This window comes from Hibiscus syriacus, unplaced genomic scaffold, assembly GCF_006381635.1.
Source record: "Hibiscus syriacus cultivar Baekdansim isolate YM2019G1 unplaced genomic scaffold, ASM638163v2 tig00117034_pilon, whole genome shotgun sequence".
Classification (NCBI taxonomy): domain Eukaryota; kingdom Viridiplantae; phylum Streptophyta; class Magnoliopsida; order Malvales; family Malvaceae; genus Hibiscus; species Hibiscus syriacus.
In genome coordinates this window covers 4,197,648-4,269,736 of record NW_024063533.1, presented here as the reverse complement: position 1 = coordinate 4,269,736, position 72,089 = coordinate 4,197,648, and the positions used below count along the sequence as shown (strand labels likewise).

The 72,089-nt window shown below is 33.3% G+C and overlaps 3 protein-coding genes, 2 long non-coding RNA genes and 3 pseudogenes across 5 annotated transcripts; 6 read left to right on the top strand and 2 right to left on the bottom strand.

Moving 5' to 3' along the window:
• Positions 1-4,979: 4,979 nt before the first annotated feature.
• Positions 4,980-8,894, top strand: LOC120196920 (annotated as a pseudogene).
• A 14,637-nt stretch (positions 8,895-23,531) lies between these two features.
• Positions 23,532-25,323, top strand: LOC120196656 (NAC domain-containing protein 37-like). The gene is given in 4 exon segments (XM_039198405.1): positions 23,532-23,703; positions 23,953-24,224; positions 24,744-25,067; positions 25,069-25,323. Coding segments are annotated over 4 exon segments (1,005 nt in total). The 5' UTR covers positions 23,532-23,549.
• Positions 25,324-30,374: 5,051 nt separating this feature from the next.
• Positions 30,375-31,565, top strand: LOC120196919 (annotated as a pseudogene).
• A 1,118-nt stretch (positions 31,566-32,683) lies between these two features.
• LOC120196918 lies at positions 32,684-35,423 on the top strand (annotated as a pseudogene).
• Positions 35,424-40,780: 5,357 nt separating this feature from the next.
• On the top strand, positions 40,781-41,617 carry LOC120196917. Its single transcript, XM_039198592.1, has one exon. It carries the CDS (start codon positions 40,781-40,783, stop codon positions 41,615-41,617), a length of 837 nt encoding a protein of 278 aa, XP_039054523.1.
• Positions 41,618-55,317: 13,700 nt separating this feature from the next.
• LOC120196457 (GDP-mannose 4,6 dehydratase 1-like) lies at positions 55,318-56,674 on the bottom strand. The gene has a single exon (XM_039198263.1). The coding sequence runs from the start codon at positions 56,611-56,613 to the stop codon at positions 55,498-55,500; it is 1,116 nt and encodes a 371-aa protein (XP_039054194.1). The 5' UTR covers positions 56,614-56,674; the 3' UTR covers positions 55,318-55,497.
• Positions 56,675-57,387: 713 nt separating this feature from the next.
• Positions 57,388-60,948, top strand: LOC120196636. The gene is made up of 3 exons (XR_005523188.1): positions 57,388-57,524; positions 60,250-60,352; positions 60,690-60,948. It is a non-coding gene; the product is annotated as an uncharacterized LOC120196636 (long non-coding RNA).
• Positions 58,729-58,983, bottom strand: LOC120196635. Its single transcript, XR_005523187.1, has 2 exons — positions 58,911-58,983; positions 58,729-58,826 (listed from the first exon to the last, which is right to left on the bottom strand). It is a non-coding gene; the product is annotated as an uncharacterized LOC120196635 (long non-coding RNA).
• Positions 60,949-72,089: the final 11,141 nt, after the last annotated feature.

Genomic DNA, 72,089 nt, shown 5'->3' with positions numbered 1-72,089 from the left:
GCTTTTTATTTTTGAAAATTTCATATGGAGTTTTCTTTAAAATAGACCTAATCATTACTCGATTTATAACATAACAAGCAGTATTTGTGGCTTCCGCCCAAAAATATTTTGGCAAATTGTATTCACAAAGCATGGTTCTAGCCATTCCTTCTAAAGTTTGATTTTTCCTCTCAACAACTTCATTTTGTTTAGGGGTTCTAGGTGCTGAAAAATTATGGTTAATTCCATTTGAATTACAAAACTCAGTAAATCCACGATTTTCAAATTCAATACCATGATCACTCCTAACACTAGAAATTAAGTAACCTTTTTCGTTTTGGATTACTTTTGAAAAAGTAATAAAATGTTCTAATGTTTCATCTTTAGTACTTAAGAATAGAACCCAAGTATATCTAGAATAGTCATCTACCAATACAAAGTCATATTGTTTTCTACCCAAGCTAGTAGTCCTAATTGGCCCAAAAAGATCTATATGGATCAATTGTAATACTCTACTGGTTGATACATCATTAATATATTTAAATGAAACTTTCTTTTGTTTTCCCTTTGAGCATGCATTACATATTTTATCTTTATCAAATTTTAGCTTTGGCAACACTCTTACTAAATCACCTTGAATTAGTCTTTGTAAAACACTCATGCTTGTGAGACCTAGTCTCTTATGTCATAACCAACTATCATGTTCATCTTTAGCAACTAGGTACAAATTAGTCATATTTATTGAATCTAAATGCACCATGTATATATTTCCTATTCTATGACCAATGAGCATAATCCGATTAGATGCAATGTCAATAATTTTACAACCATTTGTTTCAAACAAGACATTGTATCCTTTATCACATAATAGACTAATACTCAATAGATTATGCTTCAACCCATTCACATATAATACTTTTTCTATTTGTATGGAAGAGTTATTACATATAGTACATATACCTTCAATGTAACCTTTTGAGTTGTAACCAAAGGTTACCACTCCTCCATTTTTGTCGTTAAGCTCTATAAATCGGCTCTTGTCTAAGGTCAGGTGTCTTAAACATCCAATATCAAGGAACCATGAGTTTGAACTTGCATTTCATGCCTTGAAGTAATGCTCCTCTTCCTACAGACATAGATTAATTTTTTTATTTTTGGTACCCAAATTCTTTTGGGTCCATATTCATTGGTACCTAAAATCCTAGTCCCCTTGGGTATCCATTTGTTTAGGATATCCTTATCCTTAGTAGTATTGAGTCCTTTAGGGACCCATATACTTCAATGATTTTACCATTAGAGGTTCTTCGGGGACCTCTATGATTGTAAGTTTTAAAGTTTTTTCTAATATAGTTGGATTTTGAATTTTCTCCTTTTTTCAAAACATTTTGTTCTAACTTTATCAAAAGAAGCTTTAAGATCATTATTTTTCTTTTGTTGATCGTCATTTACTCTTGAAAGTATATTATGCAAATCATAATTTTTCTTTTCAAAATCTTCAATTTTGATTTGCAATTATTTTATTTTACTTTCAAGATCATTGTTGGTCTTGGATATGAGATCATTTTCTTTTTTCAATTTTGAAATATCTTTCTTGTATTTTGAAATTAATTTTTTATAATCCGAAGCCAACCCATTATATTCCTATAATAATTCATCATAAGAATAATCTTCTAAATCAAATGAGTTAGAGGTTACCTGAGAATCTTCCCCAAAAGCCATCAAGCAAAAGTTTACTACTTCTTGTTCCTCTTCATTTGATGATTCATCATCAATCCAAGTAGCCACGTGTGCCTTGTGCTTCTTCTTTGGTTGACCCTTCTTCTTTAATTATGGGCAATCGTATTTGACATGCCTAGGCTTTTTGCATTCATAGAAAATGATAAGGTGCTTCTCCTTTGGTTCATTTTTGAAGCCTTCATTTCGTTTGAATTTTTTTCCTCTGTTGGGCTTTGTTAATTTTCTAAACTGTTTAGCAAAAAATGTCATTTATTCATCATTAGAATCACTCTCATCTTTTGTGGATTTGAGTACAACTCCAACATTCTTCTTTTTCTCCATCTCTTTCTTTTTCTTGTCCTTCTTCTCGAGGTCTACCTCATCTTGAATCATCATTTCATGCGTGAGGAGAGAACCAATAAGCTCATCGAGAGTTAAAGAGTTTAGGTCTTTAGCTTCGATGATCGCCGTCTTCTTCGATGGCCAAGCTTTTGGAAGAGAATAAATTATCTTCCTCACAAACTTCTCGTTTGGAATAATTTCTCCATATACCTTGAGGCCATTGACAATTACGGAAAATCTATCCGTCATAGCTTTGATATCTTCTCCTAGATTCATCCTGAAATTTTCATAACTATGAGTAAGAAGACTGATTTTTTGTTCTTTTATCTCGTTAGTTCCTTCATGTGTGACTTGTAGTTTGTCCCATATCTCCTTGGCGGTTGTACAAGATGATACTCTCTCATATTCATCTGGTCCAAGTGCACAGAAAAGAATATGGATAGCCTTTAAGTTGAGCTGGAATAATTTCGTCTCTTTTTCACTCCACATATTCGGATCTATGGATGGTTCGGTGTATCCGTTCATCATGATTTTCCTTGCTCCTATGTCACTAGCTTGAATGAAATATCTCATCCTATTCTTCCAATACGCATAGTTAGCTCCATTGAAGAAAAGAGACTTGTTGACGGGCTGAGAATCAAGAACGAAGTCGAAGTTTGATGTAGAGGCCATTGATGACTTGAATATCAATCGAACTCTTCCCGAATCTACTCAAGAGGTGGTAAAACTTTCAAATGAGTGTATCTCTGATACCAATTATTGAACTAATCGATAGGATGAATTGGCCAAGAGGGGGTGAATTGGAAATTAAAAATTTCGATGGAAACTTTTGCAGAAAATTGAAAATAATTGCACAGCGATTTAGAGTGTTTCAAATTTCTCAACCAAAGTCTACGTCCACTACTTTAACTATCCACACTAAGTATTTTCTACAAATTCACTAATTTGTCTTTCTTTTGATGACAGAGAGTAACCTTACAAATCCCTCAAGAATTATACCCCAAATTCTTGAGAACACTCTCTCCTAAAGAGAAAATTACAAATTCGCAAACTTAACAGAAAAACCTCACAAGGTAGAATGTTTACACAATTCTAGAACAAAGAAAGAACACTCAAAGATAAATAAAATTGAGCACAAAGTGTGTTCTTATAAGAAAAATGAATATTGAATGAAAATTGGCTTGAATTTCACAAACTTGATGTTTGATGCTTTTTCTCTTGATTCTTTCTCAGTTCTTGTTTATCATAGGCTTCAGAACTTGTTTAAATACACCTTGGATCACTTCTGAACGTTGGGGATCATTGGTGAAGTCAATAGAGCTGTTGTGGTGTGAATTCATCTTCAAAAATCTGTTAGGAGCGAAGGGGTGTCGGCACACCTTCAAGGGGTATTGGTACCTCATGTGTAAAATTCAAATATTTCGACCGTTATTAGACTAGGGGTATCGGTACCTCTCAGGGGTATTAGTACCCTTTGGGCATTCTATTTTTCTCGGAGCCAAAATTAACATATGGGGTTTTGGTACCTTTGAGCTAGGTATCGGTACCTCTTTGCATTGGGGTATCCGTACCCTTATTGCATTTAATGTATGAGGGGTATCGGTACCTCTTAAGAGGGTATCGGTACCTCCCTATTTAAAACTCATTTTTTGGCTCGATTTTGGTTTGAAATACTTTGTAAAAATTATTTCAAAAATATTTTAAGAATGAAACATAATTTTTCACTTAAGTAAGGAGTAGAATTGACATTTGAAAACTTGGAGTAATATATGTGATATCGAATAATTTGATCGAATATTATATTTTTAAAATTGAATATATAAAATCTTAAAATTCATTAATACTTTATTTGCTATATCGAAACATCAAAATGTTTTCAACAACTAGCATCTAACCTCTCCACCGAGCACAACTCCTTTTAGTCGATTGAAATCCTAGCCTTATATCTAAGGGTGGATTAGGTCTAGTTACTATCTAAAACCCATTGCTTATGTTAATGCTCCTTAGTTTCTCTTGAACACTAATGATGAGCTACTTAGTTTCTCTCGAACACTAAGTATTTTCCTAATGAATGGCTACTTTCATAGCTCCTACAACCTTAAGTCATTAAGCACCTAAAAGCAAAACAAATAAAAGCATAAAAAGAAAACAACCAACCATTAAAGAAAACTTAAGCATATATAGTGAACTCTCACCAAATAAAGCTAGTTAATAGTGGGATTCGAATATTCCATGAAACAAAACATGAAATTAATTCGTTCCATACAACCCAAATATGATAAGAGATAAAAAAACAACAAAGGGGTGGAGGAAAAAGCCTTCGACGCGTGCTGTCGTAGCTCCCCTCGGCCACCATGAACTGCCCCAGCTCACTAACTCCTCTCGGACGCCTAGCTCGCCACTCCCTCGAGCTTGCTAATGGAGGAATTCCACAGCAAAAGTGGAGGAACGGAAAAAGGTGGAAACTTTCTTCTCTAGTCGCCTCTCCACTCTTTTCTCAAAATCTAGTCTCTCAAATATGGTGACCTCATATTCTATTTATAGTGGGAAATAAACCTAGGGTTTTATGTCAAAATTCCCATAGTACCCTAAAGTTTATTCCTTTCACGTAAGAGGTGGTGCATAGGTAGTAGTGGACCCCTCTTATGTGGTCGGCAGCAAAGAACACGTGTAGACAATGACAGCTGGCTCATAATAAAAATATATTTTTTGTCTTTTATGCCCAGAAATGCCATCTTATTTGCCGTGAAATTCGTATTTTACTAAGCATTTCCAATTTGTCACGACAATTCTCCTTGCGTATCCATTCTCCCAAATCCTACACATCATTAAACAACACACCTTCCCCATAACGCATCTCCGTTTTCCAAAATAAAATGTCACGGCAAAATATATCCACCACATGCAACTATATGATCCTAAATGCATCTATATGATCCTATATGGGATTTTACACAATCAATAACTTAAGTGAAAAAAGCCCTAAATATAGCCTTTCTACGGTGTTATCAACCTGGCCTCCTGGGATCTTCGTTCTGGTAATTCACTGTATTTTAACTCAGATTATCTCGAGATGATTTCTACGGTTGTATTGACTGATATTGGTTTAAGTTAATATATGTTTGGGTACTCTTTCCCCTATTAGGCTTAGAGTGATTTTTTAATGAGGCATGTTTTCTTCAAAATAAAAATAAGTAGTCCTATTGAGGACTTGATGAACTCGCCAAAGAAGTTGAATTTAGAGCCCAAAAGTTAGGTGGGTTTTTTTGAGAAAACTTTAATGAATTTATCATATCTAAATTTAAGAGGATGGGCTTATTAAAATAGTCTTAATGATTCCATAGTCATGATTCGGGTGGTCAATATTTGAAATAGACCTTATGAAATTATTTACATAAGTGTGAAGAATTAGTCATCTTCTATGGAAGACGTTAGGCCATCTTTCTAGAGCACTTACTAGTATTTTAAGGTGTATTGGTTAAACTGTTGATTTATCAAAATTTAATTGGATGAACGAAATTAGTCACGTGTTATGAGTGTGCTCTTATCTTAATAAGTTTCAGATTCTTTCACTTGTTTAGGAGAAGAATCATTCGTTTTTAGTAAGTATTAGTTCCATATTTATTCACTAGTATTTAACGACCAATTTTATTATTTGCTCTTTTCATGTTTTATTTTATTATATATCTTTATAAAAATATTGCATTAGTGAGAGAATATTGATAATTCAAAGAATATAATATCCCACAATGTCGTATAGTAGTTAGGTATGTACTTTCTTATTAAATATCTTTTTTTCTATTTTCAATAGGTTGTTTCAGATTAGAGGCAAGGTGTATGAATTGCTTGTTAATTTCATTTCCTGGAGATTGTATTGAAGGTAAATGCAATCCAATGCCAAATTGTAGTCTGGGATCTTTCTCCAGGTGAAGTTTATTTCATTGTTGTCTCATAGGCTTCTTCATGAACTGTTGAAGAAATTGGGTGCAGAGAGCTAAAGCATGGGGTCTTTCATTGGGCTGCATACTATGTAAGTTAAATAGTCCGTCCTATAATATAGACTCGATTCAGACTTTGATCAACAATAGGCCTATCGCTGATTCCGGTGGTGAAAAGAAAGCCCATGCCTAACTCGCTACACTCACACTCACAACTTGGCAAGGTTGCATCCCGTGCTATGCTATTTGATCGAGATTTGAAATACCCTTCTAAGCCAGCCCGATTGGAATCTTGTTCGCTTTCGTTATCTTTCTTTTTATTGATCCAGCCTATACCTATTTCCTCTTGCTTCGTGCGACCGAGCCTGTACCTCATAGAACAGAAATCCTTTTCACTTATTCTTCGGAAAAGCTCGCTTTCATTTAGGTAATATTAGGTTTTAGGGTTTCGTTTCTCAATTAATAGTTCGCGTCATAATTCCTTGCGTTTTCTTTTTCATTTGGTTGATTAGTTATTTTCATCTACAGTCTGCTGTTCGGTTACTAGGAAACGTTGGAAAAACCAGAAAGAAAGGGAGGGGGGGGGGGAAGTCTGTCACGGCTGGTGTTAGTGATACTGTAATAACAATTCGGGATAAGAGGCAAAATTGGGCAAACCAAACTTAAACGATACTGGCCTGGGAAAGCTCCTGAGTGGGCTGATGATGCCAATGAAGATGGCGATATTAGGATGGCAATGTCTGCTGCGTTAGAAAAAGCTTTTCCTAGTCACGAAGATCCGAGTATTGTTTTAAAAGATGATTCTAGGTTACGTCGTTTGGCTGAGAGTAGAGTTGATAATAGAGATGAAATTAGGGCTGATCATAGACGTATTAGGCAAGCTGAGATTGTGTCTATGAAAGAGGAGGAGAATCGGAGGAACGAAAGGGTCGATGCCAAGGAAGAAGATGAAGATAGCTTGGAGGAGAGAAGGAAGAGGATTAGGGAGAAGCTACTGCAGAGGAAACTCCATTGTTGGAGGAGGAAGAGGAAGAGGAAGTGGAAGAAGAAGAAGAAGAGGAAGAGGAGGAGTACGAGACTGATTCGGAAGAGGAACATATGGGAATTGCAATGGCTAAGGCAGTTTTTGTGCCGAAATCTGATAGAGAGACGATAGCTGAGCGTAAACGGCTGGAGGCTGAAGAACAGGCTATGGAGGAGGCTGAGAAGAGGAAGTTGGAACATAGGAAGATTGAGACAAGGCAACTCGTGGTTGAGAATATTTGGAAGAATGCTGAGATTCAGAAAAACATGGAATTGGAGGCGAACTTAGAAGATGTGGATACTGATGACGAGATTAATGAGGCCGAGGATTATGAAGCTTGGAAAGCGAGAGAGATTGCTAGGATTAAGAGAGATCGGGAGGAAAGGGAAGCAATGATAAGGGAGAGGGAGAAGATCGAGAAGGTTAGGAATATGACAGAGGAAGAGAGACGAGAATGGGAGAGGAGGAATCCGAAACCTGCTCCACCTCCTAAACAAAAGTGGAAGTTTATGCAGAAATACTACCACAAGGGTGCCTTCTTCCAGACAGATGCTGATGATCCTGCTGCAACTGCAGGAGCCCACAATATTTATCACCGTGACTTCTCTGCTCCGACAGGTGACGACAAGATGGACAAGACTATATTACCCAAGGTCATGCAGGTCAAGCATTTCGGTCGTAGTGGCAGAACGAAATGGACTCATCTTGTCAATGAGGATACAACTGATTGGAACAATCCGTATGTTCTCTATAAAGCTCATCTCTCTGATAATGCTTTTAGCTCTTCGATTCTAACTTTGTGATATGTTACCTTTTATATATTCTGGATTTGAATAAGCATTTTAAATCAACCGAATAACTCACTTAGTATAAACAATATCAATAAATATAAGTTATGGCTTGAAGGATGAAATATTAATTTTTATCAACTAAAGCTTGTTTCTACCGGGGCAAAGCAAGGAGAATTATGTGGAACTTGTATTGTATTTGCTGGTTTATTTGGGCTCAATATCCATATTTGTTACTAGTTGTTCTGGGATTTATTGAGTGAAAACCTAACAGAATATCCTAGAAGCATATTTGCTTCATTTTACTTGCAATTTCATTAGTTTATCAATATGTTGGAGGGTATTAATAAACTCCGGTTGGATTTCTTTGTGCTTCATAGTAGTGGAACTTCTTGCCTCAAACTGTGCCATTCTGATGATGATAGCGAGAACATGCTTTGAGTAAATTTTCTTAGTTTCTTTCATGGATCATCTGAATTGAATTCGAAATACCTAAAATAGTATAACTAGTGAAAAAGAATGATTTTCAGAGGAGGTTTTTAGGTAGAAAATGAATCTGCTTATTTTCGATGAGATCTTTTATTTGAAGAACATATTCTCTAAAAGGGCCCTTAAGTTTTTATTTATTTGGATCTAGATTTGAACCCCAAAGATAAGATCTCTGAATGTTTGCTGTGGCTGGTATTATTTGTTTAAATGACCACTGGGTATAAACACAATTATGTTCCTGACAGAACCTTGTATTTTGTTATTGTTTGGCTTTTGTGCAGATGGACATACAACGATCCCCTTCGGGCAAAGTATAATGCAAAAATGGCAGCCGTGAATGCACCTATAGCGAAACCAAAAGGAAGCAAGAAGTTGAAGGACTGGGAAACAAAATAAATAATACTTTCAATCTATCATTTGATTTGGAGAGTTTCATCTCTTCTATTTTTCCTGGTGACTGCCATGTGTCCTTGCAAATGGTACAAAGGGTTGATGCTTCTGTCTTCCCTCTGTAAACGAGATGTAGGGGGTTTAATGAATCATAACTTCGATGAAATCAATTCAAATTCTGAATTTTTGAATGCTAATTCATTAATGGGGTTGGATTTTTACTAGATATGTTCCTTTAAAAGCACAATTTTCATGCTGATTTTATTTTTTGGAAACAGTCAAACCGATTTATCTTTTATTTATATTTGTTTTTGAGTGTAGTATTTTCAGGTTTTATGCAAAATTTCCGGCAAGAAAACCCAGTTTGCAACCGGAGCTAAGGCCGGGTTTGTGGCAACGTTGATAAATGGAAAGTTGGGTGTTGGAGTTCCGGTTGCCTTGTATGTTGAATCAGTTATAGAAGGGGAGGAACCCATTGTTTTTGGCCCTGATGCTGTTCTTGTGAATTATGAGAAATGGTTGGAATTAGCAAAAAGTATCTGAAATTAAAAACCATCCCTTAAGATTCAAACACAATATTATGATATGTTTAGGCACCATAGTATAGTTCCATAAACATATAATTACTATCCTAATAATTACACTCTCATGTGGTTACTAGAAACATGGATGGACACATGATTTTATGTTAAGGGATAAATTTTTAAAATTTTAGTAAGTGTAAGAATTATAAGATTTTTGGGGAGAGAAAACATATTATTAATAGAAAATACATTAAAAAATTTAAAATATATGATAATTTAAAATTTTCAAAGGACAATTGTTTTTATTTGTACCCTAGTTCATCATTGAATAAAAATTATAATGTCCTAGATATATTTGATGAGTAAATATGTAATTATATCTCAATCTCATATATCATGTTTAGTGACATAAATTGTAACATCCCAAAAACCATATTGGTGACTAAAATGTAAGTTTTTGAAACTTTGTACTTGATTTCAAAAAAATTAAAAGTTCAGGGACTTAATTTTAATTTAATTAGGTAGGATTGATTTGAAAAGAAGTAAAGAAGGAAGGGAAAAATGGTCTTCTAATAATAATGAATTAAAAATTCATTAGGAGTGTTTTTATATACACATGGAAGGAAAGGAAAAGTATCAGAGATATCTAGAATATTTTCTACATCCTTTCTTCCTCCTCTCTAAGCGAGTGCTTGGCTAAGGTGAGTATGTTTCCTATTCATTATTTATTTCAATTTAAAGTTGGTTTTGATTCTTGGAGTGTTAAGAAAGCTTAAGTAAAGCTTTATGTAGCTTAAAACTCAAAGATGAATAGCTTATGAATGATTTAAGGTAAAGAGTTTTTAAGTGAATTATTGAAAGAGAGTTAGTAAGTGAAGTTTGAGGTTATTTTTGACTTGTCAATGGTCTAATTGAGAAGTTAGAAGTAATAGAAGTTAATTAAGAACATGTTGAAAATTTAGTAAGATTCTTGGTTTCAAGAATTGTAATGAGAAATTGAAAATGATGATGTGTTATATGGATATAAGATGATATGAGTAAGTATAGTTGAGGTTAATGGTATGAAAGGAGTTCAAAATGAAAGGTTTAAGTAAGCTTTGGTAAATTTTTGGGTTAAAGAAGTGTGTTCTGGGCATAGGGTATCAGTACTGTTCATCCAGTACCAATACTTCAAAGCAAAATAAGTAGAAATTGAGCTTGGAGTATCGATACTGAAGGAACAGGATCAATACCATATTATAAAATCGGATGAAATCTTTTAGAAATATCGATACCTAAAGAGTGGTATCGGTACTGGTTTAAGAGGTATCGATACCAAGTGTCTAGTATCGATACCATTATCAAGTTACAAATACAAAATGTCAAACTGGTATCGGTACCAAGGAGGAGTATCGATACCATAGAAGAGTAGTATCGATACTGTATTGGGAGTACCGATACTATTGAGCCTAAAATGCTAAATTAGATATTTATTTCAACTTAAGTTATATTGATTAGTTATAAACAATTCGAACTCCGATATTTATATAAGTTGTATATTCGTGTAGATATCGGTCGAAGACAAGCCCAAGATGATTCGAAGCTATAAGATCGTACAAGAGTTAGAAGTGTTTGAATTGACTAGTGAGACCAAGGTGAGTGTATGCTATGGTGTATATGGTGGTATGGAAATAAGACTTGCGATGAGTATATTTCCAATATTTGATTGTATGAATCTATGAATATTGTATGTGATATATAGTAACTATGAATACGTGTCTGTGTGGTAACTATTTGTTATATGTTATTTTGTGTGATAAGGACATAGGTAATTATAGGATAACAATGTATAAATTATATGAATTAGATTTAGGTGAGTAAATGGAAAGTGAGATAAATTAGGTAGGGTTGACTTATATGATAATATGAGAATAGAGTATAAGCTAGGAGATATTTACACAAATAAGTATACTATCATGTTAAATAAGTTATTAGGGAAGTCTATATGTTTAAATGAAACTATGATATAAAACTTGTTAGAATTCTAGGTGATATGAGATATAGTAAAAAGATCCAGGAAAATCATATGAGAATGTTATAGGAACTAGGTGATAATAAGTTATGAGAAGATATGGCTATGTGATAAGCTTAGTGAAATTGAACTAAAGAAATATAGGAAATTAGCATATAAGAAATTTGATATAGTGATTATGTAAAACTAGGATATAAGCTATACGGTATTGATATATAGACTATATGAAAATGAAAGCATGGTTGTGTGATAATTTATAGAAATTAGTTTAATGAAATTATATGAATAAGTGGAAAAGTAAAAAAAGCTATATGATGTTGTCATAAAATATTACAGGAACCAATGATATAAGATATATAAAACTAAATTGTGTATATATATATATATATATATATATGGAATTGTAGTATAAACCATGTGATGAGGAAATATAAGTTATATGATTTATATGAAGATATGAGAATAATATATCGGTTATGTGATAATTTGTGTGTCTATTTGAATATGTGACTATATATATATATGTTACCTGACATATGTAAACATAAGATAACAATGTATAAGCTATATGATATGACATGAGTGATTTTATGAGAAATGATATGAGCTTTATGAGTATACGTATATATGATAATTTGGTTGATTATGTGAATAAGTGATAACAAAAGAAAGTAAAATAAGCTATGTGGCGTATGAGTATGAAATCATATGAAAAGTGACATGAACTATGTTGAAAACATTTTGATATTTCGATATAACAAATTAAGTTAAATGAATTTTAAGATTTTCCAAATGATTTTCTAAGTATATTCGATAGAATTATTCGAATATCAAAACATTACTCCAAATCTTTCAAAGATCATTTTTAATCCTTACTCAAAGTGTAAAATTAAGTTTTAAACTTAAAACAATTTCAAAATAATTTTACAAAGTATTTAGAACCATTTCAAAGCCAAAAATTCCAGATTGCTCAGAGGAAACCGATTCCCCCTGAATGGTTTGGCTCCGAGAATTCCATTATGCTCAGAGGGAACCGATTCCCCCCTAGGGGGTACCGATTCCCCCCTTGTATAACGGTCGAAATATTTGAATTTTACACTTAGGGAACCGATTCCCCATAGGGGGTACCGATTCTCCCCACGCTCCAAACTGTTTTATTAATTGTTTTCACACTAAAACGGCTATATGATCTTCAATAATCATCCCCAACGTTCAGAAGTGATTCAAGGTGTATTTAAACAAGTTCTGAAGCCCTTGATCAACAAGAAATTATAGAGAAACAAGAGAGAAAGCATCAAACACCAAGTTTGTGCAAATCAAGCCAATTTTCCTTTCAATGTTCGTTTTGCTTTCAAAGAACACCATTTGTGCTCATTTGTAATTATTTGTGAGTGTTCTTTTCTTGTTCTAGAATTGTGCAAACATCTTACCTTGTGAGGTTTTCCTTGTAAGTTTGCAAATTTGTGTATTTCTCTTTGAAAAAGAGTGTGCTCAAGAATTTGGGGTATAATTCTTGAGGGAGCTGTAAGGTTACTCTTTGTCCTCAAAAGAAAGAAAAAATTAGTGAATTTGTTGGAAAATCCTTAGTGTGGATAGCTAAGGTAGTGGACGTAGACTTTGGTTGATAAAGTCGAACCACTCTAAATCGTTGTGCAATTATTTTCAATTTTCTACAAAAGCTTCCACCAAAATTTTAATTGCCAATTCACCCCCCTCTTGTCCATATTCGTCAATCGATTAACTCAACAAACTACACGAAAATAAGTTATGTGATTACATGTACATATGAACATGCCTATGCGATATAAGTGATATGAACTATCATAAATGATAATGCCCATGTTATGTGATATGAGAGCTAGGGGTATAGTTGGCATGCCAAGAGTTTAGGGTTATACGCGGTCCTTTGGGACATATATGTGGTCATTCGGGATAATTTTATATGCCCCTAGTGAGACTTTATACGAGTTGTGGTGACAGCATATGTGCACAACCTCTATGTACTCACATATCTTTAGTTCTCAGAAGTGTACATGAGCTATTGAAAGACATAATATAAATAAAGTGTATGTAATGTTATGTGTGTTTCTTGGTGCAATGTATTATATGCTTTGTATAAATGATAAGTATAAGATTATATATAATGATTGAGATTAATGATAATGATAAGATTATTGATAATGATAATGATAATATATGTGTATGTATTTTGTTATATGAAAATATTATATGAGTGGTATGATATGATGATATGAAATGTTTTGTATTATTAAGTATTTAAGTTTCCATTATACGTTTTATTATGCCTTACTAAGTTAATGACTTAGTGTGTGAGTGTTTCACACGTAGGTTCCGAGGAGATGAAAAGGGATTGAAGACAGGCATGATAGGTCAGCTTCTCATTTCCAAATATCAGTTCAGAAAAAAACTTGAATCGTATGTATTTTATAATATTTATTTTAGTTGGCATGTAAATAAAGATTTAATAGAATACGCTCTGATCATTTTTGTAAAACTATATGATTGTATTTAATATAAGTTATTCATTTTCAATGTAAACTTGCATTGTCTGTTATTTTATAAAAGAAAATGGTTTGAAAAGTTAATGTGACACCTCGGATTTATATTTGGGTCAGATACGGGTTGGGGGTGTTACATTTTATGGTATCAGAGCTAATTTTTAGCCGATTCTAGGCTTAAACCGATGACAAATAAGTTTTAAAATGTGTAGATGCCAACAAAAAGAACATTTATGGTCTGATAGTGTAAGGAGTGTGATGTATTGTTATAAGAATATTATTGTTATGTTATAATAGAAATATGATCATGAGAGTTTCGAAGTGAAGTGAGAGGCAATATACCTAAAGGTAGTAGCAATTCACCTGCCCTGACCAGGCAGGATGAAGAGCGGACACCTCAGGGAATGCCTTTACAAGATCAAGGGATTGTTTTCAGAAGGTTAAAAACGTGTTATAAAAGTGCTAAAGGATCTCCATTGTTCTAAATTGGAGTAGTTTCTTTGCTAAGCGGGCAAACTAGAGTATAGTGGATAAATATGATTAGAAGAATTTTAAAAGACCAAGTGATATGGTTAATGTTTTGAAAAAGTTCAAGAATGAGTACATTAGTGATCAGTTCATAAGACAAATAAAGTTAGAATTTTTTAATATGAACCAAGGGAATTGTATTGTGTATGAATAGAGTGCGGGTTTAATAAGTTAACTAAATTATTGCTGAGTTAATTCTGATTGGAAATGATGTATATGATTGTTTGATGAGGGCTTATGGCTAGATTAAAAGAGTTGGTGCTGACTAATGAGGATATGTGATAGTAAGTGTAATAGAGTTAAAGAATTCGAAGATAATGTTAAGTTAAGCTAATCAAGTATGACAAGGATTTGTGTATAGTTGTGTGTTTTGGTCATGTAGATATGATGTAGTCAAGGAAATAAGGATTTGAATATCTCAAGGAAGTTAAGGAGGAAATAGAAGAAGTATTTAAAATGGATCAAGTAATTATTTGGATCCGGTACTTGATGAATTAAGTGGAGATTATAAGTTTGATATTGAGGTGAATGTTCCTTGGAAAAGTACATAAGGTTATATGAAAAGATTGTTTGATGTTGTGAAGTATATATTTTAACAATATTTGATGAATGATTAAGGTTACCTTAAAGTTATGGAAACCTTTGAATACGGTCTCAGGAATTCAAATTCGCTGTAACATTTGTAACCGTGTATAGACAAATAGTTAGTTAATCAGGTTATTTTAGTATTACAAAGGTTATGTAAGTTGAGTGGAATTGAATTTAAAAAGACCAGAAGAAAAATGGTAGAAGAAGTTGGCTAAGTGTGACATGTATTTGTTTAAGGTTGTGTTTATTAGCCATGTAATTATGGTCTAAGAGATAAGGATTTATTTATAGTATAAAGGAAGTTGGAAATACAATCAAAGGATTATATTTCTCTCTGATTCAATGGTTAAAGATAAGAGTGTTACTTTAAAGATGATAAAAAGAATATGAGTATTGTAATTAGATGAAGATGGTACAAGAATAAAAGTTTGGTTGATGTTGCAAAGCAATTAGAGAATGATGAAAGAAATCAACTGATTCATGATTTTGAGTGCCAAGGATTGAGATAAATGTATTAATAGAATATTAGGATTTACATAATGAGTGAGATTATATTTATATGGATTTCTAAAGATTTAAAAGTAGGCGTAAAGTCGAAGGAGTGGAGAGAGAGATAGTGTTTGGATTGTATAATTAAATTGAAGCTTTTGTTATAAGAATAATTTAAGGACCTTGAGAATAAGATCAAAATTTCATATGGGTCAAGTATGAAATACGTAGGAAAAAGGGAGATCTAAAGACTTAAAACCGGATGAATATTATCATGCTACAAAAAGAGTTATTATTAAGATCGTTTGTAATTAGTGGTATGTCAGCGAATTAGGAAATGTATCAAGATAGCTTTAAGTGAAACTTGGTGTAAAAGAAATGTTGTATACCAATAAGTTGGTTTGAATGAAAATATTGAGATTTGGAACAAACAGATTGGATCAAAGAAGTTGAAGAAAGAGTAAAGATTAACTAAGATCATCCTAAGATAGCTTATAGTTAATAAAGCTTCTCTGCAGATTTGGAAAGAAAGAAATATTGAATAGATCCTTTTTCACATTATAACACCGGAAGAAATAGAAGTTTAATCTGATTTGATCAACGAGAAAGAATCGGTGCAAATTTTGACATTGGAAGTTAAGTAGTTAAAGAATGTAATGATTTCGTTAGTTAAATTTTGGGGAAGAATCATAAGGTAATGGAAGCAACATGGGAATACGAACAAGATGTGTATAGACAGTAACCATCTCTTGGTATAGTGAAAATTCGAGGATGAATTTTCTTAAGGGGGAGAATTGTAACATCCCAAAAACCATATTGGTGACTAAACTGTAAGTTTTTGAAACTTTGTATCTGATTTTGAAAAAAATTGAAAGTTAGGGACTTAATTATAATTTCTTTGGGTAAGACTAATTTGAAAAGAAGGAAAGCAGGAAGGGAAAAAAGGTCTTTTAACTAGGATGAATTAAAAATTCATTAGGAGTATTTTTATATACACGTGGAATGAAAGGAAAAATATCAGAGATATCTAGAATCCTTTCTCCATCTTTTCTTCCTCCTGTCTACGTGAGTGCTTCGCTAAGGTGAGTATATTTTCTATTGATTATTTCTTTCAATTTAAAGTTGGTTTTGATTCTTAGAGTGTTAAGAAAACTTAAGATCTTTTCTTCCTCCTGTCTACGTGAGTGCTTCGCTAAGGTGAGTATATTTTCTATTGATTATTTCTTTCAATTTAAAGTTGGTTTTGATTCTTAGAGTGTTAAGAAAGCTTAAGGAAAGCTTTAGGTGGCTTAAAACTCAAAGATAAATAGGTTATGAAAGATTTAAGGTAAATATTTTTTAAGTGAATTATTGAAAGAGAGTTAGTAAGTGAAGTTTAAGGTTATTTTTGACTTGTCAAGGGTCTAATTGAGAAGTTAGAAGTAACAGAAGTGAATTAAGAACATGTTGAAAATTTAGTAAGATTCTTGGTTTCAAGAATTATAATGAGATATTGAAAATGATAATGTGTTATATGGATATAAGATGGTATGAGTAAGTATAGTTGAGGTTAATGATATGAAAGGAGTTCAAAATGAAAGGATTAAGTAAGCTTTGGTAAATTTTCGGGTTAAATAAGTGTGTTCTGGGAATGGGGTATCTATATTATTTATCCAGTACCAATACTTCAAAGCAAAATAAGTAGAAATTGAGATTGGGGTATCGATACTGAAGGAACAGTATCAATACCATATGATAAAATCGAATGAAATATTTTAGAAGTATCGATACCTAAAGAGTGGTATCGGTACTGGTTTAAGAGGTATCGATACCAAGTGTCTAGTATCGATACCATTATCAAGTTACAAATACAAAATGGCAAACTGGTATCGGTACCAAGGAGGAGTATCGATACCATAGAAGAGTAGTATTGGTACTGTATTGGGAGTACCGATACTATTGAGCCTAAAATGCTAAATTAGATATTTATTTTAGCTTAAGTTATATTTATTAGATTTAAGCAATTTGAACTCCGATATTTATATAAGTTGTATATTCGTGTAGATATCGATCGAAGACAAGCCCAAGATGATTCGAAGTTATAAGATCATACAAGAGTTAAAAGTGTTTGAATTGACTAGTGAGACCAAGGTGAGTGCATGCTATGGTGTATATGATGGTATGGAAATAAGACTTGCGATGAGTCTATTTCCAATATTTGATTGTATGAATCTATGAATATTGTATGTGTTATATAGTAACTATATGAATACATGTTTGTGCGGTAACTATGTGTTATATGTTATTTTGTGTGATACGAACATAGGTAATTATAGGATAACAATGTATAAATTATATGAATTAGATTTAGGTGAGTAAATGAAAAGTGAGATAAATTAGGTAGGGTTGACTTATATGATAATATGAGAATAGAATATAAGCTAGGAGATATTTACATAAATAAGTATAATATCATGTTAAATAAGCTATATAGGGAAGTCTATATGTTTAAATGAAACTATGATCTAAAACTTGTTAGATTCCTAGGTGATATGAGATATAGTACAAAGATCCAAGAAAATCGTATGAGAATGTTATAGGAACTAGGTGATAATAAGTTATGAGAAGATATGTCTATGTGATAAGCTTAGTGAAATTGAACTAAAGAAATATAGGAAATTAGCATATAAGAAATTTGATATAGTGATTATGTGAAACTATGATATAAGTTATACGGTATTGATATATGTACTATATGAAAATGAGTACATGATTGTGTGATAATTTATAGAAATTGGTATAATGAAATTATATGAATAAGTGGAAAAGTAAAATAAGCTATATAATGTTATCATAAACTATTATAGGAACCAGTGATATAAGATATATAAAACTAAATTGTGTATATATGTACATGGAATTGTAGTATAAACCATGTGCTGAGGAAATATATGTTATATGATTTATATGAAGATGTGAGAATAATATATTGGTTATGTGATAATTTGTGTGTCTATTTGAATATGTGACTATATATATGTGCTACCTGACATATGTAAACATAAGATAACAACGTATAAGCTATATGATATGACATAAGTGATTTCATGAGAAATGATATGAGCGTTATGAGTATATGTATATATGATAATTTGGTTGATTATGTGAATAAGTGATAACAATAGAAAGTAAAATAAGCTATGTGACATATGAGTATAAAATCATATGAAAAGTGACATGAACTACACGAAAATAAGTTATGTGATTACATGTACATGTGAACATGCCTATGCCATATAAGTGATATAAACTATCATAAATGATCATGCCCATGTTATGTGATATGAGAGCTAGGGGTATAGTTGGCATGCCAAGAGTCGAGGGCTCTACGCAGTCCTTCGGAACATATATGTGGTCCTTCGGGACAATTTTATATGCCCCTAGCGAGACTTTATACGAGCTGTGGTGACAATATATGTGCACAACCTCTATGTACTCACATATCTTTAGTTCTCAAAAGTGTACATGGGCTATTGAAAGACATAGTATAAATAAAGTGTATGTGATGTTATGTATGTTTCTTGGTGCAATGTATTATAAGCTTTGTATAAATGATAAGTATAACATTATATGATGAATGAGATTAATGATAATGATAAGATTATTGATAATGATAATATATGTGTATGTATGAATTTTGTTATATGTAATATTATATGAGTGGTATGATATGATGATATGAAATGTTTTGTATTGTTAACTATTTAAGTTTCCATTATATGTTTTATTATGTCTCACTAAGTCAATGACTTAGCGTGTGAGTGTTTCACACGTAGGTTCTGAGGAGATGAAAAGGGATCGAAGACAGGCATGATAGGTCAGCTTCTTCTTTCCAAATAACAGTTCAGAAAAAAAACTTGAATCGTATGTATTTTATAATATTTATTTTAGTTGGCATGTAAATAAAGATTTAGTAGAATACGCTCTGATAAGTTTTGTAAAACTATACAATTGTATTTAATATAAATTATTCAGTTTTCAATGTAAACTTGCATTGACAGCTATTTTATAAAAGAAAATGGTTTGAAAAGTAATGTGACACCTCAGATTCGTATTCGGGTCGAATACGGGTTGGAGGTGTTACATAAATTGTAACTACAAGATTAGAAAAGTTTAAATTCTAAGATACTCTTAATTATTATAAAAAATAATATTGAAATTACTCTCTAAACAATTAATTAATCATTATTATCTATCCTCTGATAAAATTGTGACATTGAAGATTCGATTAAAAATAATTATTTTTATAGAATATCCGTATGTAGGATAAAATTTAATATATTTTTTTAAATATGGATAAATATATGATAGCATATTGTAATTGATGTTTCCAAATCCAAATATTAGTATCCACCATTATTGCTACTAACTGAGTGTTGTTTTTGAATATATATATATAGAAATGTAGGATAGTTAGGTTTGGAAGGCCAAATTGATGTGATCTGAGTTGCAGTTTCAAAGATGTGAAAGAGATTGGCAAAGTAAAAGGAAGTAAGAATTAAGACTTCATAAGGGAAAGAGAACTGTAGTGTTTGCTACGTATTATTTTTTCTTTCTCACTTTCCTTTGCTTGTCTTGTACGTAAAGAAGGATGTAAATCCTCCAACCCTTACAGGCCACGTGGATTTCCAATGTTACCCCAGTCTACGTTTTATAGTATTCCTAATTCCTTCTCCTCAATGCTTGTGAAATCATCTTGAAGGCCGTAATTCTTGATCGAAATGAGTGTTGCTCTGATTTTTGGAGAAGGGTGTCCTTTCGTCAGTTCACAGTTTCTGGAAATGGAAAGGACACTGTGCATATGATTATTAAAGAGACGTGGAAACTAAAGCCATGGCAGACGGGAGTCGAGAGCCGACAGCGTTGAGGGGGAGAGTGAGAGCGTGGAGGTGTGGGTGGCTCTTTAGCGGCAACACGTGGTGGAGGTTGTCATGCCAACGTGGCTAGCGTGTCAGAACAATATACATATTAAATCTTTCACAGATAAAATAGGGGATAAATAACCCATTTAGTATTTAAACTATCAGTGTTGATCCGTTTTAGTACCTAAATTTTCAGTTTTTTAAAAACATACTTAAAGTTTACTTTTTGTTTCATTTTAATACCCCATTGTTAAAAACTTAACGCGTTTAATACATAAACTATCAATTTTTTTAGTACCTAAATTTTTTAAGTATGATTTAGGTACTAAACATTTTTTGGTATCTAGACTTTCATTTTTTTCAAAACTTAATAGCGTTGTACTAAAATAAAATAAAAACTAAATTGTATGTATGGTTTTGAAAAAATTAAAAGTTTAAATACCAAAACGAACCAAAACTAATAATTTAGGTAATAGATTGTAGTTTACCCTAAAATTTATTAGAACAATATTAAAAATCCAAATTTTAATATTTATATAAATTGAATTAGAATGATTATCCTCGTATTAGACCTATGTAATATTTGATCTAAAGTAATATTATTTATTACTCACAATTAAAAATGTATTAGTATATAAATTAATAATTAATTACTTATACTTTATAACTTTTAGTTATTTAAGTAGTTTAAATTAGATAAACTAAAGCAATAAATATTGCCTATTTTTAATACCTATCACTTACTTAATTTTTTATTCATATTTCTAATCTCAAGTATAGATTTGTATAAATTCTTCTTTATATTTTGATGAACTAATTTTGGATTAATGTAAAACTCATACGATAATTTTCCCCCTTAGGCTATTACTTGTGTACGAAACGAACATAAGTTTTGAGGTTAAAAACGAATATATTTTTTCAAATAAAATTAAATATTGTTGATAATTTAATATTTTTCACCTTTATTTTTGTAAAAGTTATAATAATTTGACTTTTTTAAAATATTGAGGATTTAATATGATATTTTTATAATATTGATGGTTAAAATTGATTAAAAAATAAAAATTAAGTTGACAAAAATGTAAATATTTAAGAGTATATTTATCATAACATCAAAACAACTTTATATTTAAAATTTTAATATTTTATAAATTGGTGAGTTAATTGTACTATACATTCTTAAACTATGACATTTAATTTAAATCAACCTATAAACTTTTGGATATTTTAATTTCATCTCAAGTTATGACTCTTATTTAGAATTCATTCTCATATTTTTAAATGTTCCAAACTCATCTTCGAACTTTTAAATGATTTTAGTGGATATTATTAAAACATTAAAAAGTTTGGAGATCAATATAGAATGAGGATCATATTTTAGAGATGAATTTGAAATGTTCAAAGGTTACAAGATGAATATAGAACGAGAGTTATAGTTTAAAGATAAAACTGAAATATTTAAAAATTTAAAAACTATTTCTAAATAAATATCATAATTTGAGAATGTATGGTATAATTAATTTTAAATTAATCTGAGTTTGAAATGATATATTGGCTTGGAGATAGGATCTTGTTATAAAACTTTTTTAATTTTATACATATTTAGAACTATTGAATGAGTGAAAATAAATGACTGAAACTAACAGAAAAAATGAAAATATATGAAAATATATTCGCGGTACAAGAAAAAAATAAAAGATTAATTTGAATAATTTATTTTCACCCATGAAATAATCTTAAATTTATGTTAAACTAAAGAGTTTATAAGTAGTATAATTATATGTTAACACAAGGCAAACATGTTAAGATGAATAAAGAAAAGTATAATGAAAGGTAGAGAAGAGACGAAAACGTAAGCAACTGGGGACGGCAATCACCCATGCGCAATCGAATCCAGCGGTCCTCCCCACTCTCCCTTTCCTTTTATATTTACTCTTCATCTCCTTCTCTCTTCTGTCTTTCCATTCTTTTTTTATCTTCTTCTTCATTTCTAACTCCACCATTACCTAGTTTCAGGTAAGCTTTTGCATTTTCGTCGGGGGAAATAACTATCTTTTCTTTTAAAGCTTCTCTATTCTAAAACATAAAACAATCGAGAATATGACTGCAATATTCGTAATTTAAGTTCTAACTGTGAAATGTAAGCTTCTCTTTAAATTCTATTTTTTTTTATATTTGGTTTGGTCAAAAGAAGCCACCTTATTATTACATGGAAGACTAAGATTTGGTGAAGTGTTTGTTGAAATTTTTTATTAGTTTTTGGTCATTTGAACATTCTAACACAAACCCACCAACCACTTGTATAAAATCATTCTGCTGAACTTTCCTTTTCCGTGGAAATGGAAGTCTTTCTAGTAAATCTTGCTGAGAGAATAAATTAATTGAAGCCCAGATTTGGAACCATCTGTTTCCATTTGAGAATTGGAGGCAAAGCCATATTTTTTTTCATTTTCGGTAAGCTTTGCATCATTTCTGTTCTTCATTTTGCTCTCATAATCAGTGTATATGAAAGAAGAAAAGGTACATCCGTCCTGCTATGGACATTCTCGACAAAGAGACAAAGTTACAGCAAGTGTCCTCATCAACACTGCTTTTCTCTTTATAGTTTTGATGTTCTTGCTCTTTTTCAGACCATGATCCAATGGAAACGGTTGCCCTCTTTTTGTCTCCACAAACCTTCCTTTTTTTCACTTTCGAGCAAACAGCATGCTTATTTCTGATAACATCATTCACGTTGTTCAATATCTGTTTACTCAAGATCCCGAACTCAAATGTGTTTATTCTAACATTCTTTGATTAATTTTAAGAAAAAGTAATTTCCGTTTGTTTCAACCCTTTTAGTAAACCTTTTTGTAGATTAGCTTGAATTCTAGAAACACTTTTTTGTTTTGTAAATAGAAACCCCGTTGTCGATGCATCATTTCCACCATTCACCAACACAAGACAGCATCATTAGCTCAAACCTCTAGCTGTCCCGTTTCCCCTTGAGAGAGAGAGAGAGAGCTATGTTCCAACTTCTCTCATAATTCCATTTTTTTCCTTTTCACCTCTTCCCTTAATAAAATATCATTGTCTTAAGAAATAATGGGTTTTGTTTTTACAAGACATGGTAATTTTAATTTCATTTTGGAGATAAACATGGTGATGAGTGTCGCTCAGCTAGCCTAGCTGATCATTATGATAACACTTGTCACCTTTATAATTGTAGAGTTGTTCATTTATTGCTTATGATTTGGAGATGATATAAATAAAAAGAGAAGTACAGTGATAGTCTACTAATATAGTCCTGTGTGTTGAGTTTGATGCAGCCAGCAACAAGTATAATGGAGTCATGTGTCCCACCCGGATTCCGGTTCCACCCTACCGACGAGGAACTTGTTGGGTATTATCTGAGGAAGAAGGTCGCATCGCAGAAGATTGATCTTGACGTCATCAGAAACATTGATCTTTACAGGATCGAACCATGGGATCTTCAAGGTTTTCATTCTTCTTTTCTTTCTTTGCACTCGTTTTTAGGGTTTAAATTAACATATTTTGCCAAGTCTGCGATCTGGGTTAAGATCCACAGTTAGAGTTTCACAGTTACATGAAAACTTAATAACCCTAGACGTACACTGATGCAGATGGTATATATTGATTTAACATAATCCAAATATCTTTGTTTTGATTACGTACTTGCTTACTGTCAAGATCTGAATAATGGTTATGATGGTGATGATGGTATAGAGAGATGCCGGATCGGATACGAGGAGCAAAGCGAGTGGTATTTCTTCAGCCACAAGGATAAGAAGTATCCAACTGGGACAAGGACTAATAGAGCAACCATGGCTGGTTTTTGGAAAGCAACAGGGAGAGACAAGGCAGTGTATGATAAATCGAAGCTGATTGGCATGAGGAAGACTCTTGTTTTCTACAAGGGTAGGGCTCCTAATGGCCAGAAAACTGACTGGATCATGCATGAATACAGGCTTGAATCCTACCAAAATGGACCTCCACAGGCAAGCGTATATTATATAATAATAATAATAATAATTTGAAAATTTCAAAGGGGATTGTCCCCTCGATCCATCCGTGATCATGGTCTTTCAACATTGAGAGTGGCTTTGGAAAAGCTCACTTAACCAAGTATTCAACTATTGTTGATTTGAAACATTCTTTTTCAAATATGTGGCAAAAGAAAGGGTTAGACATCCATTAATTACTACCAGCCATGGATTTTCGTTACTTATAAGAGGAAAGGAATCACTTTTCCTTTCCTTTCCATACTAAGACCATTTACTGAAATGTCAACGTAACATGATTTCTCTATGTCAAAAAAGTGATCAATATAATTTTTCATAGCTCCTACTTCCTTTTCTGGCATGGGTTCCTTTCTTTTTATCTTAATTCATCAGTTTATCACAAGAAAAATTCAAGTTCTCCTCCATAGTTTTCATATGCCATCATCTCTGGTCACAGAGCTCAATTTACCAACTTTTTGAAGCTGATGTATAAAAGTTCTTCTAAATCTTTTGTAGGAGGAAGGCTGGGTTGTTTGTCGAGCATTTAAGAAGAAAACAACTGGTAAAACCAAGAACATTGAAGTGTGGGATTCAAGCTATGATGAAGCTAGTGGTATTAGCTCAGTGGTTGATCCACTCGAATACATGTCAAGGCAACCCCAGAGTTTTTTACCTCCAAATTTCTTGTGTAAACAAGAGACCGAGCCAAAAAACTTGAACTTCGCCCACCCTGATCAGTTTGTGCAGCTTCCTCAGCTAGAGAGCCCATCTCTGCCATTAACAAAGAATGCAAGCTCCATATTACTAATATCAGACAATAACACGCATCACAAGGAAGAAGGAAGAAGAACAAAAGCAGAAGACAAAGTGGAACAGTGCCGAGAAAGTGACTGATTGGAGAACCCTCGACAAGTTCGTTGCTTCTCAGCTGAGCCAAGAAGACAGATACCACGACTTTGATGCGGACAATAATAACAACTCAGACATGGCATTGCTGTTGTTACAGGGTAGTGGTAATGAAGAAGGGGACAAATTTAATGAGTTCTTGAATTCGAGTTCAGATTGTGATATCGGAATATGCATATTTAATAAATGAGGCGGAGAAAAGGAGATCATGATACAGTGATTTCTATCAGTTAATTAATATTATAAACGTTTGATGCATAATGAGACGTATTTTTTTGTATATATGTATATATGTTTGTGAAATTAGTGAAGAAATGCTCTCACTTTCTCTTGGAATATTGGATGTAAAGCATATATATATATATATATATATATATATACATACATACATAAAAGGAGGTTCGGGTAAGCTCGTAAGATCGTAGTTCATGCAACTTTGTCTTACAATTATTTTGGTCTAAACTTTGTTTATCCTATGTAGTTTTCACAACTCCATTCTATTATCTTGTATATGTTAGTTCTAATGCATGGAAATTCGTTAATTATATTCAGTTTTTATTTACCTCATTGATGTCAATTTTTTTTAGAATAATCAAATATAGAATGTGTTGTAGTACCTCCTAAAATAGAACTTCAAAAATTATCAAGTATTCGTCAAATGTAACTTATGAAATTTGTGAGCTCTCTATTAGTCGAGGTTTTCAAACAGGTCCCTCCGCTTACTGGATCAATCAAGGAACCTACATCTTCGGAACACAAATCCTCGCATCCAACACAGTACAAAGACAAAATCTCTGACAGATCTACGTGATATACTATAACAAAATCTAATATCTGACGACCAATTCTATTTAGTCTGTTGACATATAAATAATCATAATAATTTTATGTCTGACACCATCATAACTATAAATACCTTTCAACAAGATCGAGAAAAGAAACTAGAACCTCCATGACCTTCATACACTTTTCTTCCTCATCTTATCATCATGACATAATTTCTTTCGTAGAGAAATATTGGTCAACGATCGTTTTATTACTGAGTGTGATTCTCCATCCAAATTTAAAAAAATGAACCATCGAATAACCGACAAGACTAAATTATTTCATAAGTGTAAAACTCCTATTAATGTCATAATATTAAATAAGTAGTAATGCTTAATTTAAAATGAATGATTTAATTGGTCATGCAACGGTAAGCAATGTCTCATCGCATTGTGGGCTGCTGCTGGGTCCATGGCTCCTGATGGCCATGCCTTGCATTGCTCTTACCAACTATTTCCTACCCTTCCCCTAAACCCACAAACAATAGCAACTACACTAATTTTGTTCAAATAATTACTAGATAATTATCTGTTATCATAATAAATAGATAATTAATGAGCTTTTCTCTCTAACTATTAACTGCACAATGTCCTAAAAGGTACATTACATTATTTGTTTGCTTTTCTAAATGTTAGTTTGTCCCAAATTGATTAAAACTCTAAAAACAAGCATTTTTTTGGTTGGAAAAGGAAGACAAAGTCTCTTATTAACCTAATTAAAAGTTTAATTATAATTACCGACAACTAGTTGATCTAGTGGGATGAGACACTAGATTCATAAGCAGGGTTAGGAGTTCGAATCCTGGCATTTGTGAGTGGAACAAATTGGGTTGGGAGGGTCACCCTCGCATCTGCAGTATCGATTCGAATTAATCGATCAATAGATCTGACACCAGTGATTAATTAAATTTTTTAATTATATTTAATTCAAATATATTTTAAAAATAAATACATGAAGTAACATAATTAAATTCGTTTACCCCCTTTTTGAGGTAGAAAATGAATCCCTATGATATAGATGAAAGACGGTTTAAATTGGACCCAACTCAGAGGAAACGTCTCACTCAGTTATGAAACAAGATGTGGACCAATCACGTTCCTCCAAATGAGTGCAATAAACCAATGAGGAACAATCTCAGTGCCCAAACAAAATTTCTATTGTATTATTCTCTCTGATTGGTACACTATTTATCACCATTAACTTTCTCTACAAAACATTGTTACACATGTATCCTTGAGCTTGGTGGGATTGTGGATCTAAGCTTATGGGCCAACCCAGAATTACTCCTTTTATTTATTTTCTTTTCGTTTCTTATATATAGAGAAAGATGAAGAACACATTGGGCTAAACTCTCGAGATAACGTTCTCAAACAAATTATTTCATGAGATAATGCTCTCCCAAGATTAATTGCTCAAATAGGGTGAAATCTACAGTGTTGGCCGTAGGGTCGTCATACCTTCCGGGCGACCTACTACGTGACTAGCCATGCACGTCCCCAAGACCTTATAGGTCGCCATGCACTCCTGGCGACCTTGTAGGTTGCCATGCACTCCCTCCTGCTCCTTGCGTGATTCCTCTTGCCATCGGATGCCCTCGCATAGCTCGCTCGGATAACCTCGGTCGGATGCCCTCGGTTGGATGGCCTCGGATGCCCAGCGTGTTGGAATGTGCATGGCACACGTAATCTCTCTCATAGCTCACCGGGAAGACATGACGACCTAATAGATGGCATGGCGACCTATGGCCAACACTGTAGATTTCACCTTATTTGAGCAATTAATCTTGGGAGAGCATTATCTCGTGAAATAATTTGTTCGAGAACGTTATCTCGAGAGTTTAACCAGAACATGGATAACAATGAGTGCAATGGTTGAACAAAACAAAAGCTTCTTTTGGAGAACAATGATGCTCAATCATAGCACCCAACCAAGTCTATCGTACCCCATTTTTATCTACCTTCTTTTTTCATGCAAAAGACGAGGTAGAAAACCTACGAAGAAATTTGAATAGATAAGGCGATAGTCAAAAATTATAAATTGTTGATGAAATAAATTAATCGTTTTTAACGGTTTATTTCTTTTGATTTCGATAGAAGATTATAATAAGTAGAAGAACGACCCATTTCGGCCCACTCTCCGTTATGTAGGATCCAAAGGAGTCCCGATTCTTGTAAAAAAATTATATATTCGATAGATTTTGGTTTAATAATATTTTGGTTTATGTAAAAAATAAGTATTCAATTAAAAAAAGACAAGACTTTATTAAATATTTAATCAAATAAGAGCCGAATTAAAGAAGAATAATATAAATGTTTTCAAATTTTTTTGTATAATAATAATTTAAATCATTGTAAGTTTATATATTAGACAAAATAAATATTTTCTTCTGAATTTTGAATTTAAATATATAATAAATTATTGTATTATTCTTAAAAAGTTCAATGTCTCTAGTAATATTTAATCCTGACTCCGTTATTATCAGGATGTAAACCGTATCAACATCGTGAACCTGGAGTCTGTAGCCCAGTAATTCATATTCCCCTAGAAAACTTGGATTCTTCTCTGTGCATGTGAGGACATTCCCATGCAGACTGCATTTATAGCTTCATTATTCCAACAGGCAACAGTATTGTCTCCCGAATCAACCGTCTTATTCTTCTAAGCAGAAACCACCGTCGACTCCGACAGGCTTTCACCCACCTCTGAACCAGCTTTCCGATCTGCCTTCTTGTCTAATCCTAAATTCTGAGAACCAGCCACAACTTTCATCAAGTTTAATTCATATACACGAACACCATATATCTCCTTGCCTACTTCAATTTCGATTATATCCTCGATTCTCTTCAACTGGTTTGTTGAAAGTAGAAAGGACAACTTCTCGCAACCTTCTGCCTGGTTCACATTCTCGCCTAACGCCACTAAGGTACCACAGGATTCAGCAATTCTTTCAAATGTTGTGTGTCCAGCCATAGTACTCAACGTAGCATAACATCCGTAACGTTTTCGAAGGTTACCTTGACTCAATATCGGCGCAACGCGATAAGGGAACTGCATCACGATTGTTGCGGTCAAAAACCGTTACGTAACACCACAATACGCTATAATTTGTCCCGCAAGCAACAAACTTTAAATTATATGAAATATAAAATTACATAGATGAATTGCTCTAATTTAATTCTTAAAATTATATTATAAATATATATAATTAATAATATCGTAATAGTTATGTTTAAAATTAGTTACTTAAATTTGAATTAATTAAATTATTTATTATCTTTATTTTAAAATTAAATTAATTTAAATTTAAATTGATTTTTTCTCATTTCTAAAATTAACGTGATTAATTTTAAATTAAATTTTTATATTAACATTAAGTATCATAATTATATGTTTATTTATTATTATATAAATTTTGTATAAGAGAGGAATTCACTTTACAAAACTATAACAATATATGTATTTTATATATTTACTATGAAACTATAAAATTTTATCTAATCTATTTACTATAAAATTTTATCATACAACATGTTTCCTATCAATGATGCACATAATGTGAAGTTTTCTTCATATGCAATAGGAAAAAATCAAAACCAAGACATTGACGAAGATGAAAAATGCTTTAGATCACCACACCATTCATTTTGGTGGTGAATTGTAATATATAAAATTTTTATATTTGTAGTTATGTATTTTTTTATAAGTTATGTAAAAATGAACATTTATATGTTATAATATAAAAAATTGATATGATTTTAGTGACATTGTTTATATGTTATTCATTAACATTATAATTGTTATTACCCATTATCTAGTATGATAGCATTTTTATGATTTATATTTGTTTTTAATAAATTTTTATCTATGAAATTAAATTTTTATTTTCAAAATAAAATATTAAAAGAGTATATTAATATTAGTATATTAAAAGATAATTGTAAAATGTATAAATATAATACTTTAGATGTATTGTGATTTTTGAGGAAGAGATCACGCCTGCTACAGTCGCAACATGTTACGTAACGTTCGTAACATCCGTAACCACGAGATCGCAACCGTATCTACAACAAAATCCGCAACCACAATTTGATACTACGGTTCCAGTTCCAGCAGTGTTGTGGAATTTCAAACAACCTCCACCCAATTAGTTCTTTCAGGGTACCTTAAAGGATTCCGAATAATAACTGACCTCGAAAACTTCTTTCGACAGAGACCAATATTGTTCCTTGAGAAGCTTTTGAAGTTCTTCGTCGTTTATGTCGATTAGAATCCTTCGACCTCCCAAACAATCGATTTCAAATCCTCCGAGCCCCCAGTTATGGAGTTTCTTCTTCACATCTTCAGTGCTGCAATCAGTTGCCATAGTACTAATTAGACATTTACTGAGTTTCCACAGGATTTCCATTCCTCCTCTACATGACCCTGGACTCTTCTTGCGAACACCTCACTATGCATACTCCACTCACCTGGTTCCGTTTCATATATCCTCGGATTGCCAGTCTCCCTGACCTCCACTTGGAACTTCTTAGTAGCCTCATGCTTCTTGTTGTTCATTTCCTGGTCCAGGGGCGGTCCTTTTCACTCCGTACTTTCCTCCAATACGTAGTTCGCCCATTAAACTTTGCAAAACAAACAGAAATTCTGGACCCATATAACTTCTCTATTCGCATCTCGCTTGTTTGAGAATCTCATGAAGAAAAACCTTTTACCTGATCTACCCACCTTTCTAGCAATGAAAGAATCCACCACATCGCCGTGTCTTCCAAACTACTCTCTTCAAAGTGTATATGTCCATTCTTCTTCTTCTAGCCACCAAAAGTAAGTTGCAAAGTCAATTGCTTTGCTGGATATACAATGTAAGCACTATGAATATCCGAGGCTTTAATCTCTCAAGCTGTTTAAAAGGTAAAGTCTCGAAAGCAAGAACTTGTTCAATTCTTTTGCAATTTGATCGAGTATTGTTCTAAATATGAATCAAAGCAATGAAGCTTACTGTTAATTGTCTGATCTTGTTCGTAATTCTTCATCGGTATATGTCAAACGCCAAGGTTATAAATCAATGGGTAGTAGCTTATGTGAAAGGGGTCAGCCTAATGAGGCTGAGAATGTGGTTGAAGATATATGAGAACAAATGTGGTTAAACCTTCATTGTTTGAGTTTAGGTTTGTTTTGTATCGGATTGGAAAAATGGGATGTTTTGAAGATATGGAGAGAATGGTGAACAAGATGGAGATGGAAGGGTTTGAAGTGAATACTATTTGCTCGAATATGGTTCTTTCGTCGTACGTGGCTTTTACGAAACTTTCCAAGATGGTTCCTTGGCTGCAAAAAATGAAGGCTTTGGGAATTCCTTTATCAACAAGGACTTGCACTTCTGTCTTAAATTGATGTCCAATGATCATGTCACTGGTTCGAGGCTCAGGTAGTTTTCCGGTCCTGCTCGCGGAGTTGGTTGAGGTTTTGGATGACGATGAAGCATTGTTGGTAACGGAACTGGTTGAATCTTCTTCTGTATCGGATGAGGCAATGGAATGGAATAATTTGGAGTTAAAACTTGACTTACATGGTATGCATCTCGGTTCGGCGTACGTGATAATGGTTTGCTGATCATAGTTTGAGTTAATTTGCGTACCCTTGGGTTTTCATATCAGATAACATGAATTTCAGCCCGAGTTTGTCTGTCCAACTCCTCATAGTCATGCATGTATGAACTCGGATGGAGCTCCTTAGGGACCAAGGGCCCAACTCCCGATAAACTTTATATAATCGTATAATTTTGATTTAATAGTATTTTGCTTCATGTGAAAAATAAATATTTAAATTTAAAAATATAAAAATTTATTAAATATTTACTTAGTAGGGGTCGAACTAAGAATGATAAGTCTGTATTCTCAAGTTTTTTGTCTAATTACAATTTAAGTCATTTTAAGTTTAAATATTAGACAAATTAAAAATTGTTTTTTGAGTTTTGAGGGTTTTTTTTAATTTAAGGTAAATATAAGGTAATACATGTACAAAGACTTTCAACTATTTGATAACGAACGCTGATACCCTTACATACGTGCTTGAACTGGAGACCTCAATGATAACAACAATCCCTTAATCACTAAGGTCGCTTGATTAATGCTGAATTTCGAGTTTAAATACCTAATAAGTCTTTATATTTTTCTTAAATAGACTAATATTTTGGCTCCTGCCAATATTAAATTCTGGCTCCGTCCATGTGTATGAACCATCTAAGTCGGTCCTCGGGCCAGTCTCTAGTTACTCACAATAGGAAAAAATATGCAAGACGATATCGAACCACATAATCATGGACCGATATAATATAAGGGACCAGAGAATCAAACTTTTTTTGAACCGATGATCAAGATAGAACGGACCAAAAATATAAGATACCATCAATATAGTTTACCCTTCAATATATGTATATCCTCGTTATCAGGATCATATTTATCCGCAGGGTCAAGTAGGGGCACTTCCCGGCACTTAGATCGTGTACAAGTGGCACGTACGGTTTGCCAAATTACAATTTCATTTAGTTTAACTTCCACTGGATTAATTCTATGAGAATCAGTGTTTCATTAGGACTTTGCTTTTCTTATGCTACTAGGGCTCTATAACTTTGACCTATAAAATAATTAGGTTAGCCCGAACTGCAAAACTATTCATCTAAATAATTAACTCTGCAGATTGCCGTTGATCTCGCGATAGCCTTTGAATGAATGGCTGGGAGCAGCCGTCAACATTGCTCTGAACATTTGGTGATCAATATTTTACTCGAGTTGCCTGTTAAGTCGATCGTTCGGTTTGGAGGTTTCTCTCTGAAAATCCAAATTTTGTTTCTCAGCATCTTAGCACTAGCAATACTAAGAAAAGAAACAGTGGTCTCCTGGTACGTAGTAGGCATAATGTTGTTCTCTTATTTCATCATCAAACACTTGTTTCTTTCCAAGATTTTCCTCTAATTCCTTGGACGATTTAGGCTGGGTGAAGTCTAGGTATCTTGTTAATGTCTATGATGGATTACTTTGCTTATTTGATAGAATTGATTCCCGAATAAGTTTGTGGAATCCTTCCACCAGAGAATTTAGACATCTTCCCCAATGTAAGGAAAACTTTCCACATATGATAGGTATAAATTCATATGCTCTTAGCTTTGGATCAGATCATATTTTAAATGATTATAAAGTGATCCATGTGCGGAAATATGTTGATTTGGAAAAGGATTTTCAATATCAATGTTCAGTTTACAATATGAGCACAGATTCGTGGAGGGTATTAGAAAAGAAAAGTGTTGACTTGTCTGGAAATCTAAATTTCAGTCATGGCCAAAACAATGCATGTGTAAATGGTGTTTATTACTGGTTCACACATAAAATCAACCCTCGGGAGCTTGGTGTTGTTCCATTCGATTATCGTTATTGGGATCATAAGGTGCTTGCATTTGACATGGGAAAAGAAGTGATTGAATTAATAGATTGACCACCCATTCCTGATGACCAAGAATATGTGGGTCGCTATCTAGGGCCGATGCCCCACAGTGATTGTATCTCTTTGTGGACTTCAGATACATTTGGGTACACCTATGAATCAATTCATGACATTTGGGTGTTAAACAAGCAAAAGCATTGGAGCAGACTAGTAAGGATTGGACCACTTTTTGAGGTTGACCATTTGTTCGGATTTTGGAACATAACCAGTGATAATTATAAGATACTTATAAAATCCAAAAACGAAAAACCATCGCTTTATGATATCAGAACCCATGAGTTGACAGAATTTGATATTCAAACCGAGATATGTATGAGTTTTGAGGTTTTCACATGCGAAGAGAGTCTTGTTATTTGTAGAAGATGAAATCTTATAACGAAAATTATCATTTTTATTTTATATGATTTTTCATAAAATATAGTGATAAGTTTACATATATATTCTTTTATTGTTCAAATAATAATTCTAGAGAAGGAAAAATTTAGTCTTGGACATTTACACTTAAGGTAAAATGTTTATTTTATAATAAAATGAATTTTAAACTCAATTAGATTATAAATATGACAAATGACTTAATTGAAAAGAAAAGAAAAGAAAATTTTAGATTTTTTTTTATCTTTTCTTCAATATTGTCGTGACCTACCAAGAACACCAAGGTAAGGTTTGATTTGATTTTTGAGCTTTAGAATTGGATTAGGGTTTCAATTTTGTTTTCTTTTTTTGAATTCTTTTCAATTTGGTACCATTATTTCATGGTTTTGATTAGTATACACTATGAAATTTTAGGAGAGATAATTTAGGGTTTATAGATTTAAATGAAATGGTCATGAATTATGAAAGATTAGGCGTTGTTTCATCATTTCCATACTTGATCGAAGTTGAAAATCACATGTAAAAGTTTAAGGGGTAATTCGACAATTTTAAGAAATTTAAGGTTTGAAAAGGAAATTTATTTTGAAATTTGTCATGAAGGATTAATGGTTTTACAAGCCTTAAGATCTTGGTTGAAGAAAAAGTACAAGTGTGAGCACACATACACACTCAACTATTTAGGGGTCAAGAGTTTGATTGAAATTAAAGTGTTAAAGTTGTTTGTCATCACCTAAACTTCATTTTGATGGTAAAATTATTGAAATTTGAATTGATATATGAAAGATCTTAATTTAATCCTTGAAACCCTTGAGAGATAAATTAGAGTTTTGATGAAATTATGAAATTAAAAGTTAATAGTGTGATTAATAGTGACCATAATAACAAAATCTAAAATATGACATCACCTAATTACACACGCTTGCAACAAAGAACATACTTAACATACATTAAACTTATCATGCATCATTCAACCACATGCTAACAACATCTAACATAAAGTTCATCAAAGAAATTTGAAGTCCTACTAAGTTCATACGTCCCAAAAATAAAGAACAAAACATCAGCAACTCTAATCTCAAAATAAATAAATTTCACATTTCCATAGTTTTTATTCAGTCACAAAATACATTTCATATTACTTGCCTTATAGAGGGTCAACTAGAAGTGCTACCTCTACCCCTTCCATGATATTGTTTCTCTTAAAAAGAATGATTTAGAAAAGAGTGTGAGTTCGAAAACCCAATAAAGATTTTAGGCACTACCATGAAAATGTAGTAGCACATGTAGTAAAGTCACCATGCATCATGAGTGGTGGAAGATAATGGAGACTAGTTGGGGTTATGGCCACCCCAAAAATTTGAAAATTTATAGTTTAGACCTTTAAAATTGTTAAACTATTTAATTTCCGCTCAAAAATTTGAATGGTTTTGGAACATGACCAGAGATAATGATAAGATACTTATAAAATCCAAAAATGAAAAACTATCGTTTTATGATATCAGAACTCGTGAGGTGACGGAATTCGAGATTCAAACCGAGATACGTGATTGTTTTGAGGTTTTTACATATGAAGAAAGTATTGTTATTTGTAGAAGATGAAGGAAACGTCTCAATCAATTAGAAAAAAAGTTCAACCAAGCCATCCGTACCCGATAATAAAATTCATAGATAAGGCAATTGTCAAAAATTGAAAATGAATCCACATTAGTATTGTGTATGGTTGGTATTAGCATAATATGTAGTTATCTAAATTTGATAATATAACAATTGATCAATGCGGTGAATAACATTTGATTTTCTTTTATTTCTAAAATAAAATTATTCTAATTTTTCAAAGATATTAATATTTTTATTTATTCGGTTAAAAACTTTTATGTATGTCATTTGAGGTTAGGTAAGATCGAATACCTAAAAATATATATTCAAAGCGGGTCTACGTCTTATCAGAAATTCACTTAGAATGGTTCATGAGTCAACTACACATGAGGAAACATGAGTGCCCCCACAATGTTTAAAATCAATACAAAATCAGTTATAAATGTCTTAATAGAGAAATTTACAAGTTTTAACCAAAATTTAAAGTATGATCTATTACTTACCTTTAAGGATATACTATCGCAAATAAATGAAATAAAGTGGGGTGTTAAATTAATGAAAGTGCAAACTAAGATTAGGACTAATCTAAGAAAACAAGTAAAATGTCAAGGCCAAATTAACAAAATAAAAAAAAAATAATGTATAACATAAATAAAGGGGTAAATTGAATCAATGCAAAAATCAAAATACATTAATAAATAAAATAAATGATAATGAGCATAAATGCAAATGATTGAAATTTAAACATAAAAAAGGTACTAAATTGAGCCAAAATGAACATATAAAGCTAAATTAAAATGAAATAAAAAGAATGAGAAATAAAAGAAAACACATGACTAAACTGAAACAAAATGAAAATTAAAAAACAGAACATAATTTAAAGATAAACGAAAATGATAAAAAAAAAGATGTAATCTTGGTTGAGTGCACGCCTTATATATGATGAAGATGGAAGGCAACTGATTGTGGATCTAGAAAGGAAGGAAACACTCCTGCAACAAGATAGGCTCAAATAGATGATTAGGGTGGTAGATGATAGGTATTAGTGTAGGTTACGGAAATATAAGATGAAGATGATGATATGAAAAGAAATAAAAGGAATGGTGATGAAGGATGATGGCTTGGTTATGGTGTAAAGAAAGTGATGGTATGGTGAAGATAGTATCTTAAACAAAAACTAGGTTATAATATAGCCTAACCCCATACCTTATAAGTTTTGTTTAAGGAATGATAGACAAGGACTTGACCCCTCTAGTTATATTGAACTAGAAAACACAAGTATCTATGGAAAGAATAAGGGTTGATGCCACAAGCACAGATGCACTTAATAAGTCGATATATAGTTCTTAAAAAACAAAAAAGAGAGAAAATTCTCACTAATAACAAATTTGATGCAACGAGAGATGTCTTGGCGATTATTAGAAAATGAAAAGTAATTGTTGAATGGTTACAAGGATTTTCGGCCATACTTGTGTCTTTATGTAGATACATAATTAATGAGATGAATGCACATTTCTTTTGCCTAGGCGATGATTCGGCTCTCTCTTCAAAAGGATGACAATGTTTCGGTTTGAAGGAAGAGAAATGAGCCTTGGCTGAATAGTGTAGGTGTTTCTTCAAGTTGGCGCCAAGATGAGTGGTTGCAAGGCTTTGCTGAACAGTGATGTCCTTTGGTGGTTTAGGCGCCTAAATGAAGTCACATGGACTACACATGTAGTGATAAAGCACATGGATTGGTGTCACATGATCTCCACGCCTTGGTAAGATGAGCATAAGTTCGACCATGGTTTATGCTTGGCACATGATGTGTGCTAGGTGCTTAGGTGAGTGCTTCGGCAGCTAGCTAGGTGAGTAGAAGCTAGGTAGACTCAAGCTAGATAGCTACCCTTGAGTTAATGTCCTTATGCTTTGAGCTTCCTTTAGCTAATATGAGCTCTCCTTTGTTGCCTTTGAGCTATCATGAGCTGCCATAGTATGATTCCTTTGTCCACGAGCTTCCCAAGCCTTCCTTAGCATCCAATGAACCTAGGTAAGACATGAAAATTATAGAATAAGTCATGATTATGCTAAGAATGATATGAATGAATGATGCCGCCTATGATATGCATAAGATGTGGAGACATATGATATCCTATGCAAAAAACATAACAAGCATAGTATAAGGACTATGACATAATATGGTTAAGCCTAGAATAAGATGCATGAAATAAGCTAAGTAAATGATATGAAAATGCATGACAAAAAGAGTATGAAATAAACTATATGCAACATAATCATATGATATATAATAAATGAAAAGATGTGAAAGGTAGGTAAATGCTCCATTGTCCTTCTTTCTTGTAACACAAGATGAAAGAAAGATGAATAGTAAAAGGTGCATTAGTAGGATCACACCAAAAGGACTTGATTAAAACAAAAATAAAATTAAGATTGTAATATAAAACAAGAAAAAGATGGGATTTAAAGGGGAAGGGACTAAATTAAAAAGAATGAAATTGGAATTATCCCTTACCCATTAAAACGTGTAGATCAAAAGGATCTGAATGTGTCGTCATGTCAACTTATATAAGCCAAAAATCATAAATATTTTATTTTTCACATTTTAAAAATTTGAATAATAAAAAAAAAGAGTTCTCAAAATTTCTCAACTATTCTTCGTATTTCATCATATCCATCTGATTTCTAAGAAATTTCGTAGATACTCGGTATGAATGTCGGCCATCACTTGTCGATGACGACAAGTGGAGAAAAATTATATCTTCGAACTCTTTTTCATCCCTTCTTTCCTATTATGGCCTCAGTTTTCAATGAAAATCCTTTTGAAATGGATAGATCTAGAAAGATCTATTTGGGGAAAACCCTTCTCTATATCGAGTTCTTCTTGAGCCGAAGGTATTTCATGAGATACATATGAATACTGATATTGCTGGGATAATTGATGCATATTGTGTGAATTTTATATCTAATGTGAAATTATACATATAGTTCGTTGAGATTGATACTTGTGGTTGAAATTCGAATATTAAATCAAAACTGATAGATGACATATATGAAATATACATGAAAGCATTGTTTTATGAGATACATAGGAAACAAGAAGAAATGGCACAAAAGATAATGAACTCAACGTTACTTCAGAGAGTCCATAGATTATGATGACTAAATATTTTATGTAAAAGTCACGTGTTTATAATTGTGACGTTTATTGTTTTCATCTCTGTAAGTATGTAGATAGAGAACTCTTTAAATATATTGTAACAATATTATCCTTACTCAATAACAATTGTTGCATTTGTTATGTCTTCTCTCCATGCACATTGTTATAAATTTGTTTGGATTTTAGATTGATGCCTCTCCTTTATTCAACCCACAAATAATTTTATTGGGTTACATTTTAAATGATTCTTGTTTCAAATTGAATGAAATATTTGAACTATTCGTAGATTGATTTCTCTCAATTCAAAGATAAATTATTATAAGGGTAAATTTAATTTTAAATTAAGGATCGAATACAACTTAAATATTAATAATATTAAACTAAATTATGATATACTAAATAAGTATATGAATTAATTTCCAAAGATCAAATGTAGCGTAAATATTATAATATAACATTAAATTGTGAGTTATTAAAAAAATAAGGATAAATTTATTAAAAATTATCTTTTAGGGATCAAACGCAACACAAATATTATAATTTTAAAATATTATACTAAATTATGATATATTAAACAAAAATAGAGATAATTTATTATTTAAATAAATCTTTTAAGGAGTAAATTCATCCAAAATATCATAAGTGGACATTATTTGATCACATTGGCATCTATAACCAGTCATTTTGACTCTCATTTTAGAAAAGCATGGTGATTCTTTGAGTTTTTAATTTACTATTTGAAAAGAAGGAAAAGGAAATAACCGCTGTCGCCACTGCCGCTGCATCTTCTTCAGTGACAAAGGAGGAGCTGACGTTGATTGTAAAATGGAGCAGAAAAAAGTATACGTTTCAAGTCTACGGTGAAGATTCAGTCGCCATCCTAGAATCTAGTCGTTACTACCACCTCTCCTTCGACTTTCCTGTTACCACCTTTCCAGTCCAGCCATACTCTTCCTCAGCATTGGAAGCCATTGAATCATCGCTGTTGATAACAGCTTCATGATTGCCAGCACCCATCGTCAACATACACACCACTGCCATCTTTCTCACTGACTCCGCTATTGTTTTCTTCTTCACCGCCGCCTTGTAAGGGGGAACCAATGTACATTGCCAACCCCGATTCACTACTGTGACACTTCTTGTTGCCCCCACAGACCTCAGAAGACTTCATATTACAAAAATAAATAAAAAAATTGAAGGAACGAATTAGCTTTTAAAGTATAAAACAACATGGGAGAACATGGTTTTACCACCTGGAAAATCTATATAGAAATCCCATTTAACTCTCTAACTCTAGATAAGCGGTCAAAAGAAAATGAAATCCAGCTTTTACAAATGGTATGAATCCCATAATTTCTTGTATTTAAAAAGACGGGTTGTGGTTGATTATTAATTTAGTTTCTTTCCAAACTGATGAATGATGATACAATATCCTTCCCTCATGCATTTCTCCATTAATTAATGTGTCTCTTCAGTTTTTGCGTGTTAACATTTTATCTTTGATATCAACAACTTCATCCTGTCCAATATGAAGTCATCAATAACCTCCAGAATCTCAACCGGATCAACAATTATATCATCTTCGACAGTTTCAAACATGGAGAGAAGACTTGAGAGGAATCTGAGAGAGCAAATGGGAGTCATCGAAGAGTTTGTTTCTATTGATGTTTTGAGTTTGATACTGGAAATCAAATATTAGGTTGCAACTGGAAATGAGAAATTAGGTTGCAATTGAGAATTTAGGTTGCAACCGGTTTTGTCTTGTATGTCAGCTATAATGATGTTTGTTAGTTGTTAATGAGTCTGTTTTAAGTTAAGTGTTTCTTTTACGCTAATGTATGACAGCTCTACATTTCAGATTGTTGTGTTTTGTAATCTTTTAAATGAAATTGTTAGAATGATGAGAGTGTAGTAAAAAAAAACCTCTCCATCTTTGTTCAATCTTTTCGTATTCTATCCTCTTTTGTTTTTCTACTCATCCTCTCCTTTTTGCTTTCAAGCTTGTTTTCTTGGTTTAACATTAACAGTGGTAATTAGAGCTGTTTCTTGAGGGCTGTGAGGTTCTATTGCTATTTGTGAGTGATTAAAACACTTTGAGAGTTTGAGTTTTTTTTGAGTGTTTTCTAAAATGGCTTCTTCAAATGCTTTTTCAACACATGTTCCTATTTTTATATGAACTCGTTACTATGTTTGGGCAGTTAAGATGAAAGTCTATTTGAGATTTCTTGGCTTGTGGAGGGTTGTAGAAACTGATGAAGATCCACCAGCATTGAGACCAAATCCCACTCTTGCTCAACTCAAAGCTTATGATGAAGAAATGTTGAAAAATTATAGAACTCTAACGCGTATTCACTCCGGGCAAGCAGACCACATTTTCGCCTGCATTATGGATCTTGAAACACCCAAGAGTGTTTGGGATAAACTCAAGGAAACTTATGAGGGAGGTGATAGAGTAAAGAAAACAAAGCTCTTAACTCTAAAGAAAGAATTTTCTATGTTGCAAATAAAGGAGGATGAGTTAATCAAAGATTTTTCAATGAGGTTTATGGACATTGTAAACCAAATCCGTCTTTATGGTGAAGATTTATCGGATAAAAAGGTGGTAAAGAAAGTCATGATCAGTGTTCCTCAAAGGTTCAAAGCAAAAATTTCAGCTATTGAGGAATCTTGTGACATGTCAAGATTGACCATTGATGATCTTGTTAGCAAGTTAGAAGCACAAGAACAAAGAGTTTCTATGCGAGCTCATGAGGCAAGTGAAGGTGTTTTTCTTGCTGCTCATAAAGGAGTAAAGTTTAATAACTCTGTGAAGAAATGTGAAAGTTCGAACAATGGTAAGGCTTTTGTTTTTTCTGCTTGTCAGAATGGAAAGTTCGCACCATGTCCTATTTGTAAGAAGACAAATCATGTTGAAAAGGATTGCATGTTCAAGGATAAGGGCAAGACCAAATTTCAGTTTACTTTTTGTGATAAGCTTGGTCACACTGAACAATTTTGCTGGACTAAAAAGAAACAAACAAATAAACAACCTCAACAGTAAGCAAATGCTAGTGAAAAGAACCAAGAACAGGGTGAGCACTTATTTATGGTTTCTCATATTGTTGAACTAGCTCACAATTCCATTTAGCTTGTGGATAGTGGGTGCACTAGTCATATGACACCTAAGGCAACATACTTCAATTCACTTGATCATTCTTTCAAGACAAGTGTGAAGTTGGGAAATGGTGCTACGATTCAAGTTCAAGGAAAGGGTTCGATTTGTGTCAATACTCCTCAAGGTAAAAGAACTATTCACAATGTTCTTTTTATTCCTAATTTAGATCAAAGTTTGCCGAGTATTCCTCAAATGATTAAAAATGGCAATAGTGTTCAGTTTAAGGGTGATGTCTGTAACATGTTTGATGGTTGTGGTTCTAAGTTTGCTGAGCTGAAAATGAAGAATAACAATTTCTATTTGAAGCTTGATGTTGTTTGTGAACATGTTTACTTATCAAAGGATGAAGTTAGTCCAATTTGGCATAAAAAGGATAGGACATTTTAATCTTGGAACCTTGAAGTGCATGCAGTCGAATGGCTTTGTAACTGATTTGCCTAAGCTGAATATTTATGATGATAAATGTGAAACTTGCCAACTTGGAAAGTCACATAGGTTGACATTTTCTCATGATGGTGTGCAAAGAGCAAGTATGAAATTAGAGTTAATTCGGTCTGATTTATGTGGTCCAATGAAGACTTCTTCTATGAATTGCAGCAAGTATTTTGTGTTGTTTATAGATGATTTGAAAAGAATGTGATGTGTTTATTTCTTGAAGTCTAACATGAATGTATTGTCAATGTTCAAAGAATTCAAGAAATTTGTTGAAAATCAAAGTGATTGCAGGTTAAAGGTCTTAAGAACAAACAATGGTGGACAATATGTGTCCAAGGAGTTCAATGATTTTTGCAAAGACTCTGGGATTCATCATTAGCTCACTGTTCCTCACACTCCTCAACATAATGGAGTTTGTGGAAGGAGGAATAAAACTGCTTTGAATATGTCAAGATACATGTTGTTTGAAAAACATCTTCCCAAATCTTTTAGGGCAGAGCTTGTTGATACTTCTGTGTATTTGTTGAACAAGTTAGCAACCAAGGTTGTGAATGGGAAAACTCCTCTTGAAGCATGGTATGGGTCTAAACCATCCGTGGAACACCTTAAAGTGTTTGGTTTAATCTTCTTTACCCATATACATGCCAATATGAGGTCTAAGTTAGATGAGAGGGCTTGGAAAGGAATTTTTATTGGTTATTCTTCTCAATCCAAGGGGTATAGAGTCTTCAATTTGGAAAGAAAGAAAGTTGTGATAACTAGAGATGTCATTTTTATGAAGGTTCTTATTAGAATTGGGAGAAGAATGATGTGTAGAAATATGATACACCAATGGTTGAAGATGTTGCTATAACTGATGATTGTGAGAATAATGAAACTAGTGATGGTTTCGATACAACATATATGACTAATGCTGAGGTTATCAAAACCAAATCCTTAGATGATGTGTATGAAAGATACAATTTTTTTCTTTGTTGAACCAAAAAGTTTTACTGAAGCTTTAAATGTACCTGAATGAATTGATGCAATGAAGGCAGAAATTTATGCAATTGAGAAAAATAGTACTTGGTTCTTAACTGATCGGCCTAACGACAAAATGTTATAAGTGTAAAGTGGGTGTATAGGACCAAGTTCAATCCGGATGGTATTGTGTTCAAGAATAAGGTGAGGTTGGTTGTAAAAAGGTATGCATTGATAGGTGGAGTTGACTACGGTGACACATTTGCACCGATTGCTAGACTCGATACCATAAGATTACTCATTTTCATTGCAGGTCATTTGGGTTGGAATGTGTTTCATTTTGATGTAAAGTCTGCCTTCTTGAATGGAGAGCTCGAAGAAGACATATATGTGAATCAACATGAAGGTTTTGTAGTTGTTGGAAAGGAGCATCAATTGTACAAGCTTAAGAAAGCTCTTTATGGCCTAAAACAAGCACCAAGGACTTGGTATTATCGAGTTGATTCTTATTTTCAGAAGTTGGGTTTTCAAAGGAGCATTAATGAAGCTACTTTGTATCTTAAGAAAGATAAGAATGATGATTTGCTTGTTGTTTCTCTTTATGTTGATGATTTGTTGGTGATGGGAAGCAATGACAAAGTTGTCTTAGAATTCAAGTTGAGTATGCAAAAGGAATTTGAGATGTCTAATCTTGGCTTGATGAACTACTTTCTTGGGATGGAAATTAATCAAAGAAATGATGATATTTTCATTTCAAAATAGAAATATGCTTAGATGTTCTAAGGAAATTTAAGCTGGAATATTGCAAGGGAGTCGATTCACCATTGCCTTTAACTTGAAGTTGTCAAAGAACAATGGTGAGAAACTTTGTGATCATTCTATTTTCATAAGCATAGTTGGAAGCCTACTTTATTTGACAGCAACAAGACAAGATTTAATGTTCCCTGCAATGTTGTTATATAGATTTATGAGTTCACCAACTGATGTTCACTTGGGTGTTGCTAAGAGAGTTCTCAAGTATGTGAAAAACACAATGTGTGAGGGACTGAATTATTTGAAGACTGGTAGTGTATTGTTGAATGGATATTTTGACAGTGATTGGGCCAAAAGTTTGGATGATATGAAAAGTACATCTGGATATGTTTTCAACCTTGGCTCAGGTGCAATCTGTTGGAGTTCGAAGAAGCAACAAGTAGTGGCTCAATCAACTGATGAAGTTGAATACATTGCTGCTGCTGTAAATCAAGCAATTTGGTTGAAAATTTTGCTTTCTAATCTTGGATTTGAGCAATAAGGTTCTACTTTTCTTTTGAGTGACAACAAATATGCTATTGCTATTGCTGAAAATACAGTTTAACATGGAAGAACAAAGCATATCAATATGAAGTTTCATGCAATTTGTGAAGTTAAAAAGAATTTGCAGATCAAGATGGAATTTTGTTATTCTGAAATGCAAGCTACTGATTTGATGACAAAGGCTTTTTCAAGGAATATAATTTCTTTTCTCAAACATGAGCTTAGTATAACCAATATTAACCTTGTAACATCCCAAACTACGAGTTAGTGACCAAACTGTAAAATTTCAGAATTTGGTGATTAAAGTAAAATAGTTGAATATTTCAATGATTTATTTGAGGATATTTCCTTAAAGTTTTTAGTAATTATCCAAAGAATTTAAGGGCAAAATGGTCATTTGACAATAAAGATATTTCCCCCTTAATAAATATGAATCACGTGGGGTAGGGGAAAGAATTATCTGAAAACTCTTTCTTCTTCTTCCTCTCCTCCCGTGAAGGCTCCAAGGCAAAGGTGAGTTTTCTAATTAATCAATTATGTGTTGATTTTTTTGAGTTTGTTTCGATCATTAGATGATAACTAAGCTTAAGGAAAGTTTAATTTGTTCTAAAATAATAAGATGAAAGATATATGAGAGATTAAAGATTTTGAGTTCTTGAATGAAATCTTGATATAGTGTTGATAAGTTGAATTTGAAGTTAAATTTGACTTGTCATCATGCTAATTAAGGAATATGAAGTGTTAGAATTGTATTTAGAACATATTAAAATTTGAGTATGATTCTTGAATTACATATGAGGGATAAGATTTTGAGGTTAAAGATGGTTTTCATGGATATAAGTTGGTTTAAGTAATGGTGGTTGGGTTTAATGACATGATAGGGGTTTAAAATAGAAGAATTGAGTGGAGAATTGATGATTTTCGGGCTTAAAATACAATTTCTGGGCATAGGGAATCGATACCCTATGAAGGGGTATCGATACCCCCTCTTGAACGAAAATTCCAGTATGTGCAGGGAGAACAGATTTCCCCCTGGGGGGGGTATCGATTCCCCCTAAATGAAAAAATGGAATTTGATTCATTAAACCGGTTTAAGTTATTAACATCAAGTTTAAAGTTTAGGCTTCTGATAGTTGTTTTGAAAGGATATATTTATGTAGATATTGAGTCTAAACAAGTTCCAGAATAATCAAAGGATTAGGATCGAATCAAAGCAAGGCTAAGGTGAGTGCAATTTAATTGTACTTATGCTATCGAAAAACATTGGCTTGCGATGAGCCAGTGACGGAGTTACTATGGTAAGAAGTGACTCTTAAAATGTTATATGATTTTTATGAGTGTATATGTTAAATGATACATGTTAGTGTGATTGTGAATATGTAGAAAGAAAACAAGTAATGATATAAGAATCTATTATAAGATATATGATATGAAAATATGATAGTGAGCTAGGTGATGTATATATGGGAAATATATGTGAACAAAATATGATATAAGCTATGTATATGTGATATATGTGAATGCATGTATGATGTATGAATTCATGAGTAAAGGTATGCATAAATGATATATGTATAAAATTACATATATGAGAATAGGTATATGTAACATGTGAATATACTTGAAAAAATACATGTTATCTGATGAGATATATGTTACATGATATGACATGTGAGTTTACATAAACAAAGGAGAAATGATATAAGTCATATGAAACTATCTACGTGAATACATGCACTTGTGATACATGTGATATGATATGAGATATATGGTTACACATATATATGGTATGTGACAGAAGAGAAAGAACAAGTGATATGAAATGTATAAATGATAATGCCCATGTTATATAATACGAGATCTATAGGTATAGTTGACATGCCAAGAGTCGAGGGTCTACGCGGTCCTTCAGGACATATACAGTGGTCCTTCGAGACAAATACATAGGTCCTTCGGGACAAATTTCATATGCCACTCAGTGGGACTTATATGAGCTGTGGTGACAGCATTAGTGCACAACCTCAATGTACTCACATACCTTCAGTTCTCACCAGTGTACCATGGGATAATAAAGAGATAATATCAAATACAATATATATATATGAAGTACATGTTTTGATGATACGAAATGCGTTATATGAATTATATGATGTTATGTGTGTTTTGTGATGAGATGATATATGTGTTCCATAATGTATATGGAAATGTTCAACATATGCTTATATGATAAAAAGGAATTAATGATAATGAATATGAAATGTTAAATGTGTTGATAATGATATATGTGTATGTGGGTATATGTTACAGAAATGATATATGATTTTATATGATATGATTGTAATAAATGTTAATGCATTTGATATGAATTATGTGATGTTAGGTGTATTTCTTTATGAAATGTTTTATGGTTTTATTATATGTTTTATATACCTCACTAAGTCATCGACTTAGCGTGTGATCGTTTCACACGTAGGTTTAGAAAGCGAAAAGAGAAGTAAAGAGGAAAAAGACAGGTCAGTTCTCCTTATCTAAGATCATATCAGAAATGTAAATCGAATTACATGTATTTTGTTAGAAAGAATTTAGTTGGCATGTACTAATATAAAAGATTTGAATTAGATATGTCTTAATCAGTTTTGTAAAATTATATGATTGAATTTTGTAATGTTTAAAAGGCGTATATGTAAATGGAAATTTTATACGAATGAAAACTATGATTTTTATAAATTTTATACGTATTTTTACGGAAGTACTGTAGCAGTAATGTAGCAGGGTATCGATTCCCTGTAGCAGGGGAATCGGTTCCTCTATTATAAATTGGAAATTTTAACATTCAGGGTACTGTAGCAGGTTACTGTTCATACGGTAATGTTCACTGTTCATACCATATTTTACTGTTCACAAATACGTTTTTACCTCAAAATTTTATTCCAAACACAATTGAACAATATATTATTGTATTTTCTTAAAATGAGTTCAAATGTTTTGATATTTTGTACGAATATCGTCTTTAAAAGTCAATGTGACATCTCGGACTCGTATTCAGGTCGGATACGGGTTGGGGTGTTACAAACCTCAAGGTGGAGTGTTGATGTTTTGAGTTTGATACTAGAAATCATATATTAGGTTGCAACCCAAAACCTTAAGCTGAAAATCAGATATTAGGTTGCAACTGGAAATGAGAAATTAGGTTGCAATTGAGAATTTAGGTTGCAACCGAATTTGACTTGTATGTCAGTTGTAATGATGTCTATTAGTTGTTTTTTAGTATGTTTTAAGTTAAGTGGTTCTTTTACACTAATGTTTGACAGCTTTACGTTTCAGATTGTTGTGTTTTATAATCTTTTAAATGAAATTGTTAGAATGATAGGAGTGTAGTAAAAAAAACTATCAATCCTTGTTCAATCTTTTTGCATTCTCTTCTCTTTTGTTTTTCTGCTCCTCCTCTCCTTTTTGCTTTCAAGCTTATTTTCTTTGTTTAACATTAACAGTTTCTGATCTTAGGGTAGAAAAGCTTTTGTCATTAGGGCAAAACATTCATCACTTGGCAGATTCTTCGTTTCAACTCGACCACTGAATTATCGTCGCAGACTCGATCTACTATTTTTTGCTCCATTTTATTGTTAGCATCGGCTCCTCCTCCGTCACCGAAGAAGATAGAGTGAAAGCACTGTCTTTTCGTTTTCCTCCTTTTTCATATAGTAAACAAAATATTCAAAGAATCTCCATATTTTTTTAATTGGGAGTCAAAATAATTAGTCAAATGGTGCAAACTTTGCCAAACAATGCTAACTCAACTGCCAAATGTGCCACATCGGATTTATGTGATAGTAGTAACGACTATTAACGGCTGAGTGATCGATTTGTTATAAAATGATAACGTTGGTGACTATTTTGTTTCTTTTAAAACTTCAATGGTAAAAACAAAAACTTACTCATACTTCAATGTCACATTTACGTAGTTTACCATTTAAATTTTTTTAAACTCTTAAAATAAATGCATTCAAGTGGTAAGCAGCTTGATATCGCTAAGGGGTTATTTATGCTGGGAGATTCACCCACCAAAGCCAAATATGCGACGCGGGTTGATCTAGATTAATTAAGGCGAAGCCTTGAAACCGGGAGGACAATATATATATATATTATTGTGATCGTTTAAGTTAAAGACGCTCTTACGTGAAAGCAATTTTCGATAACTCGATTATGTGGTAATATTTTCGTTACACGGGACAAAAATAAATTTCATTTTTAAAAATAAACACGTATGGGTGCTATTTTAATAAAAAGCTATTATTTCAATAAAACTGTCAAAATATTTTAATACGGGTATGTGGTTTAAATTTAATAAAAATTATAAATTAAGTCATAACATAGTTAGATTTAATTTTTTTGACTTAATAAAATCTAAATTAAACTCAAAATTATAAAATTAAATTTGACTTACTAATTCAAATTAACTCAAATAATTTATATAATTAAAAAATTAAAATTAAATTTACAAAAAGTATATATCTGGAAAGAATAAAATGAAAGGGATTTGAGCATTCAAGAATCCAAGTCCACTAATAGAATCAACCATGCCAGCTCCATCTCCATCTCCACCGTGTTCCACATTTATTATTATTAAGATTTTCATACATACAAGTCACTTTTTCTCCATTGCTGATCAAAAGCTCAAACAACAATCTCCCACTATTTTCATAAGACATGTTCACAAAGAGAGTTGTTGATTACATATATATACCTAACAAATTTCTACACATTTGTTCTATTATGCAGTTTTTGGGCTACTTGATAGATTTAGGCTGCTTTGGTTTTGCAGGTGATGATTTCATCTTAGCTCTAACAACCTCATCATATTAAAGTGCAAAGATGTTTATATTGACATTATCATCATCATTTCACTTTCGCCTATTATTTGACCTCAAAAACAACTTTTATGTCATCCTAAGTGTTGAAGAATCGGGTAAAGAAAACGAAAGAACACAAGAATTTTAACGAGGTTTGGCAATGTGCTTACGTCCTCGGTGCCTAGACGACGCTATTAGTTTTTATTCAATGTCTCATAGGTTTAGGTTACATCTCTATTTATAATAAAAAACCTGGTACATAATTACATAATTAACCATGTCTTCTTTACAGGTATATTTATGAGCCATACCTAACAAATCTCCACCTTGGCGAATATCCTACCTCTTGGAAACTTCAATGTGAGTTGGGTTACCTTACTTCTTTAACAACTTGTCTGTCGTAATTGGCTTGGTGAACATATCAGCGACATTCTCATCAGTATGTACATTCTAAAACAAAACCTCCACAGATGCAACTAACTCTCTGATCTTGTGGAACCTTACATCAATATGTTTAGTTCTAGCACGATACACATGATTCTTAGCCAAGTGAATAACACTTTGATTGTCACAAAGCAACTGAAATCCACCTTGCTGAACACCCAACTCCTTCACTAAACCAATAAGCCATAAATCTTCTTTTGCAGCTTCAGTCGCTGCAATGTATTCAGCTTCAGTTGTAAATAGTGCCACAACAGATTGAACAATAGACTTCCAATAAATAGGCCCTCCACCAAGAGTAAACACATACACTGTCGTAGATCTTCTATTATCCAAGTCACCTGCATAGTCTGAATCCACATATCCTACAACCAAAGAATTATCCCGCTGACTACCAAAAACAATTCCATGTCCCACAGTACCCTTTAAGTACCAAAAGATCCACTTGACTGCTTCCCAATGTTGCTTACCAGGTTTAGACATGTACTTACAAACTTGACTAACAACATGAGCTAAATCAGGACGAGTACATACCATTGCATACATCAAGCAGCCAATATCATTAGAATTTAGAAACTTTGCCATATCTCCAGCTTCCTTATTTGTCTTAGGGCATTGTTCTGATGAGAGTTTAAAGTGATTCGCCAATGGAGTGCTCACTGGTTTTGCGCTGCTCATCGCAAACCTTTCTATCATTTTCTCAACATAACCCCGTTGAGATAGCCACAGTTTCCTTGAGTCTCTGTCCCTGCAAATTTCCATTCCAAGAATTTTCTTTGTAGCACCTAAATCTTTCATATCAAATTCCCGACTCAATAAAGTTTTCAAACCGATAACATCATCCATGTTCTTCGCAGCAATTAACATATCACCAACATATAGTAAAAGAAAAATAAAGAACAATCATCAAGGCTCTTAACATAGACCAACAATCATACTCACATCGGTTGTAGTCAATCTTGATCATATAAGAGTCAAACCGTTTATACCACTGTCTCGGAGACTATTTCAACCCGTATAAAGATTTCTTCATTCTACAAACTAAATGCTCATTTCCAGGTTGAGTGAAACCTTCAGGCTACCGCATATAGATCTCATCCTCTAAATCACCATGCAAAAAAGCAGTTTTAACATCCATCTGCTCTAAATGCAAATCCCAACTAGTCACCAATACAAGTACTGCTCGAATTGAAGTGTGTCTGACCACAGGAGAAAATTTTCATCATAATCAACTCCTTTCTGTTGTGAAAAACCCTTTGCTACCAAACGAGCCTTGAACTTCTCCCCCTATTTTTCTGTTACTGATGGTTTCTTCTTATACACCCATTTGCAACCAATCGACTTTTTACCCTCAAGAAGGCGAACCAACTCCCATGTACGATTGTGATTCAAAGACTCCATCTCCTCAACCATGACAACCATCCACTTGTCGTTTTCTTGACTAGTAACGACATCATGAAAAGTAATCAGATCATCACTGCTAACAGTAAGTGCAAAAGAGACCAAGTCTTCAAAACACAATATGTCCGGGGGCTTTATATTCGTCGGCTCACCCTGTCTCTGTCGAGACTATAATCCTGCAAATCATCCGTAGCAGAACCACCAGAAGTCGGTTGAGAAGTTTCTGGTTTCTCAACTGGAAACTGCTCGAAATCCACCACTGTTGTGTCTTTCTTCTGCTGCAACATGGACTGTTCATCAAAAACAACATCTCTACTGATCACAATTTTCTTCGCAACTGGATCCCAGAACTTGAATCCTTTGACACCTTTCTTGTAACCCAGAAAAATGCACTCATTTGATTTTGCATCAAGTTTAGATCTCTCATCAGCAGGTACATGCATATAAGCAGGATAACCAAAAATCCGTAAGTGATCAAAACTAACATCATGACCAGTCCATATCTCTTCTACAACTTTCCCAGCCAATGATGCCCTTAGCGATCTGTTGATAAGATAACACGCTATGTTAACAGCCTCAGCCAAGAAGTGTTTGGGAAGCCCCGCATTCAACCGCAAATATCTAGCTCTTTCATTCAATGACATGTTCATTCGTTTTGCAACACTATTTTGTTGTGGTGTCTTGCGCACTGTAAAATGTCTCTTAATCCCATGCTCCTTACAAAAGTGTAGAAACTGTGAATATGTGTGCTATGTACCATTTTCAGACCGCAAACACATGATTTTTTGTTCTGTTTGGTTTTCTACCTCAGCTTTCCACAGCTTGAACTTCTAAAAAATGTTAGACTTTTGTTTCAAAAAATACACCCAAACTTTCCGTGAAAAATCGTAAAAAAAAGTAACATAATACCTAGATCCACCCAAAGACGATGTCCTGGAAGGCCCCCATACATCAGAATGCACATAATCAAGAATCCCTTGAGTTGTGTGCTTCGCAGTCTTGAAACGGACTTTAGTGTGTTTACAAAGAACACAATACTTGCAAAAATCGAGCTTACAGCTTTTGACACCATGCAACAAATTTCTTTTGTGTAATTCTGCCATACCACGTTTTCTAAGATGAGCAAGACGCATATGCCACAGTTTTGTAGTATCATCACATGACTCAACAGAATGAACTCCACCTACAACGGTACTCCCTAACAATCTATAAATATTCCCTGCAGTCATATTTCCTTTCATCACAGTCAAAGCTCCTTTAACAATCCGAATGGTTTCCCTATCCTCATCAGCCTTAGGGATAAAACCATTCTTGTGCAAAGTGCCCAAAGAAATCAAATTCTTCTTCAAATATGAGATATATCGAACACCACTCAACGTCCGAACAGAGCCATCATACATATTAATTCTGACATCACCAAAACCAACAATATTGCAACATCGATCATCACCCAAATAAACAGAACCAAAATTAACCAACCTGTATGTCGAAAACCATTCCCTGTTTGGCGTGATGTGATAAGAACATCCAGAATCAAGAATCCAAATATCCGTCAATTGAGTCGTTGAAATAGAGAGCATATCACCCTCACTGCAATCAGAGTTGTCATCCTCGACCACATTCACAGACTTGGATGAATCATCACGCTTCTCATCAGTCTGCTTTTTTAACTTCGGACAGTCTCGCTTCATATGTTCCGCCTCCTTGCACTTGTAACAATGAATTATCTTCTTATCCCTAGATTTGGATCTGGAATTCTGCTTGCCAAACCCTGTATTCTCTGGCTTCCATCCACGATCTCGATTACCCTTGACATATAAGCTATCGGCTTGAGAGCTTTCCCCTGCATTCTGCTTCCACTGGTTGTGAGCCAACAAGGCTACAGTAATCTCCTCAACGTTGATAGTATCTTTCCCATATGTAAGAGTAGTCACCATGTGTTCGTAAGAGGGAGGTAACGAACACAACAGAATCATCGCTCTGTCTTCATCCTCAATTTTCACATCAAGCCGAGACAAATCAGAAACGATTTGATTGAAGACATTCACGTGTTGCGCCAAATCATGATCGTCCTGCATCTTCAGCCCATACAACCGCTGCTTTAGATACAGTTTTGTCGTTAAGGATTTGGACATAAACTGACTTTCCAACTTCCTCCAAATTTCGTCTGGAGACGACAGATGCATGACGTGATACATGACCTCGTCTGCCAAGCATAATCGTATGGTTCCTGCCGCTCGTTGTTACAATTCTTCCCAATCTTCCTCCTCCATCGACGCCGGCTTTATAGGTCGCAAAGCCTTCAAGATCCCTTGCTGCGCCAACAGATCATTCACCCTCGTTTGCCATAATCCGAAGTTACACTGACCATCGAATTTCGCAACTTCGAATTTTGCTCCTGACATCTGATATCAATTGTTGAAGAATCGGGTAAAGAAAACGAAAGAACACAAGAATTTTAACGAGGTTCGACAATGTGCTTACGTCCTCGGTGCCTAGACAACGCTAGAAGTTTTTATTCAATGTCTCATAGGTTTATGTTACATCTCTATTTATAATAAAAAACCTGATACATAATTACATCCCCTGTCCTCTTTACTGGTATATTTATGAGCCATACCTAACACTAAGCATCTCACAAGCACATTAAACCAACCTCCCTACATATTCTTCTTGTCACTTGGGATGCAACCAATGGACTTTTGAACACCGAAAACTATTAAGAATTAAATGAATATGGGGAGTAGCAAATTCCCACTACTGGTTTGAGAAATCATCAATGCAATGCCAAATCATTAAGGGATGAACCGGGAGCTACTACTTGAATGAACGGATAAAACATGATAAATTCTGCAAAATATCCATTTTCTTTTACACCCGAGATGATTCCACAGGTTCTCTCCTCAAAGAAACAGACAGCTGCCCCCACAAAAAAAAAGCCTCCAACTTTTGGCCCAAATAACAGTTAATATCTCTAAAGGTATGGAACCAAAGTCAATATATCTCCCAAATTACATATGTTATCCCTCCACTTAAAGATTGCAATAGCAATTAAATCATCTTAAGGTCTGGAGATCAATCCATGAAAATTGCAATTATTTGTAAGCAAGCAAATATATTTCCAGATCAATATACTTGTAAGATAAATGAAAGATGTGGATATTTTTAAAGCCATAAGCAGTAAGAGATGCAAACTGTTTCACTAGATAACATAATCAATTTCAGTTTCAGCCCAATTTGTTCATTTAGTAATAAAATACCCAGATTTCTCTCTAAAAGTAATGGAAGATGAACCTCTTGAGTCGTGGCCATAATCAGAGATTCTTCTTCCATCTAAACCTTGAGTACATAAGTTTAAGTACTTAAGAACAAAATGACATTTGCCATATAATAAACAGAACATATACAACCTTGACTTAATTCAGACGGATAAAGGATGATATCAACATCAAACTATCACCACAAGTACACATGTGCCAGTGTCATCCTTAATGAACTCCGAAAAAGAAATTGTATTAATATGATTCGTATACTTAATGTACACAAGGTATACACCTCATCCAGCTCCTTTATCACTGTCATCAAGGCTCGCGGTTTCATGACATTTTACTCGGCTGAGTGAGGGTTTTACTGGTTGTCAAGCCCATAAGACAAACCGAAGGAGCTAAAGAAATTTGTTTGTTATCTATGTTCAATACCTATCCGAATATACGGGTGTTTCTTTAAATACATAATCTTACATCAAATCTGGGTTCAAGTATAAAATTAGGTTGCTTACCGAATGCAGTCAGAGTAGTCCATTATTCAATGGTATTGTACAAGACAGTATTCTGTTTCATCTGCTTTTTATTAACTTGATTGTCTATTTGAATGCAGGTGATGGAGTAATTTTATGGGCTAAATGTGAAGCAGCTGTGACAAGTTTAAGATCTAATTGAAGGGTTGCCAACAAAAATAAGCTTCAGTGGCTCAAATCAGTAATGGTAACAAGATGTGCTTTTCACTAGCTTATTTGCCCGTAAATGTTTTTAACTCTTCAACACTATCACATGATCCAAAAACTAGGAATACACAAGTGGTCGATCTAGTGACCCAAAAAACAGATCACAACAGGAACAAAGTATCATTTTCAGATCTTGTGCATACAATCAAAACTCAAGGGATGAGATCTAGATTCCAGCATTCTCACGACATAATCAAAACTTAAACTGCAAACTTCAGGCTCTTCTTAAACAAAATCAAAATAACTCAAGAGTGACATCATTATGAACTTCTGCGATTGAATGGAAAAAGAAAACGACAGAGAACTTAAATTAAATAAATACCCTATTCTTAAACACCAACTATATCATCCAAGAAGAAAATTTGCCAAGGCTCTCGAGATTAAGGCTGTTGTTGGGCATCCATATAACCGGCATCAACCAATACTTTCTCCCTCTTAGCCAATTCAATATCTTCATCAACCATCATCTTCACCAATTGCTCAAATCCAACTCTGGGTTTCCACCCAAGAACCTTCCTCGCCTTACTCGAATCGCCTTTCAAGTTATCCACCTCAGCAGGCCTAAAATACCTCTTGTCAATCACCACATGATCTTTCCAGTTCAACCCAACATACCCAAATGCCACTTCCAGGAACTCCTCCACCGTATGTGACTCCTCCGTCGCCACAACGTAATCGTCCGGCTTCTCTTGTTGAAGCATCATCCACATAGCTTCCACGTAATCCCCAGCAAAACCCCAATCCCTCGAAGCTTGAAGATTCCCCAAAAACAATTTGTTCTGTAACCCAATCTTGATCCTCCCAACGGCCCGAGTAATCTTCCGGGTCACGAAATTCTCTCCTCTCCTCGGAGACTCGTGATTGAAAAGAATCCCATTGCATGCGAAAATCCCGTACGCTTCCCTGTAATTCACGGTGTACCAATGCGCGGCGCATTTGGAAGCTGCGTATGGAGATCTGGGGTGAAACGGTGTATTTTCAGATTGCGGCGGAGGGGTAGATCCAAACATTTCGGACGATCCAGCCTGGTAGTACTTGATATGGGTTCGACTCGTGGCAGTGATATGGGATCTAACGGCTTCCAGCAACCGGAGAGCTCCCGTAGCCACCACGTCAGCCGTGTAATCGGGGATCTCAAAAGAGACGGCCACGTGAGACTGAGCCGCCAGATTGTAAACCTCGTCGGGTAGGATAGTGTCGAGCCAGCGACGAAGCGAGGAAGCGTCGGTTAGGTCAGCGTAATGGAGCTTCATGCGAGCCTTGTGGGCGTTGTGTGGATCAACGTAGATGTGGTTGATTCGCTCCGTATTGAAGTTGGAGGAGCGGCGGATCAAGCCATGGACTTCGTAGCCTTTGTGGAGGAGAAATTCGGTAAGGTACGAACCGTCTTGACCGGTGATGCCGGTGATCAACGCGACCTTGAGGTCAGAAGTAGCGCTTCCGTTGGCGGTGTGAGATCCAGATCCGACCCTGGAACTGTCATTTTCGGATGCCATTTTCAATTTTTACGGTGGCTTTGAGATGAGAAAATTGGAAGAAGCGCTTTGGGTGCGTTTAAGCTTTTGGTAGTTTATAGGAGTTTAGGGAGGGGGGGCAACTGAGGATTAAATGGTCAATGACGAAGATACAAATAAACTGTGAGCTTACCATCTTGTCCTTGAGAAATTTAATGTGCGGTGCATTTTGATTGGTTGAGCTTGCTGAAATGTCTTCTTGCTATTGGTTGACAATCGGTGTGTGTCTTTTTTATAATAAAAGATTCTGATTTATTCTCTTTAATTTTCGTTTGTTGCTCAATTTTTCCCTTTCTTTTTTCCCATAATCGGTGGCAGTTTTTACATCGCTTGTAAGATGTTTTTTTCCTCGACCTTCCTATTTATCTTACTTTCTCTTTCTTCCTTTACTTTTCTAGTCTTTTCAAGTCCATCCTTTCTTTCTTTGATTCCGCACTATGCGTTCCTTTTTTTTTTCTCTTTCTAGTTTTACCTTCACTGTATCGGTTCGGTGACCAGATTCTCTAACTCTCTGATCATTATTCACCTTGTTGCCCCTCTATGTATAGTTGTCTTCTTCTCCTCGGTTTCATGTTGAGATTTTAGGATATATTTGTTTTTAGGAAAATCAATTACGGAATTGATTTTTTCTCAATTTTCGTGTTTGGTTCCGTAAAAGTCATTGGTCAATGTAAAATCGATTACGGTCAACGTAAAAAAAAAAGTCCCTTTGGCCCGTAAAACAACTTACCATGGAAAAAAAGGGAATTCATTTTACGAACCAACTGCCTCCCATTTTTATTTACCTTTGATCTCCTTCATTCTCCAATCAACTATCACCATCTTCTTCTCACCAACAACAAAATCAACAGATTTTTTCAACAAAATCAAGTGAGGAGCTCTAGGATTCCTAGGTAATATTTCGAATTTCTAATGCTATTCCTCCCCTTTTGCTTTTCTCTTTGATTTCCAAGGGTAAATCTTTTTAAAATGTACCAATTGCGCTGTCATTTTTCATCTGTATGTGGTGATTGATTCGATAATCATAGAGGTTTATATTTCATCTGGGATCTTTTTGGTTCTTAAAACTCATTTTTATTACCATTTATAGTTTTCTGTTAATGAATTTTCGTCTTTTTCGTTGTTTACTAGTATCCATATGCTTTTTCCATTGGGAGAAACACACAAGCACTGCACTATTCCCATATTACTTGGCTTTTACATTAAAACTCTGTTTACTAGTGTTTTTTCTACCGGATTTAGGTTATAGAAATGCCCAGAATCTCCTAGAAATTGTTGTTGAAAGTCGCTTTTGTTTTGATGGGTATTTTAGAATGGTTGTAATGATTAAGGACAAAACTGCGGGTAATGGACATTCCTAGCAGGTTTTATGTTGTTTTCTTTTTGATGCCTACATTGCTTCCTTTTTTATTGTTTGTTCTGCGTAGACCTATCTAATGTTGTTTCTTTTATTCAATGGATCTCTCTCGTTCGGTTTTTCTTCTGTTTTTTTGTTTGTTTTCATCTTAAAGATAATGCAAATTTGTTAAGTTTGATAAAAATGGCTGATTTTTAGTTGATTTCTGAGGCTTTATGTTATGGAAATTCATACTGAACTATTTTTGTAATGCTTTTGAGATTGTAAATCCTGGTTGTTCCTTAGTAGATCAGTAAGTGTGAAAGAACTTTTATCTTGTTGGAAGTGCAGTGGGTTACTCTAAGAGCTTTAAAAGTAAATAAGAAAAAGAAAGAAAACTTTAGTTGTATTGCTAAGTTCTTGACTCGATTGGGTTTCACTTCTGTTTTTTTGTTTAAAGTTACTAAATGTTCAAATCATACTTTATACATAGGTGTATATGTGTATGTGTGTGGGTGCCATATATCATAAATTGAGGCCATTTAATTTTTGAAGATGCCAAACCGCTGATGATGAGCTTCATATGAAATCATTTGTTTTAGTTGGGTTTGGTTATTTTGAAGATACTATATTTGGCTTTAATTTTTTTGGTAATTATTGGTTGAAACAAGTCTACTTTTTCATTAATTTTTTCTAGAAATATGCTTTGAAATGAGGCAAACTCTTTACCATAGAGAAATTTAATTCTCTTTCTTTCTTTCTTAGCTTGCGGCCTTAGAGTTTTCAGTCCCTTTCTATGATTTCCATTAGCAAAGTGTTTAACTTAAGTCTCCTCAACCCGTTGCAAAAGCTTAGTAACCTGTCATTGAATGTAGCAAATTTAGGGACAAAGAGAAATTCAATTGAACGTCATGTAAACAGGTTCCTATTCGCCATTTCTAACCTCATCAGAACTACCAAGATAAGATTTGTCCACCATTTGCAAGTAAAGCTTTCGAAGCATTTCGCAATGAGACCTATACTAGGATGAACCAGAAAATCAATACAAATAAGCCATGATCCTCGTTAATTTTAGTTGATTGTGATATAGAAAGTGAATAAGAATTAGACCTTGTCATATTTCTTCATGATCTTGGAAAATGCCAACTGATTCAAGAAGCTGAAGAAGCAAATACAGAGATGATTAACTATAAAAATACACAGATTTTAATTTTTTTATAGTTTTCTAATGAAGAAAGGAGGAAGGTATGGTACCAGTAGCATTTCAAAAGCTTAAGCTTTCTATAGAATTCGATGAAAGATTGAGAGATTTTCCTCTGCAGTCCTCAGCTCTTGCCTGCTGAACGACAAATCTGATTTCTTTGTTTAGCTCTTGTGGTCGTGTATTAGACAGTTTTAGCTCTTATTGTCTATAATACAAGCTGTTGCAGGCAACCCCACCGCTGCGACCAAGGCTGTAAACCCTCCAAGACTGAAATAAACAACGAACAACAGGCTGTCATTTGGTCTGTTGTGTCAAAAGACAAGTTGCAATGATGGTACAACTTATACCATCAATGTAACGGAAGAAATGGGTCAATGTATTTATGGGGATAAAAATGCAGACCTCAAGGTTTGCTTTCATAGAAAAGGGCATTCTAGAAGGTTATGCATTCGAAAATCTACTACTTTGTTGATTGTTAAAAGATATGTAAAGAGTCAGTGCAGCTTTATAGACTGCGCCAGATTTTCTGGCCAAGAAACTCATTGGACTTCTCTTTGACAAGTTCAAAAAGCTTAACTAAAAGAATGGAAGTAAAACTCTCAGTAAGCATCACACTAATGCAAATTTAGGAATTTTGCTAGTAAAAATGAAGCTATTCGTACAGAAACTGCATCAAAAAAAAATCTGTAATCGCCCATTCTTTTTCCTGACTCCCACATTATGAATCAGACTGCTTTTGTTCCCTTAACTACCCACTGGATTGAAGAAAAACTGAAAATGATTTAACCCAACATCCTTGAGCTCATTTGCATCCCTACTGTTAAGTAGTTCGTTTATCGGAAAGTAATTGAGATTGTTATATTAAATTCATATATGTTCTCGTGCATCTATGTATGGACGTATGGGTTCACTTGGTAAGTAGCTATAATGGATAATCACACATCATTAACTGGATTTTTTGTACTTATGCTCTATGTTGACTCTAACACTGGCTATTTCGTATTGCCAATTTGTTATCATCGATTAATAATTTTGTTCAATGATGTCTGAATCTTATTAGTTGTAATATTTATGACAGGTTCTTCTTACTAGAGTCCACCTGCACATTTGGTTAAAATTTTCTCCAATACGAGGATCGACCATTGAACCTAGCATATCATTGATCACAAAAGGAAAACGAGGTACGTTTTTCAAATATATGATATATGACATAAATTCTTAATAGTATATCGACATAAATTACATCCACTTTAACTTAGGTAAAAACTTAAACGTAATATGAACTTTAGCTTTAGGTAAAAGCTTAAAAGTAATATGAACTTTAGCTTTAGGTAAAAGCTTAAAAGTAATATGAACTTTAGCTTTAGGTAAAAGCTTAAAAGTAATATGAACTTTAGCTTTAGGTAAAAGCTTAATACTTCATATGAAACTTATACATAATATTGAACATAATTCTATTCATAAAACAATAGTGGTTATAGTTTATTATAAAGTTCAAAAATTCATAAATATTGACAGGTTACTATTCATAAAACAATAGTGGGAGTCGCTGCTTCAACATTGGCTTTTGGGGCTCTTTGGATTCACAGACTAAAATCTAGAAAGCAAATAACTCATAAACGTCATGTGAATCGAGATTGTGAAAGAGAAAACTACATCAATAGTATTTTATATAGAGGTGACTAGAATTGTATCAACATAATAAGGATGCGTCCGGTTGTGTTTTTTTAATCTGTGTGAGATCCTTACTAGGAACAATTTATTGTAGTCGACAAGAGCGGTGAATGTTAAAGAGCAAGTTCTCATATTTTTACATATATTTGGTCATAATGTAAGATTTTGAGTGATTGGATCAAGATATTATAGATCAATTGAAACAATTCAATGTTACTTTAAGATTGTGTTGAGAGCTATTTTGAAATTATATCAATTAGCCATTAGATTACCCGATGAGTCAACTCCTCTTGAGATAAGAAACAATTCTAGGTTTTAGTCATATTTTAAAGATTGTGTCAGAGCATTAGATGAAACTCATATTCGTGCATATGTTCCACATAACATTCAAGGAAGATTTTGTAGTCGTAAAGGGGGAACGACACAGAATGTATTGGTTGCCATTACTTTTGATTTGAAATTTACTTATGTTCTAGCTGGTTGGGAAGGTAGTCTGCATGATTCTCTTGTTTTAACTGATGCACTTACACACCGAAGAGGATTTTGTATTCCAGAAGGTAATACTTAGCTTTAAAATAAAAAATAAATAACTTAAATTCATAATATATTAAGTAATAATAATATTTTGTCAAATTGTAGGTAAATATTATCTTGCTAATGCTGGATATGGCATCCGAAATGGAATTATTTCTTCATATCATAGTGTTAGATATCATTTAAAAGAGTTCACCAATCAACATCCAGAAAATGCAAAGAAACTGTTTAATCTTCGTCATTCATCATTGTGAACCACTGTTGAGTGAGTATTTGGAATTTTAAAGAAACGTTTTCGTGTGTTGGATGCTGAACCATTTTGGGATTTTCAAACACAAGTAGATGTAGTGTTGGCTTGTACTATCATCCATAATCATATAATGGGAGTTGATCCTAATGATTTAATTAACGAAGAATTATATGAGGAACACGAGCCTCATTCGATAACATCAACTCTTACACAACGGAAAGAGAGGGAAGAAGCTAGAGAATGGGCTACTAAGAGAGATGAAATTGCAGAAGCTATGTGGAGTGATTATATACATAGAAACATTTAATTTTATTTAGAACATTTTGTTCAGTATTTCTATGTTACGTATGTTGGATATTGTTGTTTTTAGTTTGTTGGATATTGAAATTGATAATGTCTTAGATTGTTGGACATTGAATATAATTTGTTGGATGTTGAAATTATTATTTTTAAAGTTTGTTGGTTTTATAAATGTTATGTTTTATGTTTGTTGGACATTTACATATGCTTGTGAGCTGTAGCAAATTGATAATGTGTATATTTGAGGGTTGATATTATAAATTGTTACATAATTGATGGATAATTTATGTTTGTTAGTAGTCTAATTACTTACTTTTTTTAAGATTATTAATGTAGAAATGAGCAAATCAAAACATTTTAGGTGGGCAAAACCAATGGAACGTCTATTTCTCGAAATACTTGCAGAGAAGACGCAAAAAGGTAATAAGCCATTTAATACATTTAGAGCAGTTTCTATAAATCAAGTTGCTACAGCTATTTCCGAAAAATTTCAAGTCCAATGTGCCACCAAACACGTGGAAAATCATTTGAGAACTATAAAAAATACATGGAAAACTATATGTACAATTCGTGAAGAAAGTGGAGTAGGGTGGGACGAGAACCTGAGAATGATAACTTGCGACGAAGTGACATATGATGCTATAGTGATGATAATTTTTATATACTTATTTTAATAAATGATATTTGAATTTTACTTTTTATGCTAACTGTGTATAATATTTAATAAACACACCCAAATTATGGATAATTTTTTAACAAAAAAATTGATTTTTATGATGATATGGCTCTTGTTGTTGGTCAAGATATGGCAATAGGGAGTCTTGCTAGAACCTTTGTTGATATAGAATTGGATGATGTTAATGAAGGTTCAACGCCGTTAAATTTCGACACTCAAGATATCAATGAGGAAAAAACAAAATTATCTTCATTTGGTACATCAAAACGTAAAATGAAGAATGTCCAAGACAATGTCGATGATGATCATATTTAATTTGTAGGTGAGAAACTTGGTGAGATTGCAAAAGCACTAAAAAATTTATAGAGGTTCAGACACCATGTCTTTATGAAGAAGTTATGTCAATGGAGAAAGAATGCTTTGATGACAAATTTCTTTGTGGGGTGTTCGATTTTTTGACAAAAAATTAGTTGGAGACCAAAGCTTTCTTGGCAAAAAAATCCAAAACATAGGAAAATTTGACTTCAACAGTTTCCTCAAAGTTAGGATGTGAACTTTTAATGTGGAGTATTACTATTTATGACTTAGACAATATTTAAGTTTTAATGTGTTGTAGTACTATTTATAGACTTTAATCATATGTTGGTTTGATGTGATGTAGCACTAATTATGAATTAGACAATATCTTTGTATTATTATGGTTGGATAATATCGTTATCTTAATGTGGTATAGTTTTAATTAAACACTTTGAAAATATTATTATTATATCAATGTGATGTACTATTGTTGTTTTAAAAATGATGTAATTTTAATTATATACTTTGATAATATATTTTTAATACATTATCAACATTATATTAATTAAACCTACATATAATATTAATTATGAGTTAAAATTTAATTTTAAAAATGATAATAGATAAAGTATAATGAATACTTTAAACCTAAAATTGTGTATTTATAACACAATCAACATAATTTAGTATATATTTTACAAATTTAATTTCATGTACTTATATAAATAAAACATTTCATTTCAAAATTTTATAAAATATAATTTTATAAAATAACTTAAAAAAATTTAAAATGTAAATAACAAGAAAAATATAAAAATATATACAATTTTACAAAAAGAAAAACAGATTTCGTAAATTGTTTTCAGGAAAACTAACCAAACAGTGTAAAACAGTTTACAATGCAACATCCAAACAATGTAATTGGTTTTCTGAAAAAATGTTTTCTATAAATGTAATTCATTTTCCATAATTGATTTTCCAGAAAACCAATTACAGGCAAACAAACATACTTTTAGTGTCATCATGGTTCCAGTGTACAAATATTAATTCGTGTGGTTGATATGCAGGCTTTCAATTAAATGGCGTAGTGTATGCATGGTATTCATCTTACAATGTAGAAATCTATGTTCGTTCTCATTGCACTGATACAAAAACAAGATATTAATTTTCTCCTCAAAGAATCTTCAAGAACGATGGTTTGATTTATTAATTTTTTTGTTATATCTTTTAGGTTTAATTGAAAAATTAAGTATTCAAACTATAAATTTATTTACTTTAGGTGTCTAAATATTTTTCTTTTGTGAAAATCAATACCTAACGTTTTCAAAGCTATCATTTTAAGGTTAATTATGCCACGACCATTAAAAATCAATAAAAATCAATCAATCAATTCGTATTTGACATGTAGCCTAATTTTTTATTTCTTTTAATTTTTCAAAAAATAAAATTAATATTTTTTTTTTCAAAAAAATATAACATTTCCTAATTTTTCACAAAATATCCAAAAATTCATAAAACTTTCATCTCAAATCTTTAAAGCCCTCCAAATCTATTATCTTAAATCCTTAAATCTCATTTGTTGCCACTAAAATCTATGATACCCTGAATTGTTTATTCAACACTCCTAGGTTGACTCGAAATATCGATAAACTAATGTGAGTAGGTGATTAAAACCGTTAAGTCAAAATTTAGGCTTATTCAGATGAGAATTGAGCTTAGATGACCATAAAAATGGATTTTTTGAGTTGGGATCAAAAGATGAGGGATTATATGGATATTTTGACTAATGAATAGAAATAAGGTTGAATTTCATTCAATTTTGTTTATATCATTGAGCAAGAGAAGATGAAGAAGTTGAGCACTTTTCTTTTTAGGTCTTTTCATGTCATATTTTCTCTTCTCTAAAGCTTATGAAGAAACATCAAACGAGACAATTTTATGTTATAATTTCCATCAGAATTTAGCGAAGATATGGGTGATAATCAACATCCATTGAGATTGAGTTTAAGCTCATCATCTTCATGAAAAATGAAGTTAGCAAGTTTTTGGTTTTAGAGAGATTTTATCTCCATAAGTTAACTCGATTGTTTAAGTTCATTTGTAGTATCTTAAGTGCATTTTTATACCCCTTTTAAGCTTGTTCATGTGATAATCATTATATACTTCGTTGGTTAGTGCAAGAGGTCGAAGAACCATCTAGTGCAAGGGGAAAGAGAAAGTTGAGGCAGAAGCCGAGCAATGAGCTTCATTTCGAGATTTTAGCTTTAAGGTAGTACACTTCTAACTTTCAAATGTTTCTTAAGCTTCATAAATGTGATGTCTTGCTTGTTCATGTTGAGTGTCAAAACATGCTTTTGAATTAATTTAATGTATTTATTTTCAAACATGTGTAGAATTGATGTCAAATGTCCCTATGATGAATCTATAAGTCTTATAAATTGAGTAAGGCCTCATCTAAGGTGTTTATGAGTGTTTTAAAGTGATTTTTGAGCTTTAAATTGGTCATTTCAAGGTTTTGATATCAATATAGTTCTTCAAAAACTGATATTGTATGAATATGTGTAGAAATCTTGATAAAAATGATTGTGAGTATCTATACTTATGCTATAACATAAATGATTTTGATATAACATAATATATATTTTTATATATTAATTTTTGTAAAATTAATTTTAAGTCCCTAAAATTTATTTAATCATTAAAATAAGTTTTCTAAGTTCAAATTATGTCAAAAATATCATTCAAATTTTTTAGAACAACTTTCAAAGTTAGAATTTTTCAAAATATCAAAACTTGTTACCTAAATCAAGCTTTGACAAAGAGTTTTGAAATTTCTATGAGAGTTTTGAAACTTGCAAAAACATAATACTTTAAAGTTCAAAAACTTTTCAAGAGTTTCGAAACTTTCCTTAAAGTTTCAAAACTTTGGGTTGCAACGGTCGAAAAATTTCTTTCCTCTTTTGAATAGTTTCGAAACTTTCCTCAAAGTTTCAAAACTTCTTGTGCATGTAGCCTTTAATGTGCGATTTTAATGCTTCAAACGGCTCCAAACTCCCTCCAACAATATCAAACGACTAGAAATCAATGAGAGCATATAAAAGAGCTCTTCAAACAACCAATAAAAGATAAGAAAGCTATTCCAACAATCAAAGAGCAATTAGAGTCAAATTTCTATTTAATTCAACATTTTTTTCATTGAACACTATTGCATTTATTGTAATTCTTATTTTAATGTTCTTGAGTGCGTGAGAGTTTCAATTTGCAAATAATCTATCTTTGTGAGGATATTTAAAGTTTTTTTTATTTATAATTTCTTCTTGGGAAGTGTTGTACACTTGAGACTTTGAGGTATAAGTCTAAGTGTATTGTAAGGTTACACTTTGTCCTAAAAAGTTAGAAAAAATTAGTGAATTTGTTGAAATCCTTAGTGTGGAAGCTAAGGTAGTGGATGTAGACTTCATTTAGGAAGTTGAATCACTCCCAAGTTTTTGTTTCATTTTTCCTACTTCTTGCAAAAGCTTCCAACAAAATTTTTATTGCCAATTCACCCTCTTCTTGGTCACTATTCTTGATTGATTGACTCAATAAATATTGTCAACAAGGTTATGATTCTAGAGTGCCATTTCAATATTTATATTACCCAAGAGTGTAACACCCTTAACACGTATATGTCTCAATATACGAGTCAAAGATGTCACATCAACTTAAAAACATTTACTAAACTGAAATTGCCTAGAAATTTATTTCATTTGAAAACACTTTTATTCTAACTTTAAAAATCTCTTTTAAAGTATATCTCAACTATAATTTATTTCTCTGTCACATGAAAATAAATTCATTTGTTAATCAATATTTTTTCTAAACCATGTCTTTTAGTGAAATCTTTTAAAAACATAATAATGTAATATAATATTTTCATGCATAGATATTGATAAAACTAAACTAAGTAAAATAAACTAAAATAGTTCTAGTTTACTATTACAGATTATTTAAAATAAATACGATAAATAGAAACTACTGACATAATTATACATGCCACTACTAGTCAAAAGAAACTTCAATGATGCCTTACTGATACTGGTATTATAGATGATCTGCACATGATGCTTGGAAGGCTCCTCATAAAACGTTTGTATCTAAATCAGGCCCTACGCTTGAAAATCATCACGCACTAAGTATAACTTAGTGAGGCTGTAATACTAAAGGTGAAAACAAATAAATAAAGTAGCAACATATATCTAAATTTATAAAAATAAAATAAACAAACTTTCATAATTGTACACAAAGTGCATTCAGATCAGAATATATATATACTATTGTACACTCCGGTACACCACAATATATCAGAAATAGAACAGATATTCACTCCTCCTCATGGCATGCCAATTGTACCTTTGACTCTCCATATAACATACAGTGGGCTTTTTAGTTCATTTCGTAATCATTTGATAAAAATCATATCAAAATCAGAAATATATTTAATTCACATTCGTAAAATGTGACATGAGCAGTTCATACCCAAAATCAATCATAAAACTTATTAAAAATATTATGGATATAATTCCATAATCAAAACATAATTCATATCTTTGAAATAACCAAGGTGAGGTTGACTTATCGCAAATCATCCTTGATCAAAATAATAAAATAAATAAACTGCACTCACATTTGCCTCACTACAGAACTTGTTTAATATAATCCTAGTCACAAGTTTTGTCCTTTCCTTTCAAATCATTCAGATTGCTAGATTTATCGTAGTATGACAATACCAAATTATAACACAAAAATTGTTCGAGGTACATATTAGTATCGTACTAATATAAACTGCTTTTAATATTCGAAAATCTACAAAATAAAAATCGATATCAACTAAATCATATTTCTATTATAATTTCCCACTTTTGAACTCTTCCAAATCCATGAATATTTATTTTCATCTTTAACACTTCATCTTTGCTAAATTACATAAATAAGTCACAAATTGTGAATTCTTTTTAGAGTTCACCTTAACCTTTCCATTTAATTCATAATGGTCCTTCACCATTATGATTGTAACACCCCAAACTCGTACCCGAACCGGATACGAGTCCGATATGTCACATTGACTTTTAAAACAATATTCTTACAAAATATCAGAACATTTGAACTTATATTAAGAAAATACGATAATATACTGTTGAATTATATTTCGTTATAACAAATTTAAGGAAAAATATGTTTTTATGAATAGTAATATATTGTATGAATAGTACCGACACTGTGCAAATAGTACCGATATTGTGTGAACAATAATGAACAGTACCGATGCACAAAAAATTTCCAAAACGCTACAGGGGTATCGATACCCTACTATAGTGTACCGATACTTTGCTACAGTAATTTCAGCCAAACATATATAAAACTCATAAAAACTTAAACTTTCATTACTATAAAGTTACTGATAACTCCGTAAAAAGTCACATTTTTGTACCTTTTTACTTAAGTTATTGAATGTCTAAAAGACCATTTAGAATCATATAGATGCATTTAGAAGCATTTAGTTGCATGTGGTGGATTTCAGTTTACCGTGGCATTTTATTTTTACAGCGGTGCTACTTTATGGGAAAGGTACTTGTCTGATGATGTGCAGGTGTTGAAAGCAAGGAAAAGAGGATTTAAAATGCCGTGACATAATGATATTGTTGAGCTAAATACAAATGCCAAGTTTGACTAGCATTTCGAAAGCGCACAAGGAGAAAGAAGATATTTCTTTAGCCAGCTGTCCCGGATTTTACGCGTGCTCTGCCCGAGATACCCACCGTGACAGTTTGGCGCTTCAACCGCCGGTTCTGTTGATGACGTTGCCTAGTCTGACCCTGCAGATCCTGTCGGTCCTAGGGCGCCTGTAGGGGGATTATGCCAGTCACTAGCTAGTTACTTAGGCTGCATCATTGCCTAGTCTGCTCGACTCCCAAGTAACTCAACCATGGTTTTGGGGTTTCCTAGGATGGTTAACACCAAACCTTAGGATTTATTTTCCCCTATAAATAGAGGAGGAAGCCATATTGAAGAAGATTTTAGTTCCAGCCACATTTGATCTTAAAAAGTTAGAGAGAGAAAGTCTCATCTTTCTCCGTCAATCCCACTTGTCGTGGCATTTCTCCTTGACTAGCAGAAGGGAGTGGCGTTCTGAGCATCCGAGAGGAGCTAGTCCGCTGGGAGTAGTCCTTGGTGGCCGAAGAAGGCATTTGGCAGTGCACGTCAAAGGCTTTCTCTCCTCCCCTTAGTCCTTGCTTTTATATTTTGTTGTTGGGTTGTAAGGAACGAATGAATCTTGCTTTGTGCTTGTTGATTTCGAACTCCACCATGAACTAATCCTATTTGGTGGGAGTTCGCATGGTTATTTAAGTTGTTATTTTAATGAATGGTTGTGTTTCATGCTCTATTCTGTTTTGTTTATGATGCTTAAAGCCTTGAGGTTGTAGGAGCTACGAGAGTAGCCTTTTCTTAGGAGGGTTCATGAGGTTCGAGAGAATGCCTTGGCAATTTATCTTTAGTCTTTGAGAGAAGCTAGGGAGGAACTACATAAACAACGGGTTCTAGATAGTAACTAGGCCTAATCCACCTTAGAGATAAGGATAGGATTTCATCGACTAAAAGGAGTTGTATAAACGATAGGTTAGATGTTAATGCTGCCGCAAAAAGGTATTGCCGAGACATATTCTATTAGCTGAGTCAATAGGATCACTGCTTGGGCTTACGCCAATCGGTTTTACCAGGGCATCTTTAGTCTGTCGAGTCCCTTACTAAAGATAGTATAGGGCACATCAGTAGACTCTGCCGGGCAGGGTAAGCATAGAAGAAGCACTATTCAGAGAAATAGACTTAAGTTTTCCTTGTGTCTCCCATCACTCATTTTCATTGCTGCTTGTCTTGTGAGAAAGCTAAAGTCCTACATATTAATCTGTATATACCATAATAACTTTACTTAGGTGATAAAGTAAAGTGTCTTGACAAACCTTTTGATTTCCCCAATTCCCTGTGGAGACGATACTCTACTTATCACTTTATTACTTGTTCGATTGTGTATTCTTGCACACATATCCGCATCATATTTTAGTACTCACAAATAGCGGACAAGTTTTTGGCGCCGTTGCCGGGGAATTACAACTGGAAGTTAAATTGATTTGTCATAGCATTTTTATATTACTTGTGTAAATTTTTCTCTTTTAGTTATCTTTACTTTATATTTTCTTTAATTTTTCAGATTTTTTTGAGTTTATAACCAGAAGCAACCCTGAAGAGCCATTGGAGCCTGTTGATCCTGAAATTGAAAGGCTCTTTAGACAAAGAAGACGAGCACAACGTGTCAATATGTACCAACTCGGAAATCAGGGCATTGGCCATGAGGGTGATCAACATGCTGAGGCAAATCCAAATGCTGGGAAAGCAGCTAGGCCTCGGGCTATTCGTGATCATTTAAATCCAATCTTAGAGGATCTCAATCATGGAATTGTGGCACCCGATATTCAGGCAGCCCATTTCGAGCTGAAACCTGTCATGTTCAACATGTTAAACTCTATAGGGCAGTTTGGGGGCATGCCAAATGAAGATGCCAGGCAGCATATTCGTAACTTCTTGGAAGTGTGCGATTCTTTTCGCCAACAAGGGGTGCACGAAGATGTTCTGAAATTAAAGCTATTCCCATATTCCCTACGAGATAGAGCAAGGGCAGGGTTGAGTGGAGTTCCAACGGGTTCTATGGAGTCGTGGACAGATCTGTGCAAATATTTTTTGCTGCGGTATAATCCTCCGAACATGAACACCCAACTTAGGAACGACATTGCTTCATTACGTCAAGCTGATGACGAGTCTATGCATGAGTGCTGGGATATACAAAGCATTGCTTCGCAAGTGTTCAAACCATGGTTTTCAAGATTGGACACAAGTAGTGATGTTCTATAATGGAGTGAACGCACCCACGAGTGATGCTAGCCTCGACAATGGGACGTTGGATAAATCACCAGCAGAGGCATTTGGACATCTTGGATAGAATTGCTACCAATGATATCAGTTTCCCTCAACTAAGCATGGGTTTGGGCATAAGACACATGGAGCTCTCGAGCTAGATTCTAATGATGCCGTGTCAGCCGAACTTGCTGCCATTACCAACATGCTAAAGAATTTACAAAGGCCAAGTGAGGTAAGGGAAGTGAAGGCAGTCTGTTTAGTTTGTTTATTATGCCAAGGGAATCACAATGAGAGTAATTGTCTAACCAATCAAGAATCCATCAAATTTGTTGGTAATTTTAATCGAGGCAATAACAACCCCTATTCAAACACCTATAATCCTGGATGGCGTCAGCATCCAAATTTTTCTTGGGGAAATCAAGGAAACAGCACTGCTCAATAGCCAGCTCGTCAGCAGAATTTTAATGATTCCCAGGGCTATCAATCGAATATGCCATGGCATAATCAAAACAAGGGAGGGCCATCTTCATCAAATACTAATTCTTTGGAGGCCACAATGCAAGAATTCATTGCAACAACAAAAACAATGCTGCAAGACCACTCGACCTCTATAAAAAATCAAGGAGCTCTACTCCAGAGCCATAGTTCATCGTTAAGGGCACTAGAGAGTCAAGTAGGTCAGATTGCCGCGGCATTACAAGAACGCGCAAACCCGGACATTTTCCAAGTGACACTAAAGTCACCAAACCTCGTAGCAAAGAACAATGCAATGTACTAACTCTCCGAAGCGGTACACAAATTAATATAGAAGATAAGTCTGGGGGAAAACCGAAGGACGGTTCAACCCCCACAACCAATCAAGCTGATAAAGAACTGCAGGAGGAAGCACCAAAGAAAGAAGATAAATCTGAGGGTTCATCAAGTAACAAAGCTGAGGGGGAAAATAGAAATGCCACGGTAACTTCTGTTCGCACCCCATCATTACAAGAAGCCAGACCCCCGCCTCCTTTTCCGCAAAGACTGAAGAAACATAACGAGGACATTCAGTTTAAAAAATTTGTTGACATTCTGGGTCAACTACAGATCAATGTTCCCTTTCTTGAAGCAATGGAACAAATGCCCACATATGCTAAATTTCTAAAAGAAATCGTCACCAAGAAGAGAAAGGTTGAGCAGTACGAAACAATTGCCACTGCAAAAGAATTTTGCTCTTCCTTAAACAAGCTACCACCAAAAA

Coding starts and splice junctions, on each gene's coding strand:
- LOC120196917 (XM_039198592.1), top strand. CDS start 40,781: ATGAAAGTCTATTTGAGATTTCTTGGCTTGTGGAGGGTTGTAGAAACT.
- LOC120196457 (XM_039198263.1), bottom strand. CDS start 56,613: ATGGCATCCGAAAATGACAGTTCCAGGGTCGGATCTGGATCTCACACC.